We start from the raw sequence: 72,089 nt of genomic DNA, 5'->3' as shown, positions 1-72,089 counted from the left end.
GATGCCTTTCCAGCATCATACACACAAAGACACACACACACACTTGCACTGACAAATGGGCAGTCGTTGGTTTCTTTATCTCTCCACTGCAGGCACTCACAGACGAGTCCCCCTGATCTCACACAGGCCTGCGTATGTGATCGTAATGCTCAGTGTGTGTTTGTTGGTGCTTCGGCAGAATCTCGATCATATATTTCTTAACGCATTGCCTGGTAGGCTGTCTGCATACTATGCATGCTTGTGTGCATTTGTATGCAGCAATGCACTCCTGGCAGTTCTTTGAACTCTTTACCTTAAATACACAGGACCCAACGGTCTTCATTAGCATACAAGGTTGCATTCAAGTCGAGGATCTGCATTTCATATTGAGCTGTTTACAGTCTCTTGCATGTGAGAGGCTGTGCAGATGATAATGCTGGGTTTGCAACATCTAGACATGCTTCATTGCTGCCTTCTTTGATTCATCTCACTGGTCTATTTGCTTGAAAGTGACCCTTTAATCGTATCAGTGATCATCCCTCAAGTTGCTGATGCCCAGAAATCTCTGTGTTTATTTATGTCACTCGACTATACAAGTATACAAGAGTTGTAAGCGTATCAACCTCTATGGGAATCTGGGAAACCTGACATGCAGCCTAGCTCAAACAGAACAACAGCGAAAAATAACAATCAATGTGAGATCAATATGTGAGCGAGATGTCTGTCAGCCTGTTTGTGGAAGATGTGCTTGTGTAAGCATCATGGTGTTTCTGCTTGAATGTGAAAGCTGGTGTATGTTTAAATGTTTATATGCACCTGCAGCCGATGATAAGAAGGGTGATCAATGTGTGTCTTGTAATAGTAGTAAAAGACTGATCCAGTTTTATGTCTGTGTAGGAGTTCCCAGCTAAACACCATCACCAGGTGCCAAAATAACATAAGATTACAATTTTTTCTCAGTCCATTTAGAGTGCAATAATTAATGAAACCTGGGACCTCATTTATCAGTGTTTACTTTTCTGAAATGTTGAAAGATGCTGCGACGCTTGACCAAGCACTTGTTAATTTGCTAATATATCACTAGATAATTGAAGCCCATTGTGAGTGTAAACACAGCATAGACTTGGTTCAACCTGTGCCAGGAATATGAACCTTTTGGCAGATGCAGTGAATTACAAATAAAAGATCGACAGCACTGTGCTATCGTCACCTTTCCAAGACTCGGATTGAAGTGAAGTGTTACTCTGTTCCTTATAACAGTGAGGCCCATATCAGCTGTGTCTTGTGCTGCCATGGTCTCAGGTGCTAGGTGATCATGCCAGCCAATCGCAGCCCAGCCTGCGCTAGCCGACATCATCTATCCCCTGTCAGTTTCATTCCCCGCTGGGAGATAACGCTCTCCATCACTCACCCCTCTCCATCAGCCCCAGTGATTGGCTTATTATCAGCTGTCCTACACAGATAAAAAATGGCCCATGCATCACTGCACACATCATTGCTTCCACACCCACACTTATGAACCTCGATACCACCGCAAACACACACATCAAAATACACAAACACACACAACAGTGCACCCAAAGGGGATAGCACCTTTTTTGTCTCTGTCAGTTATAATAGCCTGGCTTTAGTTGAACGCACACACATAAACGGGAATATGCATGGGCGGACTCACATATGCACAACTGGTTCACATGGCAACAGGACATGAACACCTCAAGGGCACTTGACAATAATGTAATGGTGCTGACAACGACGTGACGCCATTAAACCTGTCACTTTATTCATCCTGGGTATGGAGGCTAAAATTTGTTCAAATGTCAGCTTGAGACTCAGAGAGCTGTCCAGAAACTAAATACTAAGCCCATATGTCTTTATTGGTGTCTCAGGAAAGCCAAGCATGCCATAGCTGTAAACCACACTACAGGAGCAGGCTATTTTGAGTACATAGAAAGTACAGTGCTGTATTACATCATATCAGTGAGTTCATCGAGCAGTCAGATGCATGCATCGTGTGCCGGCTGTTACTACCTGTCTGAGTGTATTGAAAAATATGCTGCCCTGAGGCTGACTGGCTCATGACTTGGCCGAGGGCCCCATGAAGCCATTTAGAATTAGTCCTCCCCTCCGAAATCTTAATATAAAATCATCACCGAGGGGGAAGCAGCAGTGAGACAAGTGGCAGGTCCTGCTCTGTGTATCGGCCGGGCTCTTCACTGGATGTGTCTGCAGCAGAGCGTAGATCTGGTGTAATAAACTGCAGTCTGCTGGAATAATCTCCCCCTGTTTCAGGCCTGATTTCACTTCAGCTTTAAGCAGAGAGGGTAGGACAAGGAGAGACAGATGGAGAGCGAGTGAGCAGATAGATAAAATCAGGATGGCATGGGTTCCATGTTGCAGTCATGGAGTGCAGGGTGTCTATGCATGTCAGTGTGTTATTTCGCCTGTAGTAGAAGACATTTTCTCAGACAGCATGAACAGACGCTATCACCAATAGCCTGAACTGTCCTGCACTTTCCCTCTGCCTCATCCTCTTCCTAGCCCTTCATTTTTTGGCCTTTCTGCCATCATTTCTCCAAAACACACTACACCCTAATTCTGCAGCCAATTTCCCCCAAAGCCTCCATTTCCCCATCATTTCTGTCCATTCACTTGCCAATCCCCTTCTATTTCACACTTTATATTCTCATTTAGACATCCCCCCTTCCAGCCTCCTTTAATCTCTCCCTCTGCCGCTCTGCTCCCCACCTTCCTTCTTTCCAGGCTCTCTTCCTCTCTCTTTCTCTCTCTTTCTGCTTCCTCCTCTGTGCCCTTGTCCCTGACCCCTACTAACCCAGCTTTCTAAGCCTTACTTCTATAAACGCCGCAAGATGCCCTGAGCTGACGAACAGCATGAGACTGTACTGCCATTCGCAAGGCCTGAGGGTATGTGGGATTCTGTATCTGTACTGTGTGTGCATGTGTGTTTCTGTATGTGTGTGTGTGTGTGTGTGTGTGTGTGTGTGTGTGTGTTAGAGATTGTCAGGGGACAGAAAGGTACCAGAGGTGATTAATGTGCTTCCTTTCCTCCGCTCATGCAGATCGGACATCCTGGGAGGGGAAAGGCATCACAAGGACAGGAAGTGGGGCAGCAGGAAAGAGGAAATGCACTAATGTAAGACACAGCTTCTACTTTTTTTCCCCAGAAATAAATTCTGTATGCCAATATGTCCATGCTAGAGAAGAAGGAGCATCAGTAATAATATGGGACAGCTGAAGGAAAAGAAAGCTCTTCCCTCTTTCAACAATTTCCACTGTAGTGCCCTGAAGCAAGGTTTTCAATCCTTAACTGCATCAACCAGTGGAGGTGTTCAGTAATTAACAGGAGCATATGGTTGCATTGGATAAGACTCAAGTGTGAATATATTTACCTGTGAAAGTGTGAGGTGGGGTGTTGATTCAAAAAAATGTATCTGTGCTTAGCCTGAAAGGGTTTCAAAGACAAAAGGAAGCAGTGCATTGAGAATGGACTGGATGGATGGATGGATGGATGGATGGATGGATGGATGGATGCAGTTATAAGGGAGTGAGAGTGGGGCAGAAGAGGTAATTGAAATTCTCTCATCATGAAGGCTCGGTAGTTGACTTCAGGTTGCACTCTTCCAGTCATGACTATAGAACAGGTGAATGGAGCAAGATATAGAAATGAATATTAATTAAAATTCTCCCTCTCCTCCCCCTTCCTTTTTTTCTGCATATATAACCAGTCATTGCACATGACCGTGGGGTTGAGAGCTGCAAACCTGCAAATGGAGGCAGGGAATAAAGGGTTAGAGTACAGAGCAATGGGGAGTGAAAGAGAAAGAGAGATAGAACGGTTTAGAGAGAGAGGTAAAGGGATGAAGGTGAAAGATTAATCACCACCCAGTCCTTGGCTAACAGGCTATTGGATGTAGTCGATCAGTGTGTGTGTGTGTGTGTGTGTGTGTGTGTGTGTGTGTGTGTGTGCGCGCGTGCATGTGTGCGTGCGTGCACTTTTTTAAATGTGTATTTATCCAGGGAAGGTTTACTTAGTTTGGAAAGTCTTCTCAAGAACATCAATCACAGACTCTTCTGCTGTTTCTGCAAAGATTTTCCCAGCTATTCTGGGATTCATACCAGCAACCACCGTGTAACAAACCTTCTTCTTTAACCTATAAGACACAGCCATGCCATGTATTAGACAGAGAGAAAGAAACAGTTATGGTTCGGAAGTTGTGGAAGAAGAAGAAGAGGGAAAAGGAGAGGAAGAGAAGAACATGAAGGAATTTTGCATATATTCATAAAACCAAAATGCAGAAAAATATTGAATACATTGGTTTCCTTTCATGAAAATATACATAGATTAAGGCTGACTATGTGTTAGGTTATATAATATGTAACGTAAGTAAGTAAAATTTATTTTGACAATAGCAGTTCCAAAGTACTTCACAGTGGATAATTTAAATGTATAGTGTGAAAACAGCAGGTAAACAACAAAACAAAAGTAAAAACAAAAGTAAAGACAACTAAAGCCAACAGGAACTGCAAAGTAACACTATAAAAACACCAGCGTATACAAGTGGGTTTTTAAAGTTTTTTTAAGATGTGGTACAGACTCGGTTGAACTGACAGTGAGGGGGAGGCGATTCCATAGTGCTGGAGCTAAAACGGTAAAAACAAAGTCTCCCTTTGTTTTGAGCCTGGACCATGGGGCACTTAAGAATATTGAGTTATAAATTCAGAAATATAAGACGGTGCCATACCATGGAAGGGTTTGAATGTGATCGGGAGGATCTTGAACTGAATTCTTAGGCATACAGGCAGTCAATGTAAGTGGCCAAAATGGATGTAATATGCTGTCTACATTTAGTTTTTGTCAGGAGCCTGGCTTCATGTTCTGAACCTGCTGCAGCTGAGAAATAGCAGACTCGCTTCAATAAATACAAACTAGTATTGAGTTTCAATAATCAAGGCGGGAAGCGATCAAAGGATGGATGATTTGCTCTACGATGTTCTTAGGCTGTGCTTAACTGATTCTGGCAATATTTCTGAGTGGTCAAAAACAAAACTTGACCAATTTTTTTAATGTGATGGTCAGAATATCAGATCAAGATTTCTAGCAGATGGTTGCATATTCCCTGCTAAGTCCTTGAGATTCAGAATGATACTCTTTGTAACTAGATCTGGGCCAGTGACCAAGATTTCCGTTTTGTTCATATTCAGCAGTAAAAAAAAACAAACAAAAAAAAAAAACATTAGTGACATGCAGCCTTTGATAACCATAAGGCAACAATGTAGAGCATTTAGATGTTTTTAGCTCGTCTGATTTAAAATATACATAAAGCTGGGTATCATCTGCATAACAGCCGGCAACAATCTTAAACCAAGGAATAATATGACAGACAGGAGGCATGTACAAGCTAAACAAAATAGGACCGTGGATTGAACCTTGTGGGACCCCACACGTTATGTGAGTGGACTATGAGACAAAATCATCAGTATGCACATTGAAAGACTGTTTGAGAATTGGCAGCTAAACTGGTCAGTGAGAGAGGTCACTCTGATTGACTGCTAAACTTACCAAATCAGTGCAAGAGAAGAGAAACAGAATTAGTTTTTGCCTCCAACTCTTCATTTCTTGTTCCACAACAAAAAGACAAGGGTTGACAAGTCTGTTTACAGTTTGCAGCGTCTTATCTGTCATATTCTCAATTAGGAATAGCTACAATATAAAACAATTTGTGGTGAGTGACAGTAGCATGAAAATGATAAGCAAATGCTGCTGTGTGTATGGTCTGCCAGGGTCTTACCTGCCTGGTTTCCCTTTTTTAATCATGAATACAGACTACTGCCACCTGCTGATTTGAAGAGTCATTTCCTCTCACACAGGCGCAAAATGTGCTAGTTGGCCATTGGCTGTAGTCTTGATCGTGTGTTCAAGTGCGACTTTTTGGCCCCAGCACAGGCGTCGTGGGGCGACACAACAGTCAGCCTTTGCTGCTGCTGGTTCTTTGATGTCAGTTTGTGGTGTCTGAGCCTTGAGGCTATCCGGCAAGATGGTATGATCAATGGTGTCAAAGGCAGCTGACAAGTCTAATAATACTAAAATGTATCTGCATTCATGAGCATATCATTAGTGACTTTCAGCAGAGAAGTTTCAGTGTTATGCAGCAGGTGAAAGGCAGATTGAAAAGGATCGAGAATGTCATTAGCTTCCACTATGTCCAGGAGTTGTTTAGCAACAGCCTTTTCAACGATCTTTGAGACACAGGGTAATTTAGAGATTTGTGTTTAGTTCTGAGGGAGTGTTGGATCATGGCCAGGTTACAGACTTGGTTGAAGTAGTGAGGGAACAAACCAGAGGACAGAGACTCATTTACAATAGAGTGTAGAGACAAAGGGCCCTATCTTGTGCCAGACTCCCTAAACCCGCTATTTGCGGATTTAGGATTTAGGAAGAGGCGTTTCCCCGTAAAATTGCTATCTTGTGCACCTCCCGCTATCCGCAAAACACCTGCGCTACCCGCTATATTATGTATAGGCGTGTTTTGGGCGTTACGCCAGTTAAACCAATCAGTGTGCCAGGTGCCATTGCCTTTAAGGGCAGGATGCGCTATCCTAAATCCTAAATCCTAAACCCGCGATGGAGAGAGGGAGGTAGATTTTCTCAGGGCTTCTACTGAGGCTAAAGCAAGGTGGCTATATACATATTATATATTATATTATAGGCGAGTTAATTCGGGAGATGGAGCTATGCGTCACAAGGTTGTACTGATTGAGTAAAATCCCCGGGTCACACACCACACACAAGAGGCAGAGGGGGAACTATGTGTAAACTAATTTATTGACAAGGTAGATTGGGCAAATAAAATATTAAAATAATAATAAAAATATAGCACAGCTGCTGGCTTATGATAAAACAATAAAACGTGCTGGGGTAAGTGTCCAATTAAAACAGTCTTCCTCTAAACAGTCTATATGAGTAATATACTCAGTCCATTCCGGCGGCGTCCCGGTATCAGTCCGACCGTGTGCGTGGTGAGGCTCCGTCGGGGCGCGCATTGAAGCCGCCTGGACGCGCTCTCCTAACAGCCCAAACTTTAGGGAAAGCGGATAGCGGGTGGTCCTGACCACCCGCTATCCGCTTTCCCTAAAGTGTGTGCGCAAGATAGCAACTTTAGGGATAGCGCATGAAACACGCCCACGACGCACCTCCAGGCGCAAATGATGCAGTCGGCATAACGGATAGCGAGTAGCGGGTGGCACAAGATACCGTTTAGGGATAGCGGAAGCTCCTAAATCCGCAATTTGCGGGTAGCGGGTCGTGGCAGCGGATAGCGGGTGGCACAAGATAGGGCCCAAAATCTTTTAAAGTGAGGGAGTTAACAGAATATAAAATGTGTATGTGTGCTGCTACTTCACTTAAGCTCCATGTCTGGTCCATGTTCCTTGTCCAGCAATTCATTTTACCTTCGAAATACACGCATGCGCACTCACACAGATATTAGATACAGTACGTCTTAAGTTATTTGTGATATAGCGGTGTTTTGCTCTCTGCTGTTCCATCCATCCATCAAATCTATATTCCTCTGTGTGTGTAGCGGTGTGAATAAATTAAATAAGTGTTGTGTATTATTGGAAGAAATGGTGTTTGAACAGCTGACAAGAGTAATGTGAGCGTATTTGTGTGTGTGTGTGTGTGTGTGTGTGCGCGCGCGCGTGCGTGTTGCCCGTGCTCGGTCTCATTGGGTTTTTAATCAGGGCGTCACGCTCTCTGTTCCGATTAGGTACAGCAGGGCTCTCCAGCCGACTGCCTCTGAACAACAACACCCTCTCAAAACTAGATAATACCTCGACACTCAGAGAATCAAAGAAAATCAAACACTCACTCTCTCCCTCGTTCTCTCTCTCTCTTTCTCTCTTTCTCTCTCTCTCTCTCTCTCGTTCTCGCCCTCTCTCAACACACATCTCTCATCTAAATCAGATCGATGCTCTGAGAAAATGAAACTCCACAATAACAGGAAGGTGAATGCAGCCCCAGGTATGAGATGTGTCTTCTCACATGAAAAAAAAAACGGAGAATCTAATTTGAGGAGCAACCAATATGATTCACTGTTCTGTCCTCTGGCTCGCCACATGTCACAAACCATTTTCACAAGATCATCAGACATCACACGCACACACACACACACACACATACACACACATGCATGCACACAGAGACTGCAGAGAATGCAACATATTTGAAGCGATGCACACATAATAACAGAACCAAAACAATAATACAACACAAACTAATAACTGTGTTTGTTTGTTTGCATGTTTCAAGTGGCTATGCAGCCAAGAGGCCTATACAATCCTCACACTCAATCATGTCAGAGAGCATCTTGTTAATTAATTGACTCATCTGTCTTTTATCTCTCATCTAGCCAACGTTTACACGGACTCATCTCCAGGCTCCACTTCCATCAGCTGGGGACGTAATGAAGAAGAAGACAAGGGACTCAGTCAGTGACTTTGAGTGTGCATCAGTGATTACTCTTTATATCTTGATGTAAAATGGAAAAAAAAAAAAAAAAAACACTAGTGAATGACTATCACCAATATTTGAGAAGAGCTCTTACATTAGAGGAAAGTGGCTGACTATTGAACAATAGCCCTATTGTCTTCCCATTCTTTTGCTATGATATTCATCAATACAAGCAGCTACAGGCACAATAGAGTCACACCTGGAACTTTATTGTGAAATGAGTGGAAAACACAAGTGAGTGATAAGGAGAGACAAAGAGTATAATGATGCAGGAGTTGATCATCGTGCATGGTTAAACTGTTTTTTTTTTTCCCTTCTCAAATTCAGTGACAAAGCCCTCTCTATTGGATTTCAGCAAAATCCCATCAAGCCTCAACACCATTGTTCCTATCACCCTCCTAACCTTAACATTGAATGACAATACACTTTATATAAATGCCTGGTTTGATTCCCAGAATTTGCCTGTAACCCATATGGCTCCAAGTGTGTATTTTGATGGGATATTGCATGAGCAACTGTGGCAGATGCCCTGTAATTGGCTTTGAATTGAAAATGCTGCCTCACGGGGAGAATGCCTTCTGCCGTCTGTTGATTCCTGCCTCACTTTTGATAACATTATATCGGGAGGTGGCCTTGAAGAGGAAGTCAATCAACCACATCCTGAATACACACACACAATTTTGGCGTTTATGAGGTGTTACACAACTCAAGGTGGTGAGGTGAGTTTCTGCAGTGTCACCATGGAGATATGAAAGTGATGTAGGCACTAGATTAATTGTGATGGACATGCACGGATCTGCTTTCTCATGGCTCGGCTCCAGATTGTGTGCCACTGACGAAGGCTAAGCTCACATCAGATATCACTCTGTTGCTTTCCTCTCTAAAGCGGCTGCCAGTTGATTTCAGAATTGATGTTTAAAAGGTTTTCACCTTGGCGTCCCTTAGGTTGTCGATTGTTGGACTCAGTCTGCTTTGAAATCAAGGGGCCAATCTTGTGGGGCAAGAACCCACTCAAGCACTGGATTTAGCTCACAAATACGGGCACACAATAAAACACGGAGAAGAGCTCATAAATTCTGCTTGTCAGTTTATTGTCGAGTTGATGGGTCGTTTCCAGAATCTGAGTGCTTGTAATCTGCATTGAAATGAATAAATTAAAGCTCAGTAACTCAAATACAACACTTACATAACCTGCACCATTAGCTTAAACACTCCTTGAAATATAAATTAATCAATAAATCAGTCACTTCACAAAATTGGCAACACTGAAACAATTTACGGGAGATCAAACGATCAAATCATAACCAAAGTCGTTTAATCGCAATCAGCTAAATACAGCTCACCGAGCAGAAGCAGACAGTAAATCAAGAATACAAAGTAAATAAGACTGATGAAATAAACAAACTGCTCACTTAAAATGTCAGTCAGCGAGACAACAAAGAAAGCCGCTCAGCTGGGAGAACAAAGGAACGAAGTGTGAGGCAGGTAATGAGTGTGTCTGAGTGGAAATAGGTTAAAGGGTGCACTTGATTTTGTTGCAGTGGTCAGTGACCTTGAGACTTCGAACAAAGCTTTTCTCATAATGGCGCATAGCTTTTGAAAGTGGCGCTGAGAGAGCTGCTGGATCTGTTTTAAAACCCTATTTCAAATATCTTTCTATAGTACAGCTTTAATAATGGGTTGAATTATTGATATTTCATATTGTGTTATACACCTAGTGTTTACCATATATACAATATAAATATTGTAGTTATTATTGTTTGTCAAGCAGTGTCCTTGGCACCCAGCCTAATGCCTACAGACAATACATCAGTAGCATTAGTGAAATATCACTTTGCTATGGAACTGTCTGTCTCGCTGCAGACTTTGTTCCAGGCGATCAGTCGCTGGCCTTGGTGGCTCCACAGTCTGGGGTCGAACAATGAGGACAGGTGGGGTGACTGGTATTCAGACTAGCCGAGGCCCAGCTTAGCCCCATGCAAGGGTGAAACAGATGCAAATGAGCTTTTAAGCTGTAGCTAGTGAAATGGCATTCTGTGGAGCTACCTCATTGAGCCCCTTCATCTTCTCCTAAGCTGGGGATCCAGACAGCCGCTCTGGGCTCATGCCTGGGTGCTGGGAGCAGGGAGAAGTTTTGGGGACTGTGACTCAAATACCTTGTTCTCCTGTCCATCATGTCTCTCCTCGAGACCTGAAATCTGCCTCTCCCTGACAGCTTGGCCTGTCACTGCTTGGAGGTTGAGTCAGGAATTCTTATTCAAAAGCCGTCTTTTTATGCACAAAAACATCTCATCCTGAAAGCACATGCTGTGATATCTTAAAAGGTAGTTTGCATCTGTAATCACACTGCCACACTTGATGGCATTTTGTGTGTTTTGTCTCGCATGCTTGTCTGTGTGTGTGTACATGTAAAGCAAGTGGCTATTGGATTGCAGTTGCCATGGTTTCATCTGTTATGATGGCTCTTATATAATGTTATTGGTGGCTGGTTGCTGTGAAAAATGAACACACACACACACACAGAGACACACACACACCCAAACACACACACACACACAAATGCGTGCACAGTTTGTGTCGGTAAATGTTGCTAACCACCCCCACATCCTTGTCCTTCCTCGAAGAGAGCAGCCTGAGGATAAACAACAGCTCCTCTTGCATCCTCTTGCTCTCTCTTTTATTCATCACACCCCCTTGCTCTTTATAACTCTCTTTCCCTCTCTTCCCCCATCATTCTGCTCCCCCTTGCCCTTCTTTGAGCTTTTTTTGTCATTATTCTCTCTCCTGCCCTGCCAATTCTCCCTCTATCTACGTTATCTCTCTGTAGTCATATCTGTATTGATTTTCCCAGCCCTCTCCTGTCATATCTCCATATCTCTTAATTCACACTCACTGCCCATCTCTCTATCCTGCCAAGTTGTTTCCATTTGTACACACACACTCTAAAACAAACACACACACACACACACACACACACACACACACACACCGACACACACTCCCTGTTTATCTTTTCTCTATCTCCTGCTATCTCTGTCAGGCACAAAATCTCTTTCTCTCCATCAGCCACCCAACGTCTTTCAATTCTCTATCTGTCCTCTCCTTCCGGACGTGGTTATTTTTAAGCTCCTCTTTTCTACATTTCCATCAATCTCCTCTAAGAAATATATGCCCATTCCCCTCAGCTATGGCTCGCTCATTTTACTTTTAAATTCATGAGACCCCCTTTTCAGCTCCTCTCACCTCACCTCTCTTTTTTCCTATTTCTCCTCACTCAGTGTGTCTACCCTTGTATGCCCATGCTTTTGTTGTGACTTTGTACTAAACTTTAGTGCGACTGCCTGCCTTCTGCAGCTGTTGAGCGAGGCAAAGTGTGTTTGTAGTTATTTCATGCACTGCATACTTGCAGAGTGTTTGTGGAATGAAATGCTGATAGTGCCCTTTTCTCAGCGATGCTATCACTGCGAAGAACACACTGTGTGTTTGACGCTCTACAGTACCATGCTGAAGATTTATAGCCGTCCCAGAGCCGTGGAAAAGAGCAGGATAATTTTATAGCTCCTAGTTCCTAGTTGGTATGACAGAGCTGTTGCTGTGGCAGTGGAGCTGCCTCTGGGGACAGGAGCTCCGACAGCAGCCGCATGTGAATCCACATGCCTGCCTGCGCTGAAGGTCTCTGTAGGCCCTCGAATGAGAGCATGTGTATGTGTCTATAATCATATTATGATGTGTATCATTGCCATAATCATTTCGAGGTGAAAAGCGTAACTGTAACAGCCTTAAGCACTTTTTTACATTATTTAGGTAAGTGCTATGGATATAAAGTTTATTATTATTATTATTATATTTCTAATTTCAGTTTGTTGCAGCACAAAGAGATACATTGATGCGCTCAAGATGCGTTGCATTGTGGGCCACATCACAGCATGTCAGAGATGACGAAGAAGTGAGACCCTGCATCAGTGGGGTATGTCTTGTCACCAGCAGAAGCATAGTTTAAAGTCATTTGTTTGTTTTTGTTCTTGCTGAAATGATTTGTCAATTAACTGATTAGCTGATCATCAGAAAAATAATAATTTGTACTACTGATAATCAATTAACTTCTTCAGGTCTGTTACTCCTAAAGGCAGGTAGGTCATTGCTTCACGGCCAAGCTTTGTTCAGAACTGTATTTTAAATTCTAGTTGCGATCCCAAGGTTTCCAAAGATACCAAACATGTCCCAGCTGAATTACAGGGAAATGTGTATAAAATTATGCACAAGACATCTTGATATTTTTGTTGCATATCATGGTGCAGCAATAAAACAATGCCATCTTTAGTTTGAATATTTCACACAATATACCTAAGTGTGATGTAGCTTCAGTGAAACGCTGCAACCAACAGATACAGATTATGTGTATATGTGACATTGTACAATATGACAAAAAATGTTACTTAAGGGGAAATTTAAGGGGAAATCGGAATTCAAGGGCTTTGTGTTAGTCATGTATCAAGTAAAAATGCCAAACATTTTGTGGGTGCTACTTAGATTTAGGAAGCAGTTTGAAGGCATCATTTGGAGCTCTGCTAAGTTGTGATGGCCATTTGTCATTATCATTATTTATTTATTTATTTATTTATTTTATTTTTTTTACTGTTCACAGGTAATTAATCAAGATATAAATAAGTAATCAATTAATCAAAAAAAGATTTGATAGGTTAACTGACAATTAAAATAATTGCCAACATTTACAGGAACAGGTTTGTATATGCTGTCCATGTGTTAGACATGAACAGCATATGCAAATCTGTATTGATTTTCCCAGCCCTGTCCTGTCATAGCCAGGTGTGTCCACTAACTCTCCAATGGGAGGCACCGCTGCATCTTTACCAGGCACCTCACCCTAATTTTTTTGCAGCTTGTATCCATAATCTCATTCCTTCAGTCACTTAAACAGAGGTCTTGATCACAGGTGAAGGTCAAAGAGAGGAATATTCTGGTAACTCAAGAGGGCAAGTTGCTCCCCCCTCACCTGAATCGGGAAGCCGAACATTTTCTTGGAGAGAGCCGTGGTGTCGGCCTTGGGGGAGCTGCAGTCACTCTGAAGTCAAAATCCCATTTTTATAATGAGCAGCTTTGGGGAAACTTTTAAGATCTGCACAAGCACAGTGATTGTCGAAGGGTATTGGAGCGGAAAAAGATTAACACTCGGTTGGGCAGTCGGATCAACCCTGAAAATGGCGATGCTGCAGAAGCGCTCCACCTTAGACAACCTCTGATGAGGTCACTCCCGGCAGCCGCCTCCTTTGTACCCCGACTCTGTGAATACTCGGGAAGTAGAAAATAACCTTTGGGCCTATTTAAAGCAAAGTTGTGAAAGAGTGGACAAGAACTGTGAGGATGAGGGATTGGTGTTTTCTGCTCTATTCTTGCCCATAGGAGCAGGTGAGATCAGTCTATGAAAAACCTTGTTTCTAGCACTTGGCTCATTGCCCCCTCCCCGTCTTCTTTATCCTCCCTTCCCCTCTGTCATCTTCTCTCTCATCCAACTTGTTCTGTTTTTTTTTTTTTTTCCATTTTCTACTGCTCCCTTCCCCTGCTCCTGCTTCCCACTCGGCTCACGTCCCATTTGCTCCCCATTTCCCTCCCCCCGTCTCCTTTTTTGTCTTTTATCTTGCGCTCTTCTCGTTCACTACATATTATCCGTTTTTGATATCCTTCCATCTGTCTATTGCCCATCTCCCCATCTGCTTGCTTCCAGCTTCTTCTATTTCTCTTCTTATCCTTCAATTTCAGTGTTCCCTTTCCACCCTCCCCATTTACCCCCCTTCTCCGCCCGCCCCCACCCCCTTCCTCCCCCCATCCTCCCCTCCACACCCAATCCTTCTCCTACTCACCATCCTGCTCACGTCCAGGTCTGTTTCCACTGATAAGACTCTGTTACACACACACACACACACACACACACACACACACACACACACTCACACACAAAATGAGATAAAGGGATTCCATTAGCCACAGCGTTAGCATCATGGCTAACTGCTAGCCCTCTCTTCTCTAATTCTGTTAATGAATCTGTCATCACTGATCTATCGCTATGAGCCGTATAAGAAGGGTGAGTGGATGAGAAAGGGGAAGATGGACGGGGAGGGAAAGTGAGGAAGGGAGAGAAAAGGTCTCTTTGTAAATCAATTGTGTTTCTGGCTGTGCTGAAAACAAAGTTATTACCTGGCATGTCATGGCTGGCTCAGGTAGAGAGAACGGTAAATAAGTTGGTCTATCTGAGACCACAGGCTGAGTTAAAGGACAGCCTGGTTATTACTGTCACACACAGATTTACAGCAGTGTCTCCTCATCCACACAAACCTCACCAATGCTGTGCGTTTTCAGCCAAGCACTAAATCACTTTAAAGTCTTAATTCAGAATCTATTGGACCTTATTTTATTTTCTAGGAATATGACATGAATGTTGAAAATGACCATTTTCAACTGTTGATAACTACTTGCAAATCAACATATAGATCTGTTTTGGTAGATATTGACACACATCACCAACGGAGATAGTTTTCAGCCCTAAATATACTGCCAACTATTGATCCTTGAAATCTTTGAATCAAAAAGTTTGTCAGGCGTTTGAGAATTTAAAAAAAATAAATAAATAAAACAAGAAAAATTCATCTTCAAACTGATGAATCAGAGCATTACAAAAGCAGTGGGACAATGTTTCATCAGGGTGTGACTTCACGCGATTATAGATTCTTGACTAATTTGAAGTCTCAACACAACACTTCAAACTCTGGACTCACAGTCCGGTCCTCTATCAGATTTCCATCACATGGTGTTTGGGTCCTCTGACATAATCACTGTGGGCTCATTCTGATTACAAATCCAAGCGATTTCCTCTGTGTTTGGATAAAAGAGCCATGCTTAGCAAACACTAATTGGCCCAGGACTGATTTTAAACTGAAACAATACAAAAGCAAAGGCACCCAGCAAATCATCTAACAGTTTGTTCTTCATCAGGCTGACTTGGCTGGCTTAAATACTAAAGCATCTTGTGATTTCCTCAGCATGAGATTCTCAGCATTCTGTAACACACACTAAAATAGGATGCTTAAAATTTTCCGTGGCTCTTGTTGGTATGCATTTCCAATGTATAGCTGCAAGAGTTTAGACCGACATATTCTGGGTGTAGAGTTACGTGATGGGAAATAGCTCAGGTCATATGAGAAGTGTGTGATATTTTTGTGAGTGTGAGTACGTGGGTGGAGATGTGATTGCACATGTCTCTTGACTGTCTGCCTTGAACAGACTGAAATGCACAGAAGTTGCCAAACACAGCTGTAGCTAACAGTGTAGCGATTAGTTTCATGATGCAGCTGCTGATAGGGAATGTGAAGGGTTAGAAGGGAAAAAAAAGATAATCACATTTGCTGGTTCATAGCTGAGACAACACTTACTCTGCAACACATTTGCATATCGAGGTGCTATAACATCAGGTGACAATTGGCAAGTTTGAGTGTGAGCATGAATCATTCTTTGAACTGAAATATGCTCTGCTGAGCTCCAAGATAATGAAATATTGACTCATTTGGCTCACGTCTATGAAATGTGCATTTGACCGTATCTGGCTGTATGATGAATAAATTAGATTCCTCGCTTTTTCTTTGCAACAATTGCAACAATTCTTTGCAACAGTATTTCACACCCAGTTCACTTTATCTGGTATGACAGCGCGCCATACTCCTATCATTTAGTTCATGTTATATTCCATCCAAGCCATCTGATATATTTATGCCATGCTCTGGCCCACCTCCCACATACTCTCACAACTCAAATGTCATCCTATTCTGTCCTAAATGTCAGTGCAAATGAAAGTCACTCCTAAAACGGGGCATTGAGAAAGGAGACTGTCACTTAACTGCTGTGTGTGACTCGTCCGGGAATCAGACTTTTGCATTTGCAGCCATAATCTGCATGCCTGTCCGTATATCCACAGTGAAGACATCGTGTATATGCAGTGATGTGTTCATTGTCATCGTGTGCACCCATCAAAATATCTCTGCAGTCGTTCAAGGCTGAGCCGTAAGACAAATCCTGGAATTGTCTGAGGGTCTGAGCAACCAAAATCAATTCACGACCTTGACGTAGATGGACTGATGTGTTGGCGGACAGGTGGGATATTGCCGTCGACTGACTGCCTTGTTCACAACAGGGTTTCTGAAAAACATTTCAGCACCAAGGGTGTTATTCATAAAACTCACCTCCATGGGTAGATTGACGTCAGGGGTTGAGGAAACAGTGGAGTGTTTTTTTAATTAACAAATGTGGATTACCAGTCATGTTATTTATTTATTAATTTGTCTATGTTTTGACTTATTTATTTAAAAAGCTTATTTACTCAGCCACTTAGTCAGCAACGCTCTGTTTCATCATTTGTATACTGGAAAGGTTGTTCATAATAGCACACAGCGGTGAAAAACACATCACCTTGCTTCTCTGGTGTTTTTTTTGACAGATGGTTTTATCAAATATTAAATAAGTAGAAAAAAAGAACAAATTCTGCAACAAGTTTACATGTTACAGAGCATCACAGGATGTCAGGGTGTCATCCATTTATGTCGGCGGGAACACAGGATTTTTTTTTCCACCACCGCTTTGCTTAAACTATTTCTGCACCCGAGAACTTTGAAAGTTTTTTTTCTCTTTGAAACTTTATCCTGTCTTTGGTGCCGTCCACTGAGTTTGAACACAGGCAGGCACTACAGTGTGTATGTGCAAGATATGCAGCTCTTATTTAACATAATGATTTCACTGGCTGTCATCAGAATAGCACAGCAGTAATCCAACTCAGTCACGGCAATCACTGCTGCACTTGGTTTATCAGTAGATTAACCAGTTCTAATTAAGAGGATGCTGATTTTGTGTCTCCATGTTTGTCTTTATCAGACTGTAAGGCAGTGACGCAAAACTGATCCCAGTGTTTAGATATAGCACGCACTGACGCCACTTTTTCACTGCTGCAGATGACTGATGATTCAAAGTTATGGGCAGATTATGAGACTACAGGGCACAGATACCACAAGCGTCCCACCCCCTGCTCCTCCACACACACACACACACACACACACACACTGATCCACCCATGAGCACCACAGTATAAAGCAGCGTCATCAATGTGTGAACACAGTCACTGCATACAACTACGTAACTGCATTGCTACTACAAGCCAGTTTGCCAGATCTCATTACCATATGCCCAAAGGAATAAACTCACTTGTGTGTTAGCAGTCAGCCACTACAATCAGTATAGCCAACAACACAACAACTAAAAAACACACTTTTCTCAGACACAATAAAATAGTAAGGGCCTGTTAACGTGGCCTACTTGAACAGAGGGCATAAACATGGGACAAAATGTGATATTATGGAGCCTGTTTATGACGAATCAGTACAATTGCCTCTTTATAAATACTTGCTGCTTTAAGTCCTTTTGCTTTGTTTGAGGCCTTGTTTGCTTCTCAGACGCCCTGTGGCTGTTTTGGCCTCTGGTCCTGTGCCCAGTAGACGCATTTGGTAATCCATTCATCAGATCAAATGTTATCACTTGATGTTTAATGTCATTCAGATCCATTACTCTTGTTGAACAATATTAATGAGATCCTTAACTTTTGGGCCATTAGATCCAAAATCTGGAGACAAACCCCATTTTTATCCATTAGAGAGAGAGCTGCCATGTCTTTGTATCTCAGAGAGGCAGAAGATCACATTGCTTTGATTGCTGTGTTGGCACTGGATTGTTGTATTGGATTTATTATAGCTTTAATATTACATGAAGGTTGGAGGACTGAGCCTTTTCTCTCAGGCACAACAAATAACAGCGCCCTGTTAAGGTGGGCTCCTCCTCAGACAGCTAGGTCAAACATGATATTATGTGGGGCCTGCTCATGATTTATTGAAACAATTGCTGCATGATTGAAATTATGGTGCTTTTTTTTTTTTTTTTTTTTTGCTAGGTTTGAGTTTCTGTTCACCTTTCTGTGTCCCCCTGACAGAGTTGACCTCCAGTCCTGTGCCAAGTAGACTCGCTTAGTAATCTATTCAATTATCAAAGCTCATGAGTCAATACAATCAGTCTCCTAGAATCCATTACTGTTGCTGAACAATATAGATTATATCATAACTTTTAGGTCATTAGACAAAAATTCTGAATTCAAACTCCAAACCTCAAACTTCTTATCCATTAGAGAGAGCCAACAAGTCTCTGGATCTGTGAAAGGCAGAGGATCGTGTTGCTTTGATTGTTGTCTTGGCATTGGATTTTAGTATTGGAGTTTTAATATTGGATGAAGTTTTGAGAGCTGAGTCTTTTGTGTTGCTTGCATCAGTATTTGCAGTTTGTGTATGTCAGAGTGTTGTGAATGCATTATGTTTTTGGCGGCTCAAGGTATGCGTGATGCTGTGTGGGTGTGTGTGTGTGGGTCGCATTGGCTCGGAGGCTGGAGTGTGAGGTGTTTGCTGGACTTGGTCTCCGTCAAGCATCATGAGCTGCCTGACCCCGCTGGCCTCGGGGTCAAGGGCCAGTCTTCTCCACTCCTGCGATGAGCTGTTAAGTGACCTCAGGGGCAAGCAGTCAGGCTATAAGAGTGTGTTTGTGTGGGTGTGTTATGTGGTTGTGTGTGTGTGTGTTGGGTGGGTGTGTGCATGCGTGCATGTTTGAACCTCCCTACCCAGTGATCTGATGTACCATGACAGGGCAGCAGGACTGAACAATAAAAATGTCTATTTTCTCTCTTTCTCTCTCTCTTTCCCTCTCTCCCTCTCTCTCTCCCTCTTTTTTCTTTCTCCCTCTTCCTCTCTATTTCCCTCTATGCTTCAGGGAAATGGGGGAGGTGATTAGATGGGACAAACCCACCGGAAGAATAACATCCCCAAAAAGTGTTTTTTTTTTTTTTTTTTTTTTTTTTCCACAAACCCCTGTCTTCATTTGGTACACATAATTCTATGTCAGTTTGGTGCCTATTTTATCGTTCTCTGTTGACGGTCCAGAATGCAATTAGCTGTCACAGATCCCCTCGCGCCCTCCCTCTCTCCTGTTTTTCTCTCTCTAATCCCTGGTTTCAGTCTTTACGTTTTTCTTCCTGCTTGGCTCTTACGAGAGAATCCCTAAGCCGTAAGCCCGGCAGCACAGTGAATTGTGAAGTCAAACAGCCGGAGCAGCAGCAGATAGACAGTGACTGAGGAACGAGAGGAAGGGGGGCAAGAGAGAGAGAGAGAGAGAGAGAGAGAGAGAGGAAGAGCGTGTTAAGAGAGAGAGGCGCTCATACTGAACGAAGCAGAGGCAACAGCCACAGCAACAGAGCCAGTATACTCCCCCCTACCCCTCCTCCTTCTCCTCTCTCTCTCTCATAATCCCAGATCCACACCAAGGGAGATGGAGGGCACCCGGCCCCGCTGAGGAGCACAGTCTCAGGGAAGGAAAATCTCACATGAGCCCCTCCTTTGCCTGGATCATTTTTGGACAATAACCAACGGGGGAGTGAAAGGAGGTGTGTGCTCGCAAGCCAGCCAGCCCGCTGGAGGGAGGAAGGGAGGGAGAGAAAGAGAGAGAGAGGTAGGGAGAGGGAAGGGGGGATGAGTGGCAGGTTTGGTACAGCTGCTGATGCCAGGGTCTGAGAGTGAAGGAGGGAGCCAGAGAGAGAGAGAGAGATTGAGGGAGAGCGAGGGAACGGAGGACCTGAGGATTGGTGGAGTGGAAGGCTGGCACGTGTAGAGCAGCTTCGGCAACTTATGGGCCGAGAGACGAGGAGAGGAGGACACAGAGGCAAAATACACACACTCAACGCACACGACTGGACAGATGAGGAGGCAGCAGGGGCCAAGCTTCAGTCCTGGGTATGTGAACTTCTACTATATGCATGTGCTGCACTGACACACACTCCCAATGCACACAAAAACATACACGGGCATGTATTTTTCTGTGGTGGTTCCTGTGTTTTCACCCACACAGCACTATTACACTGAAACGCTACAGTGCATGTTTGCATATCTACAGGGATGATGTCTACCCACCCTGACAAGTCTCCCTACTTGCCCTCAAATACTTCCAGCAAAGGAAGGAGGACAGCAGTGAGGAGGGCTTGTGCCTGTGTTGCTTGCATGAGTCTGCCTGTGCACCACACATTTTTCTATAATGGGACTGTATACCACTAGAGGCATTTCATAATAGGTTTCATAAGCTGTCAGAGTGATGCATGTAAAATACACCTGCAGTGGTGAAATGCTGTCATGTTTTCGTGTCGCCAGCGCTGCACAAATTAAACAAATCAAACTCATCATGCTGCTCGCTTTCTGGCTGCAACATTGGCAATTACATTGTTAACTTTCAGTGTGGGCTGCTTGTTCTGTGCATAATGTTGGCAGCAGTGTGGACAGCGTTGCTTGTCATAGAGTGATAAATTGAGCACAGCATGAAACCATAACTTTATTGGTTCAGTGTAGCCGCCAACAGTTCCAGTGTACGTGCATCCACAGCTCAGCCATGGCTTGTTTGTGTGCTTGGCTCCGAGACACGCAGCCATGCTACACAGCGCCGTGCCGTGTGTGGTAACATGACATGTGTGGCCATGTGTTATCTCATATTATGACAGACTGCATCTGGCTGATGACAGCAGGTTTGCATGAGGTGTCTCTGTTTACTTCCAGCCATTTCTGTCCGCTGTCCCTCTTTCTCTCCATCACCCCCCCCCCCCCATCTCAGCCTCTCCTCCCACCATCATCCCTCTTTCTCCCGGCTTCACTTTCCAATTATAGGCTGTCACCTTTCTTGGTAACCTCTCTCCCTGCTCTCCTGATCCTAATCTGTCTCCATTTTCATTCTCTTGTTGAGCAATTATCTTTACCTGATTCCACGCCTGCAGACAATATGACTGACTACTCGCCCGTCTACCTTTCAGTTGTCAAAATAAGGGGACATGGTGATTTTATTTATGTTGCGGTTGCCTGAGCCTGAGCGAAAATAGAATCTAATGAAGCTTGAACATAGTAGCCGCTGTGTTTTGATGCTCTTGATTAGATACATTAATGCTATGTCAATATGGAACTACCTTTAATTGTACATTGGAATAATAACCCCACCCGTTCAATCACCTCGCCCTTTATCGTGCTTGTCATCAGCATGCTCCTCATTAGTTGGGTTTCCCCACTTATTTGGGTTTCTAACTTTTTTACTGCTGTTCACAATCTCCTCTTCTTCTTCCTGAAAAAATCCACCCAGACAGAGAGCTGGCATCCTGATCCCTCCCAGCATATGGGCAAACTGACTGTGGGTGTCAGACAGTGGAGGCTTGCCAGTGGGCTGCACCCCCTCCCGACTCTCTCCCTATGGGTGACCAAAACCCAATGGCTCTCTCTCGCTCTCTCTCTCTCTTTGTGTCTCTGTTTCTCTCTCTGTTCCCCTCCATCTCTCTCTAGCCTCATTTGTAATGATCCTGCCTTATGTTCTCTTTTTAGTGCAACAGTGCAATTCGCATACAAACGCGCACACACACACACACACACACACTCACACACATGCACACACACTCAAACCACCAGTATAACCCTTTTAGCAGAACAGTGTGACAGCTGCCTGAAGCGTAGCATTGCTGCGCTCTCCGCTGCCAAGCCTGTAAAATGTGATGGGATGGAGAGGAGAAAAAACATGGATGGAGTCAGAGGCTGGAAATGAGAGCCTTGTAGGGTCACTGTGGAGAAGAGGATAAGAGGAAGAGAGGAGCGCAGCAAAAGCAGATTCACAATAATGAAACAGAATGAGGGTGATGGAAATAGTGAGATAAAACAGAAGAAAAGCAGAAGATAGGGGTAGTGATGGAAGACGATGAACTCGGGGCCAGTAAAAGGCGTCAATTTTTTTAAAAACGGGGGTTCAGAAGGCAGTAGAAAAATGGAAAATGAAGGGTGAAAATGTTTAGCCTGTGCGTTGGCAGGAGCTGAATGCTGATTTCTTTTTTTCCTCTGAGAGGACACAGTGGCAAGGTAAAGGTTTTCAGACGCCCACCCCATGGAGAAAGGGGGCGAAGACAAACAGGGAGAAAGAGAGAGAGGCACAGAGACAGCAGATCGCTTTTGTATTGGGAGTGAATCTGATTTACAAAAGAAAAAAAAAAAAAAAAACGCGCTGCTGCATCTGCTAAATGCCTGAAAGCTTAAGTGGAGCAAAGAGCTGAAGAGACAATGAAAAAAAAAAAACGAGAACATTCGAGGTACACAGATGGGGGGGGGGTTCTTGAAAGACGAGAGGGGTTAACGCTTCAGGGAGAAAAAATGGGGGGCGCATTTCCACAGGAGGACATGTTAGTGAGCCTGAAGAGAGACGAGTGGAAGGAGATGTGCGAGGAGACAGGGGGCTTATGAAAGGACTGAGTGGGCTGCGTGGTGAGAGGATTTGATTGGGAAGGTGACTGAGGGTATGTGGGCGCGTTAAAGGAGCTCTTGATCTCAGTGTGTGTGTGTGCGTGTGTGCAAGGACAGCGTTTGACCTTGAAAAAAATGCACCAAGGATCTTAAGGATGTCCCGTGCATTGTGGATTGATGCTATTACATGGCTTGGATGGCGATTGGTGCACGCACAAATACAAGGGCATACACAGGACGACACACACACACACACACACACACACATACACACACACATTTACGCTGGTGAGGTGTCTCCACAGTATAGAAGATTATACAAATGGCCATGATGGTGCCCTTGGCGCGCAGCCATTACTACAAAGCCGGAGAGGTTAACACACACACACACACACACACACATACACACATGCACGCACACACAAAAACACACCAGTCTTTATCAAGATGTGCAATTACATACAGGCTTGTGGTTGCTTCACAGGTCACACACAAAAGGGAATTTCATGGTATTGCTCACAGCATGAGTGATCATGTAATGTGTGTGTGTGTCCACAGAGGCCACAGAGGGCTGTGGGGTCACGGCTGCTTGTGTTGCCATACATGTTTAAAGTAAAGGCTGCGACCCCTGGCTCTGCAGTCAATACCAAACAAGTGGACGTCGCGTTTCAGGCCAAATAACTACAGTAGCAAGAAGGAGCAGTCACTTCTCCTGAGGCCGCTGCAGTCTCAGCCTCCCTCGCTGCTCTATTACAAACCCCTGACCTTCTTTCGCCCCCCTCCTCCTCTCTGTCTTTTTCTTTCAGTCCCTCCTTCCCGATGAATTATTCTCTCTCTCTCTCTCTCTCGCCTCGCACCCTCCCTGTTTCCCGTTTTCTGTCCTTTCATTTTCCATTTCACTCAGTTTAATTTACTTTTACCAGCTTGCTCTTCTCCGATGTGACCCACGGCCTGTAGACTCTGTTTTCCATCTCGCGTGCTCTCTCGCCCAGCCTGCTCCTCCCTTCTCTCTCTCTCTCTCTCTCTTGCTCAGCTGTTTGGGTCTGATAGGGAACTTTAAGGTCACCTGATATCTCTTGCCTAACACTCATCCTGAATTAGCATTTCGCCTTGCCTCATTATTCAGTCTGACACTACCATCCCGGGAGTAATTTTCAATCTCTCTAAAATAGGGGGTCAAATTGGTCAAATTGAATTTAGTAGTGATTGGATCTTTCCTTTCAAATTGCATAATTTTAGCTGTTGAGCGATATGAAGTCCTTTAGGGTTCGACCATCCCTTTTCTTTGTAAAAGACCACAGGAACAGGAGTTTGATGCCATTGTGGTCACAGAGTATTCAGAGGAACGCTGAGGAATTCAAAAAGTCTGCCTTTTAGTCCCTCTTTCGCGGTGAATTATTCCTTCTTTAAGGATCGGGACCGGAGCAGTGAGATCCCTCATTTTCAAAAACACACAGACGCTAAACCGTTTTTCAGGAAGCTTCGTTTGCAGTGCAGAGAGCTGGGAAAGACAAGTGATGATGTGATTTATGTCAGCCCAGGACATCATGGGTACGCAGCATGCAACTCACCCGACTGAGCCGCCAGGATGCCCTTACACTGTGACATCCTAATTTTATCTGCGATTACAGGTATTAACTCAGTGGGTCAGTATCAAAAAAGTCAGCAGAAAAGGTGAGAAGGTGCATCGGTCAAAGCCGAGCACACGTCGCTTGTCCTGAACTTTCAGACCAGGAGCTCCACTCTCTTGCTCTCATCACTTGTTGCAATGAGAGGAGTCAAGTTCAGCTGAGTTGTGTGTGTGTGTGTGTGTGTGTGTGTGTGTGTGTGTGTGTGGCACCCTGTAGCTTCTCATTACCAGGTCCTGCTTGAGTTAAAGATTTGTGCTCCTCAGACATCATTAAAGAGTAACCGAACCCCAAGCCTGACATCTAACGGTGAAGGGTGTGTCTGGCTGGTCTTGTGAGGTGATGTCACTTTCTACAGAGGACAAGCGGTGACATCACCTGGCACTTTTTTCCATCATGAGTTGTGAGGCTTCACAGTTTGGGGGGTTTGGATCCTTTTCAAATGTAATGTTTGTGGCTCTGCTTACCAATTCCGCGCTTCCTATTCCTCTGCAGTTAATACAGGTCAAGGAGATTACCCTTTCTGTCTGCATGCGTGTGTGTGTGTGTGTGCATCTGTGAGCGTACGCATGCATTTATGTGAGTGCAAGCGTGGCCTGTGTCTAAATCTACTGTTGTTAATTGAATGTTAATGCAGGTTAAACAGTATCACCTTCCGTTTTAATAATGCAGTTCATTCAACGACCGCACACAGGATACAGGAGCTCAACTTTCCTCGCTCCCACTTTCCTCTTCTCCCTTTCTCTGTCCTCTCCCCTTTGCCATCTGTGCCAGCGTGCGCGTGTGCATGTGTGTGTAACTGTACATAAAAGAAAACCATTTCTGTCATTTTAACGCTTCTGTGCTTAGAAATTATGTCTGGAATGCAGAGAGTGATAAACTTGGACTCAGATTTTAATATGCTCAAAATGGCTGTAGGCTATTTAACATACTGATGGTCTGGAGTGCACATGCAAATGTTGTGTGTGTGTGTGTGTGTGTGTGTGTGTGTGTGTGTGTGTGTGCTGGCTACGTTGCCATCCAGAGCCATCTGTGGGACAGACCTTTAGGGCAGGGGGTGGAACATTATTCATTAACTCTAACCACACGGCTCCTGGAGGAGAGTACTATCGTGGCGTGTGTGTGTGTGTGAGAGAGAGAGAGAGAGAGAGAGAGAGACAGTGAGAGACAAACATGCTCTTCACACAAAAACATAAGGTCAATCAGTCTCACTTGTACACTGCACTCCTCTCTCTCTCTTTTGCTCTTTCATCTGTAATCTTCGGCAGATGAACAGCTTTCTGATCCTTAAGGACTCTGTTAGTCAACGCTATATTGCTATTGATTTCTCCTGTGATCCTTCGGTGTTGTTTGTTCAGGCACAATACAAACCACGTTTTTCCTGCTCTGGCGAGAGGGGGTTTAGTGTCAAAGTCAGTATTGTTCCACGGTGTAAAATCCACTTTTGAATTTTAATGTTTTAAAAGTTATCACTTCTTGAACGCCGCGCACTGCTACCCTCAAGACATGAAACTGTGATCCCGTCTTCGAAAAGGTTGTGATTACGGTTATAGACTTTTAAAAGCCTTCAAGCGTCAGGAGGGGAGATGCTGCTCTGCTTCCTCTCGGTGCCTGACCACTTCAGCGCGCGCGTGTGTGTGTGTGTGTGTGTGTGTGTGTGTGTTGTGCAAATCCTATATGGAAGCTCCAACTCAAAGATAATGAGAAGATACTCCGCTCGATACTTTTCAAATCTCTGGAACTGCAGTGCTATATGTGTGTGTGTGTGTGTGTGTTGGGGGAGGTGGAGGAGTGTGTGTGTGTGTGTGTGTGTGTGTGTGTGTGTAGAGGGGGAGGGGGGCGCAGCGATTACAAGAATAGATTTAATTTTTATCTTATTATCATGCAATTTATTCACGTTAAACATCTTCATCCTCGCTGGGAGAGTAATTTGTTTGGATGAATACAGACGGAAAGATTTTCTAAGATGTCCTCCAGCACACACACACACACACACACACACACACACACATCCCTCCAACCCTTGTTCTGCACATGCATCCACACACTTGCATGCACGCAGACATGCAGTCACACACACACATGCGCGCACACACATGCGCACATAAACACCGCTCTGAGGGAGCACAGATTCAGACATTACTTCTGCATCACTGCCACACAAACAGGCTTGCAGGAGCCCAGGGGCTGCTCACCATTGGTGTGTGTTTATACACACACACACACATTCATGCAGACGCACATGTGCGTCACCATCCCTGCAGGACTGGAGGCATGTAGAAGTCACTTGGGGATGCCAGCACATATGTGTCGCATTGTCCTTTATATGTGTCACATACATTTTGAGCCCGTGGGTGGCACACAGGGAAAGTGCAGGCGATATTCAGTCTGCCGGGCTCTTTTAATATTCCTCTACATCTAAAGGTTAGTCGCCTCTTTAAAATGAAATGTTTCCCTGCTTGGCTGCTCCCCTCGTTTATAACACACAACTGTCTCAAATCATGTGCTCCATTGCGCGTTGACCTCAATTTTTTTTTTCCAACTGTTTTAAATTGGTCCAAGTCTTATTGCCCTTTAGCAAGGCAGTGGCGGCATCTTTGCATTTCAAAACAAACCAGAGTCCCAGAGAAAGGAGGCCGTGCACGTTCACGGAGAACGTCCTGTTTCAAGATAAAGATAAAAACAATGAGTGGAGGGAGGACAGAGGCGTGTGTGTGTGTTTGTGTGTGTGTGCATGTTTTAATGTGCAGATCCACATTCACAGACAGGAAGAGACGGCATGGATGAATGGGTGATGGTTTGTGTTGTTCGTTAGCTCATGTTCTTGCGTGACTGGATGTGTGGTGCCGTGTGTCCCCTGACTCAGTGCGTTTCAGCGGCTTGTTAGAGTTGACTGTCATTTGTTCAGAGAGGTCAAAAGCCCGTGGCAAGTCGCTTCTCTATCTTTGCTCTCTGCCTGTCTCTCTCTCTGCCTCCGTAACGTCTTTTGCTTCCCGCTCGGCTCCCAACTTTTCACAAACCGTAGGATTTCATTCACTGTTTTCTATTTTAGTTCCCCTCATGGACTGTCAACCCTATTCATTCGCCGGTCTCCGCTGATCTCAGGTTGATGTGTTGTGTCAGCTGTGGTATAGGCCTTTGCCTTAGTGTGTGGATTTTTGATGAGGAACACTTTTAACTTATTCATCTCCATACTTAACCGCCCTCTATTTCTTGATTTATTTATCTGTTTTCCAGCTAACCCTCCATTCCCCTCAGTCTGCATTCCTTGATCCGTTGTTTCCCTCCCACCACTTTATCCTATTTCATCCATGTCTCACACTTTGAGGCTCGCAGAACCTGATGTGAGTCCTTGACTGTGCCCCCCCCCTCCTCTTTCTCCTTCCTTTTAAACATTGAGTCATGAATTTATTATGTGAATCAAAATAGAGCCATGACTCTTTGTCCCTCTCCCAACGTGTCATTGGTCTAGAATGAATAATTCAGTGACTGTGGGTGAAATTAGGATCAGGAAAAGAAATTATTTTGGAGCAGCACCATTCAGGCTATTTTAGAACGGCGAGCTGTCAGTGCCGTTCCTGCAGCACTCACTCTTTCTTCTCCCTCTCTTCTTGCTTTCTCACTCCTCCCACCAGTTCACTCGCTATCACATGAAGATAGAGCAGATTCTTCTCTCTCTTCTCTGTCCTTGGAAAGGAGTGCACGCTAAGCAGATGGGCCAGGATTGGCTGTGGATAAAGTCGGCCCTATCCTTTGTGTGCCTACTTCTTTGTATCAATATGGTCAGGGTGTATAGGCATTCATCAGCGTGTTGTGCTGGTGTGTGTGTATGTGTGTGTGTGTGTGTGCCTGGTGGTCTACATATGCACGTCTGGTGTGCCATTTGCGTCTGTCTTTACAATATTGCTGGTAATAGGTTTGTGAATCTTATTTTATAAATCCCCAAGGTTGTTTGTCAATACGCTTATTGAAGTGGCGATTATGGATGTTATTTTTTTTTTTTTTCAGATTGTGTGTTCAATGAATAGTTTTTTCGAGGACGGATAATATGCAACAGACAGTTTATTTCACTTGGCCTTTCTCCAGCTTCCTCCCTCAAAGACAACCATTGATCTTATTCCTCAAATGCTTGCCGTCTAACTTTGTCTGAGTCGTATTCGATGTCTGGCAATTTAGATATAAAATGACGGTTATGGAGCAGCCAAAGATATGAGATTTCCCGCAGGCTTTCTGTTTTTAGGCAGCGGTGCTGTAAGCGGGGGGGAATCCGGGGGGAAGCCACTGAAATGCTTATCGTTTCACGTCGGACAGCCTACTTGAGATACAGAACGCTGGCAGGGGATCTGATAACCCTCCGAGGCTGTGACAGGGGGTCCCATCCTCGCACAAATGCAGATGATGCATAGCACTGACATGCACATGCACGTACGGAGGCATGCAAACACACACTTCCACATACAGGTGCACGCAGATGCACACAGACTCAGATGATTCTCTTTGGCCTCCTGGGTCATCACTGAAAGTTTTCAGGCGTGACCTCGCTGAAAGCAGTCGGGAGGGGGGCATTAGAAGGAGCAAAAAATGAGAGCTGGAGAGAGTCCTTGAATTTTAACCGGATGCTCCCTAGGGAGAGCTCCCATCATCTCTGTGTGTCTTCTACGCCAGAGTCCCAGCTTCCTGCAGACGCTCAAGGACCCTGACTGTTCTAATATTCTCTCAGGGATGCTTGTCTACCATCACTCATTTTACAGCTGCTTTACGGAGGGAACATTATTTGATACATCACTAGCGCTGGATTTCTCCTTCTATCCGGTTTTGCTGCTGTATAATGTCATTTCTGCAGTCTAAGCCAATGCTACCAGAGGATAAATGTCACTGTCAGTTATTAGTTTGGACAAGGAACCTGTAAACCCAATGTGATCAGGGTTCAACTACTTTGTGTGTATGTGTGTGTATATGTGTGTGTGTGTGTGTGTGTGTGTGTGTGTGTGTGTCTGTGTGTACGCAGGCATATCTGTACATGTGTATGAGTATGGACATAGAGAAGCTAATGGGAGCTGTCAGAGTGCTGTGTCTCCACAAAGTCTTCACAACATCGCCAGTCTGCTGTCATTCAGACGAGCAACCCTGAACTCTTCCCAACCAGGCACCGCACATCGCCCAGAGCTCTTTCTACCTTCCTCTTCCTCTCTCTCCCTTTTAATCTCATCCATCACTCCTCCTCCTTGCTTCTCTTCTCATCCTGTTGTTGTTTTTTTTTCAGCATTTTGCCCTCTTTTCACTCCTCCGCCAACCCTTATTTGTTCAACCGTTTCTCTGACCTTTCCAGAAACTTCCTCCCCTGTGAATCCCTCTTTTCCTCCTCCTCCTCCTCCTCCTCATCCTCCTCCTCCTCCTCCTCACCCTGGTCGATGTTTCTTTTCGCCTCCTTGTTGTGCAGTGTTCACTCAGGTTTTTGTTTACCAAGCCTTCACTGCCAGATGTGTGTATACGCTTGTTTGTGTGTGTGCGGTGTGTGCGCTCGTTCCTGTGGGATCTCTGGTGAGATGGAGATGCAGGGAGTGTGATCAAAACCGAATGTCATACTGTGAAACACCATCTCTCTCACACACAGAAGCACATAGGCACACAAGGCGCGTACACACACGCACACACACACACACACAGCATGCCCTGTTGGTGTTGTACAACCACAAGCTGAAGGGTATTATCAGCGCTCAATGATTGTCGCCTTTGTTTCCTCAGTACAAAAGGATTCAGCTCTCCACATGCTCTGCTTTCTTTTATTCCACATTTCCATCCTTGTCATTCTCCATGTCTCTCTCTCTCTCTCTCTCTTCCCTCCCTACCCACACCATCCATTTGTTTTTTTCTTCACCTCTATTTCTCTGTGTCTCTCCCCCTCATTCTGCCCCCTTCATCCCTACATCTGAAACCCTAGCGACGGCTCCTATTGGTTCTGCCGGCAGAATCAGACAGACAGGGAGCCAATAAGCTTTCGGGCTAACAGGGTCACTATTATCCATGAAGCAGTGCAATTACTCTGCCGTCTACATCCTTTCCTTGAACACATATGCAGCGCTTTCCCCATCTTTTTCACCTATATGGCACATTCCTTCTGTACATGAATAAGTTCCATGTCTTGCTTGGTCACGCGGGCCTTTTGCAACCGCTTGACTGACAACAAAAAGTCTTTTTTTTACGTGCAAAGGCAAAGTTATAGGGTGCATGTACCGTGCACATCTCCTTTGTGCCTTTTATCAGGTCAAAAGCGATGTGAGTGGATCTCAATAATTAAAAAAAAAAAAGGTTTCTTATTTACTAAACAACAAAGAGAAACTGCTGTGTGTGTGTGTGCAGTGTGACGTACCTCGCAATCAGTATGCATTCAGTTCAAACCTATGTACATATTCATTGTAAATTCTCCCCCTGTGAATCCGGCACCATGTTGCTCTTCAACATTCAAAGACGGGGGGAAGGAAAGCTGTCACACTCTTCCCCTCCCCCTCATTTTCCCTCCAACTCATTCCATTTCTCGCTGTTTACTTGCTACACCGCCAGTTATATATTTGTACCACTTACCAGGCAGGCTGCATTTGGCTGAGCAAATTACACAAGATTTCTCCCGTTCTTGTGCGGACAGATACGGCCTTATCCTGCTTTACGCTGACCCCGGTCAAGATTTTAAGCATGTCTGAGCATGCTTAAAATACCAGATACCGGTTCTCTGAGGGTCTCGATGCGGGTTGCAGGTTTGAAATGAAATCAGGATTTGTTGTAGTGCCGCCGCATAAAATTCTGAGGGCTCCTTTTGATGCATCTCAGGGAGCATCAGGCCTAATTTGCATCATTAGATTCACTCAGCTGTGGCATAGCTTTGACCTTCCTCCATCATTAGTGACTGAGCGAGACGGAGTGACATTCTTACCTTCCCCCACCCTCTCTTCCCCCCACTTTCATCCATCACACTCATGTCGTCCCTGTCATCCATGTCCATCACCCTCCCACCCCCTCCCAAATACCATATCTCTCTGTCCTGACATCTTGTTCATTTTCTCCAGCTGTATACTTATCTATCTCTGCCTCCATTTCTGTTCATCACACTTGTCCCTTGCCTCTCTCCTATTCATGGCCTTGTAGAGAAGCTGGCTCTCACTTTTAAATTCCCCATTTGGCTCTCACCTATCTAACGAGGTAGAGAATTTAATTAATTTTTCTCCTCATGCCAAATGGATAGGAAAAACACGCTCACAACGCCACAACACACTCTCGCAAATAATTCTACAGGGTGGAAAATGGCTGTTGCCTTTAAAGGTGAGAAGCCTCTAGGGAATTTTTTTTCCTTCGCAGGATTTGCCTGACTATCATCACAATCTTGGGCTGCTTCATTGGTGCTGAAGAGAAAATGTGATTTACCTTCCCAATGACCAACCTCGGGATCGCTCTGCCATTTTGTTATCTGAGAAGCCTTTAGCCTTTATTGGGGAAATGACACCAGAAATTAACTCCCTTCATATCCCGTCTGGAGCCTCGTAATCAGGATTGTGATGATGGAGTGTCTTGTCGGTGCTTCTGTATTGTATAAGGGAGAGGTTTCCTTTGAGTCAACATTAGGTCTCAGTTGTGAGCAAAGTCCACAAAAATGCACTGGAATGGAAATGTCTGTCAGTGAAGGAAAAAGTACCACACCTTGCTCCAAGTCACAAATTTTATCACAGACAATGTTTCGATCTGAATTGGATCTTCATCATGAAAATGAGTTCTGTAATTCTCCTGGCATGAAAATCCAAAAACAATCTAAATCTGTCATAACTCAACAAACAAACTAGAAATATCTCTCCCCTTTTTACATACATGATGAAACGCGCAAATGGGGCCCACTGCGGTGACGAGGCTTTGTTGATCCGTGTGTGAGATAATTAATGAGTCATTTTAATCCAGTCAGTAACAAGGCTACAGTTCCCCAAAGGGTACGGCTGCTGAGTTATTTGTCATATGCCAGTCAAAATGATTGGTGACTGCAAGTGAGATATTGTTCTTAAAGATCAGTAGAGTTTGATTGAATGGGGTCCTCTTGTTCTCTCTCTCTCTCTCTCTGTCTCTCTCTCTCTCTCTCTCTCTCTCTCTCTCTCTCTCTCTCTCTCTCTCTCTCTCTCTCTCCCTCTTATACTCCCCCTAATGGAGTAATAACCTCTGCACTTGCTGGGTAATTAGACCCTAGCATAAACAATTGCCGCCCTAAATGGTTTTCCACAATCCACTGATATAAAGCTATGTAAACACTGGCATGTGTGTGTGCATGCACCAACACAGTGTATGCTGGCTTTGTGTAGTTTGTGTAGTGCACACACCAGACTTAATGGCTTGTATGTCTGCTATCTGTACCAGCTGGCACATGGCCAAACCTCTGATCAGCACAGAGATCTCTTCATTGTTCCTACAGAGAAAAAAAAAAACACTATATACACACACATCAGCACTACATCAGGGACTCTGCTTGGGACTGAGCAGGGATAAATGTGACTTTGTGCATCATTCGACGTGAGGAGACAAACTCCGTAGCAGCTCCAACCTGCCAGCTAATGAGGCAAAGTCCCACTCTGGATGACATGATTGTACTTGTAATGACATCGCCACAACAGTTAAATGTCGGTGCCTCTCTCTTTAACAAGAGGACAACACGCGTGGGTGAGGAAAATTACTCAATTATGGAAACATTATGGAAGCTTCCTCTTGAGGACTTGCTCCCCCTCTTTGGAAAGCCCTACACCGATGTATGAAATGTCTCCGTTTGCGTGCCAGGAGCGCGTGCGTACATGTGAGTCATGTAAGCTTGTGACACACGGTAAGCGTATACGTTTAGTGTCCAAACAGCCCTAAGTTTAGTGATAATGGGAGAGTGACTTTTGTTGGGATGTAAACCAATCTGTTCCCCTTTTAGCGCTGGCATGCCACCAATGTCTGCCGAGTAAGCCGAAAAGTGCCCGACCGACTTGGATTTATGATAAAGCAGGCGTGACCCCTGAACCCGCCAATCACATGGCTTCATTAGGAGCTGGAGGGGAAAATGTGATGTCATGGAGTAGAAATAGTGTGTATGGATTCACTGTGGCTGATCCTAGATTTGTAGTCTGGGTGAGTCCAGTGATGTTCGACTGAAAAGCTACAGACATGACACTTGCACAGAGACCATATGGTTGCAGGCAAGGTTACCTATCTAATAAGCTAGATTTCCTGGCTGCCCTCTGGTGTTTGTTTACTCCGTCTGTGTGTGTGTGTGTGTGTGTGTGTGTGTGTGTGTGTGTGTGCTTGTGGGTGTGTCTTTGTTTGTCTTTTGCGTGTGTGCCTGAGCGCCTGTGCTCTCGGTATGTGTAAGCATGTGTTGGGGTCTGAGCCAACAAAAAGCAGGTCAAAACACTGCAGGGTGTGAGAATCATCAGGATAGCAAAGACTAATTAAACGTACAAGGTTTTATACAATAAAACACTGGGATTCATGTTTACCTAACACAACTATAGGCCGAAATTACTTATTGTTATCAAAATAATCAGGGCTGGACTGGGAGATTATTTCAGGCCAGGAGGTAGTCATCCACCCAGGCCAACCGGGGGGGGGGGGGGGGGGGGGGGGGGGGGGGGGGGTTGTTGGAGTGGGGGGGGGGGGGGGGGGGGGGGGGGGGGGTTGGAAGCCTACACATACAGGCACTAGCCACTCCAACACTCACTCTGATGTCACATAGCCACTCCATATTTATGTCAACTGCCTGGTTTTCATATGTCTGCAACTTGTTACAGGTTGGTGATTAATAATAAGAATAACTGCCATTTTTGTAATGTAATCCCAAGGAACATGCAAATGACTCATGTACCACCTATCACATGCCCTACTGTAGACATTGTTGTGTACCTTCTGCCAATGGTCGTGCACTGGCCTCTCTTTCTGCAGCACCAACAGGACTGCTATCAATACCACCACCACCTTTGAATAGCAAACATAGAATTATTGTGTTTTGCATTCACTATAAGAATAATGGAATGATTATATCCCATTTGTTGCACAAAAAATTAATCTCAAAGGCAAGTAAAAAAAATATGGCTTGTAAATCAGTGATTTTAAACCTCAATCCTTATTTAATTTCAAAACTTTTGAATTTCAAGTCCAGGTCCTACATTTCTACACTGTACGTGTAAAATCTAATCCTCAGTGTTAATTCAACTCTAACTGAGAGTGTACATGGCCTAAAGAACCTCCTACTGAGAAGAACCAGTGTGTTTTAGAAAACTCACTTGCTGAAGCATCACTTTTTTTTGACGGTGCGACAGCGGGGGAGGGGCTGAATAACAAGGGCAACTTGAGGCACTTGGCAGCGTCTTCCTCGAGTGCCTTTCTTTTTTTTTCTCTCTCCCTTTCTGCCCCACCTTTCCTCTTTTTTTCCCCGGATTTGGATTGGGGTCCATGGAAAAATTTATTTATCAACTGCAATGTAATCACTAAACCTTTCCTTCCGCCTCCTCCGCTCTCCTCCACAGTCCAACACACTCGCGCGACTCGCCACACCCCCTCCTATGTTTACAGCGTGCTCGGACTGTTGGGGCGGGTGTTAATCAAAACAAACCAATCACGTCTTGATCTTGTCACAGGCTGCTGGCCTCTGATTGGCCTGGCCTGGCCTGTCCCTCTGTAAGGGACAGGCCAACCGGAGAGCGGACCGGCATGACAGCTGATTGGCCTGGCCGGCGACCTGTCCAAAAAAAAAAAAAAAAAAAAAAGACAGGCAGGCCAGCAGGCCAGTGACAGGCCGGCGCTTCGGGAATTCTCCCGGTTCTCCCGATGTACAGTCCGGGCCTGAAAATAATGTATTATAATGGTTTAGATATTAGTTAAGCCATTCCATTCTTAAACTGCAGATCAGCATTTGTATTTCATTTGTATGAGTGTGAGTGTCGTGTTGTGTTGTTGTGTTGTGTGTACACCTGATTTACATAGTAGATGAACAACTGTTACTGCGATACTAAGCAGTCACACGCTTTAATGTTACTACAGTCACTCACACCTACTGCAATACTGTAGGGCTGTCAGAGACAATGGATGAGACTAAACAAGGTTATTGATTTGTTAATGATGGTGTTAAAGATGTTTGTGCCTCAAAGTGTGAAGTGATTCATGAGATGCTGCGGTGTTTTGTTTCATTTAATTCCACCAAACCATTGTCTGCGTTTCTTGAGCAACACAAAGTACGTCTGAAGTGTTTCACCTAGCAAGAGAGAGAAAGATAGGCTTGTATGTGGTGTTGCCAAAAAAAAAAAAAAAATCATAGCAGCTTAGATGCAAGGGGACTTCCCACAAAGGTTGAAAACTGAGACAAAACAACCCAGAAGTTAGTTTTGCTATCAGAAATACTTTGAGGCACCTGTCAGTTCTCACATCCTCCAGTGATCAATGCGACTCTTTGAACAAAATCGGTTGTCAGAGTAAAAATCCCATTTTATGCCAACAAGTGGACTTTGTGCGTACCTGCGCACTTATGGACAGATTCTCTTTTCTCTCTCCCTAACCCTCCTTTCTTTTTGTCTCATGCAGTGTCAAAGACAAGAGTGACTGCTCTTAAGACAGATATTTATAGCAAGCAGAGAGAAATTGATACAGTGCACACTACAGATGCACTGCAATGATTCCTGAAATATGTACATGCACATACACACAGAGACCCTCTTTCACACACTGATTGTCTCTTTATTTTTTTTTTTTTGTGCAATGCTTCATTACTGATGTGATGATTTCCATTACACAGTGCTGTTCTGTTCATTATAACGGCGAGGAAGATAACAACAAAGTGAGCACCGAGTGGGAAACAAAGCAAGCAAACAGGGTTTGAAAATAACACAAGAGACGAAATCAAAATGTTGGCTTGTGTTCTCCTCCATGATTCGTTTGGCATAATGTCTAATGACCAAACTATGATTGCAAAACACAAAGAACAATAAAGATAAAGGTCCCAGAAGTTTATGTGCTAACTGAGGATACTTCAGATGGTGACATATTCTGGGAGGCCCCAAATCATTCTGTGAATGATGCATCGTGTCCAGACAGCGCTATAGTCCACAGTGCAGGTTTTCAAACTTTTTCATGTACCAGAGCCCCACTGTTGACATGCATTTAGCTACAGACTCCTATTTAATTACTTTAAATGGGATTATTACCTTAGAGACTCCAATACAAAAAGACAAAAATTATATTGTTGAACAGAAGCAAATAGATTCAGAGTGGCAAGATTAAAACATAATGCCAAAACAATCACTCATACCTTTTTTATATCATAACAATTTCCTGTGAATTCAATTATAGTGAAATTGGGGTATTCCTCACTTCTCTAATAATCTCCTGGAAGCTCCTCAAGGACCCCTGAGGAAATCCACTGATCTGTAGTACAAAGCAAACAAATGGGGAAATGAACAAATGTGTGTCTTAATGAAGTTCACGACATCAAGGGAACAGCCCATCTCAAACCGAAGATACTGCACGTTCTCTGTTCTGGCATTTTCCGGGCATTTGTTTCAGATTACAGATGTTACAGATGTGGCATTTAAGGACAAATGCCATGTATGTCACAATTCTCAGTTCATTTGAATGGTGTTCACATTGGACCAGAGTGGTGCAGAGCGGTCCTCTGTAAAACATAAGGCATCCTGAAACTGTGATATAATATGTGACGTATGTAAAGCTACTGAGCTACCTGACAAGAAGTGCACTTATGTTGCTGCTAGTCAGTCTATCAAAGTGTTTTAAAAGGATCAAAGCCTCCTTGGCGATCAGTATATATTCGTAGCTACCATACATTCCCCCTGTGGATCCTTCATATATAATGGGCCCATGAAACTTTATAGTTTGAATGCACCCACCAGTTTGACATTGCCTGACCCTTCCTTATTTTCTGCCTGTGAAAACTCTGAGTTTGTTTACATGCACAGAGTGTTCCTGCTAAAGTCTTACTAAGGACAGGCCATCCATACACTATGCATCCTTATATTCCAGTCAGGGGCGTCCCTGTATGTATAAATAGACTGAATGTTCCAGACTTTTCTGCAATGCAAACACAGAAACCAATTTAAACAAGATACAGCATATAAATTCCACTGCATCACAGCTGATGTTTGCATATACCAGCCATCATAATTGTGTTTCCTATAGTTGTGATATAAATGTATCTGGGTTATTGTAAACAGGACTGGGTGATATATAGAAGGCATGATTACAGGATGCACATCCTATTTTTTCTCTACCATTATTAAGCAGTCCACCAGTGTGCATACAAAGCAGGCTGCAGGAGTGGTCAGGTATACCACATATGGTTCAATGAATATTCATTGATTTACCGACACAAATACTGGTAAATTCCACACAGCTGCAAAATGCAAATTTGTGACTAATTACTCTGAGTTATTTCTAGTGTGTCAAGTGAAACTGATACAGATTAAGGCAATCAGTGTCACCTAACCCACTCTCCCTGCACCCTCACACAGGTCACAGTGCTGGTGGAGTTCAACGTGAAAACATTCCCGGCATATCACACACACACACACACACACACACACATCCACACACATACATACACACAAACGACCTTTTGGGTTCATCTCCCATTTAATCCACTTAGCATTGTCTACCTCCTGCCCACACGCTAACCCAGACAGTTCCTGTCTGAATTCATGAACATTTATGGTCTGTAGTGTATGGTGTGTGTGTGTGTGTGTGTGTGTGTGTGTGTGTGAGTGTGTGAGTGTGTGTGTGTGTGTGTGTGTGTGTGTGTGTGTGTGTGTGTGTGTGTGTGTGTGTGTGGTGTGTGTGTGTGTGTGTGTGTGCGCACATAGTGATGTATTGTTCAACAAAAAGTAATTTAAAGTTTAAATTATTCTTAGCACTGACAAACACAAATTGTTTTTAGGATGTTTGTTGAAGAAGCCATCTGAGGACTGGAAGAGACTTTCACCTCCTTAATGAACAAGCAGCACACACAATATTTTTTTTTCTCTCTTGTGGGGTTTCATTTTAGCTTGTTTTTGCTTGTTTGTTGTGTTCTGCTCCTCTGTGGCTGTCAGGCATTGTTCTTGATGCATTGTGCATCCTCTGCTGGTGTTCAGTTTCAATGTGATTTGATAACCTTTGATGCAGTTAGAGAATTGAGGCTGGAGTTTCTCATCTCATGCCACTTTCCGCTAACTTGGAATGTCTCGGTATTGGTTGCATTTGCTCCTGCGTGCTGCTCAGCAAAGGTACAGAATATATCATCTTGCTGATATCACAGAGATGTGTGAAGTATTTGAGCATCACCTAGATAGTGTAGGAACAGAGTACAGTAGGATGTGTTGTAATCATTGGTGCAGCTCTTATCACTCCATCCTTATGGAAATCTAAAGTATGAACATATATGCCCCTATACAAGAAATGTTGCCACATATGTTATATAGTCATATATGCCCCAAACATATATATGCCTGTGGATATGGGGATAAATGTACAGCCCATACATGTTGAACATATATATTTAACCTATATATGGGCTAATGATAGCAATGGATAAGACACACGTATTTGTAATATACATTTGACATATATGTCCTTATATGAAAATGTGCCAAATTTGAATATGTTTCACATATGGGTATTTAATATGGATTCAAAGCCATTTCTGGAAATCCTCTATGTTTACATACGGTATATTATAGTGGTTCTCAACCTTTTTGCTGCCAAGGATCCTCAAATTGATATACATCAAGCCACAGACCTGTAATTGATAAGATGTTATCTAATAAGATGGAAGTCATCTGATAAGATTTAGATATTCCATAACTGTCTATACTGGAGATTAGCAGATTAAGTGTGAAACCTGTGAACAGAAGTCATTCTTGTTAATTCTCTGATGGGGCTAACATTTAGTCAATGAAATAATAGCTACGTTAAAATATCACTCATTTTTTTCTGGGGACCTCCTGGAAACCACTCAAGGACCCCTGGGGTACCCGGACACCAGGTTGAGAACCGCTGGTATATTACATTCCTGTATGTGATGAAACATTGTGCCCTACAATAGGAGATGTCAGCAGAGACGTCTTGCAGGATAAATGTCTGATCATAAATCTACAGCCCAGGATTATGTTACTGTATGCCTCCATGATGAAAATGATAGCATATGTGCCTCATCTAACATCTGGGGTTTATTGGATGTGTGTGTGTGTGTGTGTGTGTGTGTGTGTGTGTGTGTGTGTATTTGCCCAGGAGTGTGTGTTTGTTCTGATCGCTCTGCTTCTTGTTGCACAGCAGAGTCATGCACTCAGAGGACGATGAGAGGACTGAGACTGACAGAGTGGATATGTTACTGTGGATCCTCAACTCAGCAGCCTGTCCACCAAGTCCATGCAACCTGTGTGTGTATGTGTGTGTGTGTGTGTGTGTGTGTGTGTGTGTGTGTGAGAGTGTGTGTGTGTGTGTGTGTGCCTGCGCGTTACTGGGCAGCTCGCATTTGTGCACAATATGTTGCCTCTGCAAATCATTGTTTAAATGTATCGCAGTAGTTTGACCCAAGGAAACACTACAGTAGCAGTCAAGTTGTGATGGTTTGTTTTTTCGTATCTAATCAGCTAAAGGTCATACCAGGCAGCATGTCAGTCTCAATCAGTTCACACTCTGTGGCTCAGTGACTCAGAGTTAGCCAGCTAGTTCTCACAGGAAGAGTACACTGCAGATAGGATTGCATGGGAGTCAGCGCCGTGGTGAGGATGGGTTTTCTTTGTAGACTCAGAACAATTGAATCTCTGCAGCAGCATTCATGCCACGCCCCTCTGAATTCACACAATGCAAGTTGAAAAAAAAAAGTTATTTTTTCTTCATGTCTGGTGGTGGCTGCATTCTGTGCTGCAGAGACAACCTTGATGTCCTTTTGCCCTGATGATGACCTTGATGGCAACAAAGACAATGACAAGATGGTGTTGATGTCTTACTACTGATTCTGGATGTCAACCTCAACGTGCTTATAAGTTTTCTTCTATTTTTTTCTTCCTAATGAGGCTTTTATATGAGTTTTTCTTGTTCTCATTGATGGTCTAAGTTCAGGGATTTTTTCTGTTTTTCATTTATTTCATTGAGTCTATAAATGTGTTTAAAGTGTAAACAAATGTGTTTTATTCACGTGACTTAATTTGACTTGACTAGAGAAGCCACCTCAATCTTTAATCTTGCAGTATTGTAAAACTGAGATTTTCAGGACTTCCTGGAAATTGCAAATCCTTGCTTGGAACAGATTTCTTGTCTTGCATACAAAAAATGTATTTTACCACAGTTGTTTTCCCATCTGACTGCACATATTCCTCCTCTCTCTCCCTCGCTCTTGTGACCCCACAATGAGGCTACAGCCTGCTTACAGCGCAGCTGTACAAGCGAGCCGCTAAGCTCTATTCCACACTTGACTTGGGCTTAAAATGGAGTGACTAAGCACAGATTTAATATTGGACTTATAGCTACTTAGCAATGGAAAGTACAAACTTGTCAAGTTTCCACCTCAGTTTGTTTGGCAACAATAAAAGTAAAAGCTTTTCCTAATAACCTGCTGGCTGCTTGACTGCTCCCACATCACTGATGCTAAAATGTGTCCGTTTGAGAGGTTTGTGTGTGTGCATGTGTGTGTGTGTGTGTGTGTGTGTGTGTGTGTGTGTGTGTGTTAAATCCAGACAAGGCTTAGGAGGGAAGGATGCGAGCACTGAAGAGATCCACGCTCTGCTGGCCAAATATAAAGGCTTATGAAGGCTACCAGTCAACATGGCTGACCTATTTACACACACACACACACACACACACACACACACACACACACACACACACACACACACACACACACACAAACACACAAACACACAAACACAAATACTTATACCCAAAAATAGCTATGAAAATATTTTTTCCAGTTATATGGCAGTTTTGGATCAAACCGTCTTGTGGCAGCACAGAACACAGTGGCATTTTTAATCAGACTAATATGATCATATGAACCAGGTGAAATAAGCGGTGTTGCAGACATCTGGCCATGGTCATCAGTGTTGGAGCAACTGCGTGTCCAAGCCAATGATGTATGTGCAGGAGGGCAGGGATGTTGTTTCGCGACATCTGTTCATTAGGTTATCTACCTAAAAGTTAGTTATATTTAGATTCTGGGCAGCTTTTTGCCTCCACTTGTCCTCTCCGGGCAGCTGGTCTGCAGCAGATTCAGCCTCCTTCTCTGTCTGGATGGTTGTGGGATTCACCACCGCTGTTACCTCAACATCTGGCCGATGCTGATTTATGTTGTTTGCATTTGGGCACTCATGGTTCGATCCTGTACTTGCATGTCCTGCAGGCAGGTCCTGGCTATCCAGGTGGTGAAGCAAGCTGTAAGACTGACCCTCTGCTCTCTAATATGAGGAGCAGAGTATGAGAGCGGTAGAATGCACAGGAGGGCAGGCAGATGACATGTAGATCCACTGGACCTGCTGGGCTATGTCTGCCCTGAACTGGCTGATGATGAACATAACTGCAGCAGCAATGATGGAAGAGTGTATCTTCAGCATTTGTCATGGGAGCCGGAAGAAAGGCGTGTGTGTATGTGCACATACACATTTATGTGCTTGCTCACCTGGATGATGTGTGGGCTCCTCTGGGTCTGTGTATTTGATGGAGTGTGTGTGTGTGTCTTAAGGATTCCTGCCTGTCCTTGAGTCAAACAGTGGGGACCTTGGCTGCCTCAGCGGCGTCGGCTCACTGATTCATGCTGCGACTCTGCCACTGACCCGTAGGATAACACTCTGGGGGGGTGTGGAGACAGGTTGCATCCATCACACTGCCTAAGAGCCAGACAGATGGGCCGTGACACATACACATAGACACACACACACACACATATACACTCACAATGTAAACGGTTAAAAAAAAAAAAATGAACACAGGGTGGAATAAATGGAGCAAGAAAAGGAAACATCATCATGTCACTGCCACACAAATGATTTTGGTGATGCGAGGACACAGATGCTAATTTTATTTGATTTCATTATATAAATAGCTCGTTATTTCAGAACATCTGTACGCTGATGTTTGTTTTTCAGATCTCTCTGTTCCTCTCTTGGGCTCTATTCCACGGGGACAGTGAGGTTTGCTGCGCTCTTGTTGTGGTCATGGTGAGTTGTTGCTGGTTGACAGTGCGAGGCTGAGTTTTTGCTGAGAACTGGGTCAGTTTGTGCAGCAGTCTGCACAGCAGCCTCTCTATGCCTGTGTTTTGTCTCCCAGCTACAGAAAATCATGCCAGATTTCAACCAGATCCTTCAGATATAGGATCTGTAAACAGAGTGTCTTCCAGGCTTGTCTAAAATTGCGGGACTTATCCACCCTGAGGCTTAGTAGATGAGACACAATCTCTGGGGGTTTTACTGCGGTTTGTGTATGTGTATGAATGTGTGCGTGGCTGCGTGTGAAAGCAAGTGTGTGTGTGTGTGTGTGTGTGTGTGTGCAGGCACATGTAGAAGAATTTGTGTCTGCCATCATTTAAATTTAGTTTAAATCCTATTTCATCCTGTTTGATCTCATTGATGCCAGTGCATTGAAACAGTCAGATACGATTATGCTTTCAAGAGGGGGCTCTGTTTCCAAAATCCAACTTGCTAGAGAGAGATGAGACAAAGCCCAGTGGAGAGAGAACCTGATGACTTTTGGTTCTTCACTCCGCATCTTGCCTTCTGAACACTGCCCATTAAGCATAAAAAACCAACCCATATATTATTAATCAGTTTAGCTCTGGCTTAGCAATCATCAGAGTGCATTTTAACATGATACCCCCTGGTGATGATGATATATTCTCTCTCATTTCCCTTACATGTGAAGAACAAACAACCAAGCAAAAAGTCACAGTTTAAAGATTGGGTTGCTGGCAAGCATTTTCTGGATAAAAACACAAACTCACCTCCTTTGGCATTTCCTACTTTAGAGATGTTTTCCACATGCACATCAAAGTATTATGACCACTTGTGAGTCCTAACTGAATGGACACACATACTTATTACTGAGCAGGACTGTGCTCCAGATCTAGTGCCAGGTGTTCTTTGACTGTCTCAGAGTTGAAAACATTGCGTGGGTGAGATGACAGGATGCCTCAAGGAATGTTTAAGCACGAGTGATTCATCTTGTCCTCGTGCAGGGAACAACAAAATGATTTTTAATTCATACAGAGAGAAACTGCTCGTCCTACGCATACATGCATCAACACATACATGGGCAAACACAATATGACTCTAACATCTATTTCTCTCCACATTTCATAGACATTGCATGCATGCTTCCTAGGCATAATAGTTTGCCTCCTTGCATTGCGTCATGAATTGCATCGAGAGAAGTTCAGTCTGTGTTTATGCATGGTAATAATAAATTTATTGTTTGTCAAAATGGAACAGACCATCCCTGTGCAGAGAGGAGAGAGTAGGAGAGATGCAACATGCATGAACTCTGCTGAAGCAAGAAGCTCCCTCACGTGACTCCTAGTGTCCCAGTTCTCCATCTAAAACCATAGATGAATTAATGAATAGACAAATTATCTTAAATATCTTAAACTGATTCATGTTCCTGTAATGGGATCTAGTCAGTTGTATTTTAATGCCTTGTCAGTAATACGTCTCAAAGCTCCCCAGGCTTCAGTATAATGTAACTTATTCTGTAGGAGGCATGGATAATTTACAACAGTATGGATGTAATTTTTATGAGCTTGCAAGATAATAGGTGGTATAACAGGCTCCATCTTTCTTTCCCACATCCTCCTTCTGTCCCATGAGCATTCTATTCCCCTCTTCAGATCAACTCTTCTATTTTTCTGTTGCTTTCCTCTCTTTACTTTCATCTTATTATATATCTTCCCTCTGTCTCTTTTTGCAGGTGTTTGGTGCACTGACCCTGCCTGTGATAGGCTAGGAGTCAGAAGACCAGGGCCATGATTGGCTCTCCTGGCCCTGGTGGGCGTGCCTTAGTGCCATGGCTGAGGGTGTGGCGATGGGTCCTGGCTGTTTTCCTGGTCACCATGATAACCTTGATGTTGCCAGAAAGTTCCCAGGCGTGTCCGCCACGGTGTGAGTGCTCGGCTCAGCTGCGGTCAGTGTCATGCCAGCGGCGGCGCCTCACCAATATCCCAGAGGGCATTCCCACGGAGACACGACTGCTGGACCTCAGCAGGAACCGGCTCCGTTGGGTGCAAGCAGGTGACCTGGCACCGTACCCGCGACTGGAGGAAGTGGACCTCAGTGAGAACCTCATTGCCACATTAGAGCCCAATGCCTTTGCCAATCTCCAGAGTCTTAAGGTGCTGAAGCTGCGAGGAAACCAGCTGAAGCTCGTGCCCATGGGAGCCTTTGCTAAGCTTGGCAATCTGACCAGCCTTGACCTAAGTGAGAACAAGATGGTGATTTTGCTGGACTACACCTTCCAAGACCTGAGAAGTCTGAAACATCTGGAAGTGGGAGACAATGATCTGGTCTATATATCCCACAAGGTAGGCTATCTATCTAATCTCATATTTTACTAATGAAGTACTGAACAGGAGGAAATCAATAATTTATTGAAAGAAATACTTACAATTGAGAAAACAGTTAGTATGAGTAAATGGTCATTCCAGGCATCTAATGAATCATGAGAGCACCTGTAGTTACAGCTGAAGACTCAGCAGCAATTCCTTCCTCTGTTTTTTATTGAAAGAAATAGCTTGGAAATTGGGTCTCAGTGGATCACACCTTCATATCAATGCCACTTGAATATATTGACTCTAATTAAGTTTTAAAGCTCCCTGCGCTCTGTGTTTGCAAGGCTTTCTCTGGGCTTCTGGGGCTGGAAGACCTGACTATAGAGCGCTGCAACCTGACATCCATCTCTGGCCAGACGCTCTCATACCTCCGCAACCTGGTCACCTTACGCCTGTGCCACCTCAGCATCACTGCCCTTGAGGACCAGAACTTCCGCAAGCTCTCCAACCTGCGGGGTCTGGAGATCGATAACTGGCCATACCTGGAGTACATCTCCCCTCTTAGTTTCCAGGGCCTGGACCTTCACTGGCTCTCAATCACCAACACCAACATCACCTCCGTTCCTTCTGCTTCCTTCAAGAACCTGGTACATCTCACCCACCTCAACCTGTCCTACAATCCCATCAGCACACTAGAGCCCTGGGCCTTCAAGGACCTGCTGAGGTTGAAAGAGCTCATCATGGTAAGCACAGGGTTGGTGACAGTGGAGCCCCATGCCCTTGGAGGTCTTCGACAGATCCGGGTCCTCAACTTCTCCTCCAACGACCTGCAAACATTGGAAGAGGGCTCCTTCCACTCTGTCAATAGCCTGGAGACCCTCAGAGTGGACGGGAACCCCCTGTTGTGTGACTGCCGTCTGTTGTGGATCCTGCAAAGGCGCAAGACCCTCAACTTTGACGGCAGAGTGCCGGTGTGTGCTGGGCCGGTGGAGGTACAGGGGCACAGCCTCAGTACCTTCACCGATTCGGCACTCTTCGACCACTTTACCTGCCAGAAACCTAAGATACGCAACCGTAAACTACAGCAGGTAATGAAAATGATTAATTAAGTACAGTATTTATTATAGTTTGGGCACTGTGGTCATTCTAATTGCTTCTACAACACAAAAAAATCATGTAATTTGCCAAATTTTAATGTGTTCCTCTGTTTTCTTTGACTTTTCCTCCTCCTGAAGGTGATTGCTCGTGAGGGCCAACCAGTGAGTTTCCTTTGTCGAGCGGAGGGAGAACCTGCACCTGCTATCGTCTGGATCTCCCCACAGCGCCGGCGGATCACATCTAAGAGTGCAGGCCGCATCACTGTCCTCCCTAGTGGCACCCTGGAGATCCGCTATGCCCAGCTTACTGACAGCGGAACATATATCTGCATTGCGAGTAACGCTGGGGGCAATGACACCTACTTTGCCACACTGACAGTCCGTGGCCAGCCTCTGGACGCCGCCTCAGCCTTTTTTCTCAACCGCTCACTGTACAACAGCGAGTTCTTCAACGACACAAATCTGAACAGCACACGAGTTTTCCTCAAGTTCACATTGGACCTGACCACCATCTTGGTCTCCACAGCAATGGGTTGCATCACCTTCCTGGGGGTGGTCCTCTTCTGTTTCCTGCTGTTGTTCGTGTGGAGCCGGGGACGCGGCCAACGCAAGAACAACTTCACAGTGGAGTACTCTTTCCGGAAATCAGAACCCGTCACTGGAGGCTCCTCGGGAGGGGCCAGGAAGTTCAACATGAAGATGATATGAAACAACGCAGCCAGGGGTCCCTCGGGGGAGGCATGAGCACGTCCTAAAAACGTGTTTGACATACACAAGCACACACAGCTGTTGACTCGCAAAGATATACAAAAGAATAAAATAAAGCATTGTTCATTCCTGTATTCCAATTGGGTGAACACTTGAAAGCCAACTTGATTTGGATTGATTTGTGGCTGAAAACAAAACGACCCTGATTTCTCTGCCTCTCAGTGCTTTTATTCAGCTTGTGGTAAAAATGCATTTGAATGATAATGATAAGTCACTACAATATTGATCATTTTGAAAGAGCTACTATCTTGTCATGCTTGCTTGATAAGTATAATTATAAGATATAAGTTTATAAATCGGCATGATTATTGAGCTGTGGCATTGTGGGTAGTCCTTTCTCTCTCCATTACAATAATGAGAAAATGAAAAACAATGTCCTGCTTCTTTCAAGTTGCCCTTTATTGCATTATTAACAGTCAGGGATTTTAAAAGAAATGTGATACAGAGAGAAATGACTACCTCACAGTTACAGCATTTGTAGCTTTGCTTTGCTATGAATCTTTGCAAAAGCATGTAAAATTGCAGTTGAGAGTTAAGTTGTTAACCTATACGTTCATATCACTGAATAAAAAGAAACAGTTTGGTAAGACAGTTTGGATATGTTTTCTGTAGTACATCTGCTGGCCAGTTTTATCTATACAGACCACAGCTGAATCATGAGGAGGGTTGTGTAGGGTCAAAGACTTCATAAAGCTTCAACCAAAACATTACCATATAAGATCTGTTTTGATAACGAAAGCCTCTACAGCCAGTGGCATATGATCTGGTTACATAACATCTAATAGAGAAGTAACTGATTTGGATGAATCACATGAATGATAAACATTGGAAAAACAACAACGAATTTGGCCTTTTATTCTTTGGGAGAGTTTGCAACAAGGTAAGCTGTGTGAGTTTGGGACGAGTGCACTGGCCGAGAGCTGCCATGGCTGCCCGTGGCCCAGAGGGTTTGGTTAGGAAGTCAAGCCTACCGGACACGGGCTGCCACGGTAACCCTAGCAACCAACACAAGAGAGGGCAAGGGGGCCGGATTGGCGGCTGGAGGAGGGCTGTTGGGTAAGGAGAGGTCACCTTGACATCCTCCTTCCTCGGCCCTCCACCACTAACCCCTCTCATCCACCTGCCTCTGGTGATTGCACAAGAGGGTCAGCCTGCCGGCTGCTACCCCCGTCCCCACCCTCTGCTGTGTTGGCGAACACCTGACCTTCACAGGGCTGCCAGGGGGGAGCAGCCTGGAGAGTCGGGACATACTCAGAGGCACACAGAGAATACACCATAAGAAGTACAGGGGTGTTCACGTAAACACACACACACACACATTCACACTCCTCCATTGAAGATATATGCTCAGTACCCACTCACCCTTATAGGACACAAATGCAGTAACCAGTCCTGCAAAAATGCATAGTGACACACTCATTCTGCAACATGCACAGCACCTTTTCTCAGGAAAAAGGGATATAGCAAGCCTACAAGTGTGATCATACATACAAACAAACACTGTTTACATTATAACATTCCAGCAATACTGTATGTAGAACAATAAAGCCAAACTCGTCGACACTTGTCCAAGAGACAAGAAATGTAAATTTTTGATTGATGAAACAAAGCCATAGTATTAGTACTTAATCCTTTTTTATAGCAGTAGTTGCATGATTTAGTAGTATAATAATTATTGCCACTGCCATATTACAAGCTGTCATGATGATCACAAAACCATCTGCTATAGTTGGGCTTGCCCAAAGTTGCAGCCCCACACATACACACAAAAACACACACACACGCACAAAGAGGTATTACCACTTCTAGGTTATTTACAATGTGAGTTACAGCAATAAACATCATGGTTACACAGAGAAAGACACATGACTACATTAGACACCACAACACATGTAAAAGTGACTCTTCTCCCTCTGTCTCTGAGGCGGTCAGTGTGCGAATGTCTCTGCCCCCCTAGCCCAGTGCATCCCCCCCCCTCACCCCACCCCCTCGCCCCCACTGGGTCCTCCTTTGGGAGGGGTCCCTGGCTGGAGACCACGGATTCAAATGTAAATGAAGTCGTGTTAACCCTACCCACGCCATGTGCATCGTATAGTGGAAAGTACTGTGGTTAAAAAAAAAAAAAAATAACAGTGTTCTGTTGCTGCTTGGTTGTCTTCTGTTTTTGTTTTTGTTTTTTTTGTTTTTTTATTTCCTCAGCTGATGTTCTTGGTGACCTTTGGCTGTTAACCGTTAAAAGTTCCTCGTTGTCTATGTGGGACTGTTCTGCTCTCAACACCTGATAAAGTTCCCGTACACTGTGTGTGTGTGTGTGTGTGTGTGTGTGTGTGTGTGTGTGTGTGTGTGTGTGTGTGCGCGCTCGTGTGCGTGTGCATCAGCTTAAACCAGGCTGAGCAATGGCTTGACCAGGACATGAGCCATAATCAAAAGCACACTTACCACACTGTGCCAAAGACCTGCACACTGGTTTGGATTAATATGCACCAGGTAAGAGAAAATTTCAAACTCTCAAAAACTTTGCAAAAGAAGTCTGCAAATCTCTCTCCTGCTTCTTATGTGAAGATGAATCTGTGTGAAGATGAATCGCTGAACGGATGTTAAAGATTAATAAGGCTGAATGAGAATAGATGAATACTTTGGCCTGGTTTTTAACACAGTCTTTTACAATCACAGCAGCCATTTCGGCTGCCAGAGCTCACGGTGTTGAGAGCAGGACGTTGCCCTCATGGATGTTTCCTCTTCCTGAGCCGATCCTTTTGTTCTTCCATTCCCTCGTACTTTTTCAGTGGAATCTAGGCTTAGAAGACAGTGAGAATGTTTGTAGTGACTGTTGATGGTGTTATTGTGTAAACATCAATCACAAATGTGAGCGTAGATGAGGGTGTGTTTCATTTTTATTATCTTCTTCTCCCCCGTCCCCCTTCCTTTCCCTTCATCCCCCGCCCTGCCTCGCTTTACTTTTCCTGTCCTCTGCACACCTCCGATCCTTGTTGTCCCTGTTTCACAGTATTAGGGTGGAATATGGTTGTGTGGTAGTAGACACGTGTTCTGTGTGGTAGGTGAATCAGTGTTGTCGTGTTTTGCTTCGTTGCTCCTTGTGATGCCATCAACCATGGAGCAAAGATCGGAACAACTTAGAAAAAAAAAAAAGAAAGGGGTGACCCAGGTTCCCTAAAAACATTGGTTCCTATCCCATGTCCCTCCCATTCCTGAATACCGTTTTTGGGACTTTCCATTCTGCACAGTGCACTCTGGGATCTTTCTCTGGATGTGAAAACCAATGGACTGTATGTATTTTTCCTGCTGGTATCTTCACACTTTTCCTTACAAATGTAGAAAGGGAGGAGGGGTGCTGCAATACCATGACAATGAGTCTGATCTTTAAAAGAGAAAAAAAAAAATGAAACACACCATAACTCGCCCTATTTTATACCTTGAATCATTTTGAAACAAAGAAGCAGTACATTCACTGGAAAATGACATTGCCATGCTGGTCAGCGTTGGAAATAAGCACTTGCATCCATTCAACCCCTACAAGTCCTTGAGAGTTAGAGAATCTCAGTTTTCTTCAAACAAAGAGCTCTTTGTAGTTGCTAAGGTAAGATCTATCCAGTCCCTTCCAGCTCAACTCCCAGCCTACTTTTTCTTCCAGTGGTAGATTATGAAAGATTTTATGTGTACGTTAAACAATTTACTTTGTATACTTTATGGCATTAAATGGGTTGCCAAACAATCCATAGGCAGCTCTCCTCCACGAGGTGCCAAAACCCACAGCTTTGAAGCTATGGCAGTTGCCGCTGTATAGCTGATAGGCGCTGGAAGCTTGCAGATATCAATGGAGCTGCGTTTGATTCATCTCATCTTTACGTGAGTCTTGAGGAAAAGTAGGCTGAGCGATCCCCCTGCTCCCTCCTCCAGCTCGCCCTTGCCTGGGGTTGGTGTATCGTAGTCTAGACGTCCCATTTACAACAGTAGCAACCTCACTATTAGGATACCTTCCAGTGGGGGAACTCTTCAAAGACACAGCCCAAAATAAGTCAAACCCCAGACACCGATAATCACAGCATCATTACCAGTTCTGTCTGAATTATTCATATTTGGATGTGTAACATTGTTTCCATTCCATTTCACAATTAAAGAAGGCACAGGGGCTTTGCCCTTGGTAGTGATGCTGTTAATTTCCCCCCATCTGTTCACAACTGGAAACATCAAAGGAATCCCGGTTTTCTGTGTTGTCTCATCCAAGCCATGGAAGGGAAGACAGATAATTCAAGCTCACCTTTCAGCTTTCAGCTGGTCTCCAGTCATTTTCACTCCATATTAGCCCTAAATGAATCCATCTCTAACTCCAGATCCTACAGCTGCTACTTTGATTTGATTAGATTAGATTTGATTTGAATTATCAGAGTTGAGAGGGGCAGTAATGGGATATCGGAGTAGTGAGCAAGGCTAATTGGTGATTACTTGGCTTATTAGCCCTATTGCCATAATAGAGCGCTTAGAGGAGATTGCCATACAAATGCTGGAGGGTAACATCATTCTACCATCTTTATATCCATCATATATAAACACATCAGATCAGCAACATTGTGCATGTTAGTTTTCAAAAACAAACAAATTTCTCTTGGATAGAGCCGTGCTCATGCAAATTCAACAAACTGTTCAGGCATGATACTGCATATTTGAACATTGCAGAGGACATTTTTAAAGCATCTTTGAGAGGCAATGTGCTTGATCCTAACCTTGACCAGATGATTGCAAAAGCCCTCCCTGTCCTTTCTATGTGGTAACACTGAGCCCCAGTGGTCAAAGTGAGTAATAACAGCAACAGATGACACCATTAGTATTCTGCTACATCACTCGCCCTAATACAGCACTGTATCTTGTGGGAAAATAAAACAACAGCTATAGGCCTCATAAGCTCATACACTAAAGAAAGTAAATTGACTGTTAGGACCATAAGTCAGTGGTTCACTGATTTTCTTATAGCCATAGCATGACCTCTATTCAGCTCTGTGGTGTCTGGGATGTTGTTTCCTCTCAGGCACCTGTGACGGAAGTGGAGTTATCAGGACAGGCGTCCATCTGATATAAAGCAACAGTACTGACTCCATTTGCTGGGACTCAGTTTGTAGATGTTTGACGACATTACTAACACTTTCTGATGCCCCATAAGTTTCACTACTAATGTAATACAATACAATAACAAATCATACTAATATACAATGCCATCATTCTGTGTACATGACGTGATGAATGCCAATTGGCAAATGATCAGTTGTACTCTACAGAAGAAAAAAAAAAGTTTTTCTTTCTTGTGGTCTTAGCAGGTTTAATCTATGCATGCCTTTTGTATACAGTAATTGGTCTTGCCAAACTCTCACCTACATTTGTGTGGAGAGCGATGGGTGTCATTGTTGCTGGCCATGGGACTGGTTGAAACAACCTGCTGTAAAGCTCGGCTGTACTAGAGCAAGTGAGACCGTTTAAAATGTTTTTAACGTGGTATCAGTGGAGCCAGGGGTGAATAATGACTCGCACCTTGTACTCACTTTTTAATTATGAGTTTAATGTCCAAGAGAGTTTACATCTTGCATAAGAACCCTTTGTCTTTCTTGGGATGATTGTAGTTTTACACATATCTATTCATGCACAGAGGAGCTGTTTGGATGTGTAAGCTGTAGATATAGTGATTGATATTCCAAGCAGGATGGTGGGACTGATCAATGCTGTATGGGGATAGGATTATTAATGGCATAGTTCCATTGATCTATCTTGAACCTTGTCACTCCCAGAATCCCTCTGGAGTGGGAGGAGGGGCACAAGAGCACTCAGACCTGGTTGGCACTCATTCCTAGGTTTCCACTTTACCGTTAATAATGCCGGGATCATTTCCTTTGAAACGAGATGGTGCCACATTTCCCCCTTTTCCAGGTCTGAGCTGATGTTTGCACTCTTTCACCTCTCTCACTCTTTTAGAGGATGTTGTCGTGGGAAGGTCTGTATTTGTTGGAGCCTGAGAATGGAAAATATTGGAAAAATATCAAGTTTATATGTGAGATATGAATGGGGTAAAATTCACTTAGGAAAACAACCACTTATCCTCTCTCTCTCTCTCACTCACTCTCTCTCTCTCTCTCTCTCTCTCTCTCTCTCTCTCTCCCTCACTCGCTCTCTCTTCATCCTCTTCTCTCTCTCTTTCTCTCTTTCCTTGGCACCAACCTCGTTAAACATTTCAGAACATTCCTTTTTTTTTTTTTTTTTTTAGTTTTTGCACTAATGCAAGATTGTTCCATTTTGACACAACCATTATTGACCCCTGAAACCTAGGAATGGGTGCTGAGCGCTCCAATTAAATGCAGACTTGATATAACGACAATCCGTTTTGGTAGAGTGTCAGTTTTTATAGCCACTGTCCCCTTGAATGGTGTCAAATGATCAAGCATTTAAAGTGTATGACCGGCTCATTAAACAGAATGTCTGAGTCTCGTACTATCTCCTTGCACAAATATATTGGTACACCTGAACTATAGCATTTTTATTTCCCAACGTAACACTTAGATCCTTGGTCGTGGAGAACAGGTTTGTACATATTAGATATATTAGCCATATCATGTCATCAGATCTGTAGACCTCCTTGCCATGTCTGACAGAGAAAAATGACTGTTGAACTGTAAATAATGTAGTTATAGTAATATAGGATATAACTACTGCTTCTTCTCTCCAGGGATCACCCATGTTTTGCTCAGTCCCATGGCTGCTTGGTCTCAAATTGAAGGATAGATTAATAATGTAATGTAAAACATATGGGTTCTTTCTTTTTTATTATGATTTCTATGTATGTTTTATATACTGTCTGTCTTGTAAAGGAACTCCTTTTTCGTCATAAAAGCATGATGTTAATCTGTCAGCGGCGTCCTCTCTTCTCCTCACTCGCTCTTGTCATTTGACATCCAAAGATTGTCTTTGTTTGTGTAAGGTTGGGACACACCCATGCAACACACACCCGCACGGGCCTACTGTACACACACACACACACACACACACACACACACACACACACACACTCACTCACATGCATACACGCCCAGAGCAGACAAATACAGTTTTATTTTATGCCACCAGATGGCAATAGAGTACCACAGTGAGAAATCACACCAGCAGGCAGGAAAAGAAAAACCCATTACTCCAACATCAGTGAAAAGCAAGGATAGGCGGTCATCCAATTGCTTGTTTCTTTATTTGTTTAGTCAAAACACACAAGTTACCCATACTGGTATTTCATTTGGTGTATTCTTTGTTCCAGTTATTACTCGATTCTCCCCTCCACAGGGTATCAGCAGACTAACATGACTGACAGACTCACTATATTACCGGGGGATGAAGACAGAAGAATGGCTCTCTGGACGACAGTTGTGTGTGTGTGTGTGTGTGTGTGTTGAAGTGGGTGTTTGGTGTGAGTTTGTGTGCTTGCGTGTGTGTGTGTGTGTGTGTGTATGCGCTGAGTGCATATGTGTGCAGGCATTTGATAAACATCTTCGATTAAATGTCCACTTAACAAGTCAGAGCCCCCCTCGGAGGAGCGAGGGAGGGTTCTGCGTGCCTTGACCTCTACCATAAAGGTCATTCTGTAGAGGTTGAAGGTGAAAGGGGGGTGGGGAGATGGTGTGGGGGTCACCACACACACACACACACACACACACACACACACACACACACACACACACACACACAGAGGGCACTGTGTGAGCCATCCTTCCTCTTACCCTCAAATCTCCTCTCCTGTTCAGTCAGTTTCTCTGCCCTTCTCCATCGTTCTCTTGTTTTTTTTTTTGTTTTTTTTTTGCTCTCCCTCCTGTTTCTGTTTTCTTTTTTTCTCTCTTTTTTGTCTCCGCTCTATTTGAAATTGATTGTCTTCTACCATCACAAAGACACTTGGTTCTGATTGATTGATTGGGAAGAGGGAAGAGGGAGAGAACATACACTGGGGCTTCCAGACCTCTGAGATCAGTCTGAAGGAAAGCAAATGACGCCATTTCAATGCGCTGGAAGAAAAAAGTATTTCAGCTGCCTGGCTGTTTGTTTCAAGGTTGTTTTGTTTTTTTTGTTTTTTTTTTCTTTTTCTTTTTCTTTTTCTTTTTTGGCCAGCTCTTATTATTCTGTTAACTGCAATAAGCAGACAAACATCCAGGCAATGAATTCAGCACAAGATTAAATACAGATGTGCTGAAATACAAGAATGAACAAAATAAACACACAAACACACACTCGCACGCTCGCACCAATGTGGTGAAACAAAGGGTAAACAGTAATACAGACAGGGAAGTGTGGAGGCTGTCCGTATTTTCCATTTCCACACAACAGGAAGGGGTTACAACAGTGTGTAAGAGATGTAGGTAAGCTGAAAGACCTTACACATACCAATACACATATTTTATACAAACACACAAACAGCACAAAAAACACAGAGCAAAAATAATAATAATAATAATAAAAAAGATTACTTGGAAACCAAAACCCAGTAGTTATTTTCCTGTTTCTCTCCCTCTCCTCCACCTATAGAGGTACAGTTCATCCTGCAGTTTCTATACAGCTATATAGTATCCATGCATAAAAGAATCGCTCATCCCACCCCTAGAGACAGAGGTGCTTTGGTTGGTTCTTTGTTTTTTTTTTAATGTGGGAATTATTTTAACACACACAGAAGACAATCTTCAAACACAAAATAAGCCAAAAAGCGATGCAAAACAGAACTTAATGTGTCCTTGATGTGTCATTCTTAGCTTCATCTCTTTTCAAAGTCCTAAATAATTCCCCCAATTACTACGTCTTACTTCATTTTCACCCCATAATCCTTCACTTTGCCTCTCTCCTGTCCTGTCTTAATTATGTTTTGTTCTTTCCTACAAGCCCATCCTCCTGCACCAAAGACCGTCTTTAGTCCCCGTTTCTCATTATCTCCTGTTTTTGCTTAGATCTCGGACTTTCCCTTATGCACACAAAGGACAACGTGCAAAACTACAAAACAATAAATTTATCAACTCAAACGATGTCAAACCATAAGACGGCTTACACTTCACACGCTCCTTAAAGAAAAACAGAAAAAGAACAATCATTTTGCTGTGACTCAATGTCACTTTCATTGCTAAACATTATCATTATTGTTTCACTACATAACCTTTACAATAAAGATTTGAGGTATATCAAGATGAATTGTCTACACATGCCTGCCTGGTTGTAATGCTACGCTGGACAGAGGGACCAGTGAAGAGGGTTTGGATGGGCGAGGTCACTGGCGGGCTTCATGTCTCCTGCAGGGTGACAGGGTAATCACTGATTCGTCATTGGTTGGCTATTTCACTCGTAGGTTTAGATGCCAGCCAATGTGGAAATGGGATTAGAGGGCATTGTAAACAGTCAGATACAGGCACACACACCTACACTCGCATTACAAATTACACAAAAATATCTCTGGCAGGAGTGTGTGTGCATGTGTGTATCACAGAAAGATCAAAATGACGTGTCTGACAATTTAGTCTGCATGTAAAAAATAACAAAATGGTAGCGGTAAACAATCATTTTTATCGTTGTATAAAACAAAGTGCTCTTTTGATTAAAATGAAAGTGGCTTTTACGGTCATGAACACCGCTCCAGTGTTGCCCCCCTTCCACCCAGTGTGTGCCCCCCTTCACTTTAAACACTGTTTCAGTGTGTGTGTGTGTGTGTGTGTGTGTGTGTGTGCGTGTGTGTGTGTGTGTATGTGTGTGTGTGTGTGTGTGTGTGTGTGTGTGTGTGCGTGCATGCATGCGTGCATATGTGTGTGTGTGTGTGTGTGTGTGTGTGTGTGTGTGTGTGTGTGTATGTTTGTGTGTGTGTGTGTGTGTGTATATGTGTTCTCAGAGCAGTCCAACCCCTGGTTGAAGGAAAAAGGCACTCAACTCTCTCCACATAGCAAACACCTCCCTGTGTTTGCTGTGCAGCACGACTGCTCTGTGACAGCATGTGCACACAAAGACCAGAGTGCATGTATCTGTCAGTGAAATCTATGTGCTTGTGTGTGCATGTCCATGTGCATGTACTTGTGTGTGTGTGCGCGTGTGTGTGTGTGTGTGTGTGTGTGTGTGTGTGTGTGTGTGTGTGTGTGTGTGTGTGTGTGTGTGTGTCCCAAGTCCAGTGTGAACATGACAGGCTGAAGTATCTTTGGTATCGGTGGCTGTGTCACAGTCCACTCTTATTCTGTGAGGTAGCCACACACACAATGCCTTCCATCACTAACACTTTGTCTCTTTCACAACTCTGCTTTGGGTTTGAATGTAACACTTTGAACTTCAAACATCTTCCCTAAAAACCTATAGTTTTTTTTTGTTGTTGTTTTTGTTTTGTTTTTTGTTTTTTTTACCCCTGGACCCTGGAAGTTTAGCTATATCCAAAATGACACCCTCCAAATAGGAATCCATTATAGTGCACAACTTATGAGCAGAAACCAATGGAGGAATGTCACCCGGATTAGTCCTTACAGTTGTTTGGGCCTCTGATGCCTTCCTTCTGTACCCTTCTTGCTCCTGCCTGCATCTCCTCTCTAATATGATTATCTCCCGCTAGAAGATGCTACACAACAAGTGGCTTTGCCCAAAAAAAGAAAGAGAAAAAAAAATCAACAACAAAGAAAGAAAGAAAGAAAAATGAGGTGGTTTCCATGGTAACCAAAATTATCATCATTGCACACGCCCACGCAATGCCCCTCCCCTTGTTCGAGCTCTCTCAGCAGAGGAATGCAGTGACAGTCCAGTTCAAAAGGGTCAAAGTTCAGGGATCAAAGAAGAGGTCCTTTGCATCCAGTCAGACCAGCTAAGACAGTCCATCTACTTCATCATCATCATCGTCATCATCACACAGGTATTCACAAAATATGCACAGTCCATTGCTTGTGGTATCCCATTCTCACCTGTGCATAGGATCAGTCTATGACAATGTTGATTCTTTTTATTTTGTTTTTCTTTTTTTGTTTTTGAAGTCTTTAAGTTTTTTTTTTTTTTACATTTTTGTCAACAAGGTGCTTCTTTACATATAGTTTCAGCACAACATAGCACAATAGTCACGAGAGAGAAACCATGTGTCTATGGTACTATTATTACCCGCATCAATATTAAAGAGGGGGGAAAAAAGTAAGACAGGACATGGGAAGCGAGGGAATAGATAAATAGAGAATAGATAGATAAATAGAGAGAGAGAAGGAAAGAGAGAGATGAAATCAAAGGGGGCTATTTACAGTTAATTTTCATTGTGTTTCATTGATCATATCAATAAAGTTGTGTTTTTCTGAGGTATGGAATAGCCAGCGTGCCCATAGTGCTAGCAGTCTAAAAGGTTGTTATGACACAGGCCAGACACAGGGGCGTCCCGGTGACGGAGCAAGCTGCATCTGTTCTCTCTGATTATCATAAAGAGGCAAACATCATTGGCACTCAGTATCGCTATATTGTGACATTTGACCTCTGTGTTTGGCCACTAGAACAGAGCACCCCCTCCCTCCCCCCACCGGGACACAAGGCTCTTATGTGGAGCGTGTCATCCCAGTTTGATTGTTCCTCTTTTTGTAACCTGAAGATAACCTCTCAAGTGGCTACACTGTCTATGGCCATAGCCATACAAAAGAGATGGAGTCTCAATAAATTATTATTCAAATAAATACTAAAGGGTCTGTGGATTATCATCTTGTGTCAGTTCGTCTCCTTCCCAAATCAGCTTGTTGGTGTGTGCAGGGCTGCGCCAATGCTTAGCTGTGTAGAATATCAGCACGATGTATCTCTGCGATCATTTGAAATGTAGACTTCCCCTGAGGAGAACAGAGGGCACTGTGCGCTGTTTTGTTGTGGGCCTACTGGAGAAGTGAGCTGCAACTACACACCGGCATGACGACATGTTCAGATGTTATCTTACCGGACAGCAGGTGGCACTGTTGCTCTGCCATGTAACGTGCCAGATCACTGCAGAGGAATTGCAACCCCGGAGCACAGCGTGTGTACATACGCTCATGCACACGCACAGGACACATACATGCAGTGATGCAGAGCCGGGAGCTTTGCGCTATAGACACAAACTGAGATGTGTGTTGGTGTGAAGGTGAAAGAAGGCGCCGAGCAGAGAGCGCCGGTGTGTGTGCTACCGAAATGGGGAGGAGAGGACATTACCGTTGGTCAGTTGTGAGATCTTTGCCCAGGGCGCTCGTACCATGCAGTCAAGTCTGCTGTCTGATTTGTGGGTGATTTGTAAAGACCAACGTGTGGGTGTTCAAGGTTTCCTGTCTAAAAGCTATTGGTTCTCTGTCACGGGTGTTTCTTTGGTGTATTCATCCTGACAACTGGCAAACCAGCAGTTTCCTAAAGCAAAAATCCCCTTTCATTTTTTTTTTTCCAAAAGGCTTAGCCTTAAAATAATTCAGTTTATTTACTTGTCTGTTCTGTTCAACGCAAGCCCACAGTACAGATTCTTTAGATGGAATTCTTTGGCTTTTTGGTGGATTTACTAAGACCAACGGGTAGGTGTTTGTGGGCACCTTTATTTTAAAGCTATTGGATCTTTGGTTTTAAGAGCCACAACTTGAAACACAAAGTCGGGCCCTAAGAGTAACATTCTAATTAAAGAAAGCACGTGGAGCATTGAGAGCATCTGATTCACCTGCACGGGTCAGCAGTCATTGAGACTTTGAGCAGATGAATCAGATGGCCGGTCTGGAGCAAAATGGCTACACACCCTGTAGCTCTGTAGGATCTGGGTTGAGATCAGATTGTCCCCCTCCCTTCCCTCCTCCATGCATCCGTCCGACCATCCATCCCCTCAGCGTCAGGCCTTGGAGAAAGTGGTCGCAGAGGAGGTACCGGGCTGAATCGGCGAGGCATTGGCGTTGTTGTTGTTGTTGCTGTTTCCGTGAGGCGTGTGCACGTGGCTGTGGGCGTGCACGCCATGACCGTGCTCGTCAGAGGCCCAGCGGTCTTGGCAGCGGCGGCGTGAGTTCATGAAGAAGTTGGAGACGGTGGAAAGCTCCAGGCCCAGCTGCTGGGAGATGGTGAGCTGCATCTCCTTGGAGGGGCGGCGGTTCTCTCTGAAGATGGCTACCAGGGTGCGCCGCTGCAGGTCGGTGAAGACCAGTCGCTGCTTCTTTGGCAGCTGGTTCCGCTCTCGACCCTGGTCCTGCTCCTTGCGTTTACATGCTGTAGAGAGGCAGGGGCGGAGGGAAACAGGGGGAGGGCAGAGGACAGATACAGAGAAAAATGGTTCATAATCATACCGAAATGTGGCTTTGTGATTTTACAGAATACAAAATGCAAGAAGGCGAGAAAAAAATATGCAGGCCATATAGAGGCACGATGCAGGCTGACTAAATGCCCTGAATCCCCAACAGGTGACAAAAAGGGATATGCAAGACAACACAAGAGTGGAAATTAAAATAGCAATCGGGCAAATCAGAGTGCAAAAGCATAAATCTTTAAAAAATATATATTGTGTATGCACATGTGTACATAGTGTATTTTTTCAAGTGAAGGTTTCCTGTGTGTGTGTGTGTGTGTGTGTGTGTGTGTGTGTGTGTGTGTGTGTGTGTGTGTGTGTGTGTGTGCGTGCGTGCGTGTGTGTGTATGTGTGTGTGTGTGTGTGTGTGTGTGTGCTGCGCGCGCGCCTGTGGGTGTTTGTCTTGGTAGCAACAGAGTTCAAATCAATTGCATGTGTTTGGTTCAACTCATATTGTCCCGTGCATTATATGGGGATAAGAAATTTACAGATGAAATGGACAAATTAAAATGTTGCGTGTCCGTGAAAGAGGTTTCGTGCAATTAAAAGCAAGGAAGAGGCGAAAGGAGGGAGGGAAAGCAGTAGGTCAGTGGGATCCACAAGGGGGAGTACATTGAGGAGTGAAAAAAATAAATGCTGTTATGGAAATCAAGATCCTGATAAGCCAGTTGGCTAAAGTAAGAATTTCCAGATTTCCGATCAATGCATTGTATTTTCTAAAAGTGTCCGTCTGAATGACACCTATAGTCTGAGACCATGGTTCTCAAAGTGGCGCACGGAGCTCTCTGAGAGTTTGTTCCTAGGGGGTTCCTCAGCTCAGGGAGAGATAGTTTATTATTCAGTTCGTTATTATAGTTATTGAATTCGCTAATAGTTAGTGGCCCATATGTGAGAATGACGATTTTAAAAATAGATTTCACGCTCTCCACTGCTGTTTCTCCAGCTACAATCCTGACGCGGTCTAATTCTTCTTTAATTCATATCTAATGACAAAAAAGTCTCCAAACGGGTTGGTGGAATAAAATCTTATAAAATTAGGTTTGCGGTCTGATGCGCATTTGCTTCGCACAGCGCGCTCTCCTTGTAATAAAAAAGTTGAGGAAAGCTCGGCCTAAACTGGAGGACCGTGATGTGAAATGCTAAAAAAGAAACGGGCTACAGGCTCGGATTTAAGAGCGGTCCAGTCTACCGTGCCTGGATGCACCGTTGGTAGACTGTGGGCTCTTGTTGTGGAGACTGGAGGGAGTCTGTTCTGTTCTGCTGCCCTAAAAAGCTGCAATGATCGATTTTCCGCGGTTTTCTCCCGAACACGTGGTCCAGTAATCAGGGCTCCCTTCCCCACCCGATCGATCCTCATCGATCCGTGAGACCGAGGTGTGTGTGTGTGTGTGTGTGTGTGTGTGTGTGTGTGTGTGTGTGTGTGTGTGTGTGTGTGTGTCGATGTGCTTGCAGTCGTGCGCGTCCGTGCATCTGGCGCGCGCTTCCACTTACAGTGGGGGAGTATTGCATGGGAGCGCGCCTGTGACAGACAACTGGAGAAGAAATTGTTTATCTGTGGAAGAACAAAAGAGATGTGGCAGAGGAGAGTGGCAGTTCTTCAGTCTGAGAGCTCAGAGCCAGTACAAACCAATGTCTCTTATAACATATCACTGAGCACTTAAAAAATACCTGTGTGTGTGTGTGTGTGTGTGTGTGAGAGAGAGAGAGAGAGAGAGAGAGAGAGAGAGAGAGAGAGAGAGAGAGAGAGAGAGAGAGAGAGAGCAAGCACACATGGGCATGTTGTTGTTGGGTGAAGAAATAAGGCCAGGGAAAACATCTAGCCAGTCCCAGTGTTGCAGAGCAACATTGTGGGAGTATGTTTGTGTATGTTTGAGGTGAGAAGGAGGTAAGGAGGAAAAGAGGAGAGGAGGGAAGGAGGGAGGAGGGAGGTAACAAGGCTGGCTGCAGTGTGGAGGTGTATGCAAATGATTGATGACTTTACAGCAGGTTTAGACAACAGCAGTAAACAGATTTGACTGTGAGAAGGAGATCAATATGAATGCGCGTGTATGCACATGTGTGTGTGTGTGTGTGTGTGTGTGTGTGTGTGAGTGTGAGCATGTGTGTGGGTGCATGCATGCATGTTTGTGTGTGTGTGTGTGTGTGTGTGTGTCCACTGTTAATGTTGTTTTGTTGCTGCAAGCAAAGCATAATTACAAGATATTTTCCCCTAAGCAAAATAACTAGTCATGTTAACTGTGCTGCTCTGCTTTGTCCCTAACTTGCCAGCAGAACCTCACCACTGCTCTTCCTTGGCTAAAGATAGATCAGTCCATCCCCTCTAGACTTCTTCAACTCTTTGCCTCTTGTTGTTGTTCTCAATTGTTTTAATTTGCCCTCAGATTGATAGTCCCCATATTGATTGATCCGCACTTCAGAACCATTTCATGGAACGTTTATTCAATTGGTTCAGGCCCAGCCATGCCAGGATCTCCTCCCGGCTCTCTAAGTGCTGTCTCGAACCAAACTCAATACTCCCTAATGTAATGACTGAATGCTAGTGCTAATATAGTGATAATTTAATATGTAATGCCTGTTTTCGAACAACTTGTGCTACCGGCCATTTTACAATGCCAACACCACTCTGCTTCTCCTGCATCAGCACAAATACAACGCTTCAGCTCGGAGGCAATCCGCTTGTGTTGGGAACAAAAGCAGCCACCATCTCCTAACCAAGTGAGCCACCGGAGGAGTTAGTACGAGGCCTGGGCCTGGTCAATACATATTGCAGATAATCAATAGGTCCATTCCAAATGAGACTCCTTTGGCCTCGTGAAAATTCCCTGCCACAGCCATGAATAGGACCACAGGGAAAGAAAAGAGGGAGCTGCCCATTAAACCGACCTCTTGAGACGAGAACCAAACCGTTATAGGCTATCTTTAGTTGCCTCATTACCAAATGGGCTTTTCTAAAGAGACAAGCAAGTGAGGCTTGGGAGTCTCAAGTGGCGCTTTGTCATTTCATCTCTTTCATATGTCCTCATGTCAACCATGCTAAAGGTATCAGGCAACTGCCACTTTGCTTAATCTTGACCTCTTGTTGATCTAAAGATTAACTTGCTAGCTGTATAGAATGTTAAATTGCACTTGTGCCTCCTTTAAGATAGCCCTCCTGTTTTTCCTGAGTGGCTGTTATCGCCTGCAGCCACTTTTCCCTTTCCTGTGACTGACCACCATTCCCACGTTTCCACTGTGCACGTACACATGAAGATGAGAAGGGCAGCAGGTGGTTGGTAGATTTAAACTCTTTCACTTTCCTGTGTCAACCTACATGTGTTTGGCTGATAAGAATCTAGGGCTTAGCATGATATGTGATTTGGAGCCTGGCAGCCTATTCTGGACAAACAGAAAAAAAAACTCAGTTGGACAAGCGTTGGAGAAGTGTTCATTTTCATTTCCACTATCATTATTAGCAGCCAGTGACTGATTTAAATTAACTGATAGTGTTTAATGCAGTGTGCTGCATTTACACAGGATTAGGGGTTGAATATTACTGAGCAGGGCAGGATTTTGTTTGAAGACACTCTGCCTCACATGTGTGAAAACACGGCACATGGAGCGGGTAACATGAGATCCTCAGATACCAGCTGGATGTCCTCAAGGTATGTTAGTAAGATTAAACAGAGATGAAAGCCAATAAGTGGATGTGAGCTGCATGTAAAGATCTGTCGTCAATATCCAGTAGATGTGGTGGTAAATAAAAAGGTGGGTAAAATATGACTTGAACCAATGGACATCATGAACAAAAATCAATTATAGTTGCAGGAAGAGCATTAATTTGTGTGGTTTTTGCCTGTAAAAAAGACCCTAAGCTAACAAAACTGTCATTAATTTGATGCTACTTACTGTGATATAAACTATGACTTTGTGATTTGCATCAATTCTATTAAATTCTGTTATTATCTTCCTCTGCATTCCTGTCTATATGGAAATAATTTTGCCTACTACACCCCCCCCATGCCTTTGCACGTGTTTGTGTGTATGCATGCATATGTCCATGTTTGTGTGTGTGTGTGTGTGTGTGTGTGTGTGTGTGTGTGTGTGTGTGTGTGTGTGTGTGTGTGTGTGTGCGTGTGCGTGCGTGCGTGCTCTGCAGGTACAGATGGGGTATGAGGGGCAGACGGTGAACTAACCGCACCGTGCTGCTGCTAGTGGACGCCTGGACGGACGGACGAGATCGGGCTTTGTGTGCGGTGGTGAGACGGGCCCTCTCCCGCCCTGGACGGACTACTGCAGGCGAGAAACAGTTTTTGTCAATCACTCTCTGTCACACCTCTCAGATGTACGGTTATTGATTATATTGATCATATTATAGGCCTATTCATTGCTGTGAAGTAAAACGCCCGAGTTCCCCCACAAGCAGCAGCGACGCGTTGGTTAACCGTCCCTGCATTGTACAATAAGCTGCTATAATTGATTGGTAATTGATTATTTGAAGCCTTAGTTTATTTGTCAACGTAAAGCCCGTGTTCTCCTGTTGAGACAAGTAATCGACAGTTTAAAGCTTATCACACATCGGCTTACAAGTTGTAACCCATGCAGCTCACAATCCCGTGCTCTATCTGCTTTGCTTTGCAGTATTTTTTTATTATTATTATTATTATTGTTATTATTTTTTGCTTTTAGTTTTTAAATTTGACTGTATTTTTAGCTATTTATTTATTTTTGTTTCCAAATCCAAAGCTCTTTACTCTAACAGGACTCCGGACTGAAAGGTCAATTTAATTCCACAGAGCCTGGGCTTCTCTTCAAGTTTTGTTGCTGATTTGTTCAGACGCCTCGACCTATAAAATATGTCGGGAAACAGCATAAAATAAGCTGCCCGATGCAAACGAAGCTAAAAATGAGCCATGGAGGTAAAAGTTGAAGTGAAAAGTGTTTATAGTACAGTTCAGGAATATTTCATCAACGCATTAAATATAATAACACTGATAATTGGCTCTACACACACATATATAGATACTGATATAGATATAGATATAGATATATAGATATATATAGATATATATATATAGATATATATACAATACAGATTTTGGAGAACGAATGAGTTGCTATTTTAGTAGGACCTCAGAGTGTCTCTAATAATTTAATTAAAAATTAAAATTTTCAACTTAGGCTGTTTCTTGTAAAACTGAATATAGTGGCAACGTTAATGAGAATTTGATAAGATGCAGAACAATGTCGGTCTGTAATAGACAAAACTTGAATTATGTGGCCTGTAACAGATCTTAATCAAATGCTACCGATGTGTTTTTAAGGATTATTCATATTGTGTGGAATTTATAGCCCGTAAGGAGAATTGGGGAAGTACGCTTTAATATATGAAAAAAAAGCTTAATTTGCCTTAGTTTAATTCAGAATTTATTATAAGCTTTCCTCTTGAAACCTATTTTAACTAACAAATAAAGATAAATTTGTATAACTAGAATTATAGAATTTAGTATGTAAAATATGCTTTGGAAACACACACACACACACACACACACACACACACACACACACACACACACACACACACACACATACACACACACACATACATACACCCACCCACACACACACACACACACACACACACACACACACACACACACACACACAGATGGTGTTACGACACTGAAGCGAATTAAGTGTAATTTAAAGCTTTTTTTTTTTTTTTTTAGCGTTGGTAACTTCAAACTTTATAATTTTAAAGTCGGCGGCTCGAGCCTCGGAGGATCAGCGGGAACTGTCCGTTCAGCACCAGGAGGCTTTTTCTCAAACTGGCATAAGGCGCTTTTATGAGAGTTTATCAAAACAATGCGGGACTATATGTACAAAATGAGGTTTTTCAGTTTAGAAATAAATCAAATAAATGGCATTATGGTCTCCCTGTATCAGCATGCTTATGGTATGATTATTATTTGTTGCATCATGAGTCATCAGTACATCTAAATATGCTCAGGAGCAGGAAAATTCGAGCACTTTAACTATTTTGATGATTCTGATGTTTGGGGCACCCAGCCTCATGATAGACATCCCTGTTCAAACTATCACACACACACCGGCCCTGCAATCTGTACAAAATACATAATTTCCTCTGTTTTTTCCTTTTCCCTCTCATTGTTTTCAGTAGAGAAGTTGAATTAAAATGATCTCATAGTTAATTCAATAAAATGAGGGCTTGATGACTATGTGTTTTAAAAAATGTCATTTCACCCACTATATGTTTTAAAAGATTTTTGCATAAGGCACATGAGTTATATCTGTCTGGTTGCCCTATAGCTTTCCTATGCAAGTCACAATACATGGGGGCTCTTCTCTCAATCATACTGAGTGTCAAAATATTCTATACCAGTGTGCCAGTAATGGCTATGCAATATTTGTCCTGCTGGCACAGAGAGAGAGATGACCAGAGAGCAGAAATGAAATAAGGGTGGAAGGCAAAAGATCTGCTTTGCTGATGCTGGTTCAGAGCCAGAAGTGGAAGGGGGGAGGATGGGAGGCAGCAAGGAAGGGAGGGAGAGAGAATGAGAGAGCCGAAGAGAGCAGAAGAGAGGAAATCAATACCGATTCAGAGCGAGTCAGATAAGCCTGAACAATGTATAGTGCAGACACACTCTATAACCCAGTCACACACACACACACACACACATGTGCATGTGGGCACATGCATACACATGCACACACACACAAACATCCACACGCACACATGTAAGCACACACGCACTCAGTGAAATGTGCTTGCATGCCTCCATAAAGACGCATTACAAACCCCATAAAGCATAGCAACCTTTAAAATCAAATGACATCACAACCTTGGATCGCTTTGAGGATTTGCTGACATGAGCAGAAAGTGCTCATTACTACAGCTCCATAGGCATCTGGATGCTCTGATGCTCTTTGTCTACAGCAGGACAATCCTTATTATATGATCCTGTAATTTTTGTGTGCTGAATATCACACCAATCTCATGTGAAATACTGCAATCCCTTTGATACAAATCCTGGAATGAGAATAACAGGGCTGCTTTTGTATCCTAAAAAAACATGTTGTGATATGAGTTCCCAGCCCTGTACTATATACACAATAAATCCTTGTGAGTCCATGTCAGAACTAGAGTTATTGATGTTTTGCTGGTGTTTGGGGGTGTAAACAACATTCTTCAAAACCACACTTACACGCTCAAGAGTGCGTGTTTCGGCTGTGAAACTGGTGTGTGGTCCTCAACTGTTAACCACAGATTTGACTTTGCTTACCCAGAAGATGCTGTTACAAGAGCTAACACCACCACTCTCGGTCTCTCTCTCTCTTCCCTCTCTCCTCCGTCTCCCTTATACTTATCAATTATTAAGGTTGGTATTGATCCTTTCACTACCCTGCCTCTATCTGCCTGTTCACACAAAGCCCAAACCTGCCAGCCCTCCCTCAATCAATGGCATCTACCTGCTCTTCCAGCTCTTTTTCTACATCTCAGTTTTGTTTACTCTCTTTTTCACTTAGTTGGGGCCCACGGAAGTTTTGTACATTACTGTTTTGCCCATTTGGATTCCTCAGAAAAAGAAAAGAGAAATAACAGATTGATATTAATCTTTCATGGGATGAGCAAGTCTGATGGGCACTAAAAAGACAGGTCTGGTGAGAGAGCAGGGAGGCAGGCCAGAGAATGGAAAATGACTGTGTGCTGTGTATCATTTGACTTCATGAAGCAGCTTTCCCTCAACTCCCCCACCCCGTCCCTCTCCCCCTTGTCCTGCAGTCGATGTTTTTTCGTGACTCAAATCTCCTGAAGCCAAACAACCTGCCTGCTTGTTGCCATGCTTACCAGAGGATGATTAGTGATATTATTGTGATATGCTGCAGAGAAGGAGAGAGGGAGAGGGAGAGAAAGAGAGAAGGAGAGCACTGGGGAGAGGGAGAGAAGGGGGTTGGGAAGGGGAAACGGCCTTATTGATCTCCTATGTGCAAAGCCAGGCAAACACTGAAAGGACAGAGCTACACTATTAATGACACTCACAGCCACAGCTACTAATCCTCATCTATGTGTCTATCTGTCTGCAGGTCCATCTGTTTGTCCATCTATCTATCTATCTATCTATCTATCTATCTACCTGGCTAACCCATTTGAAGTTATTGTATAGTGAATGTGTTGAATCTCATGTTGTTTTTCGCCACAACTATCTTAAAGACTATGATGAATTACTTTATACACTTGAAAACCAGGAGACCAAAGGACTAATTCTGAGGCTTTTCTATAATTTTAGATAGCGATTGTAGTTTCATAGATCTATCCAGTGACCTGTTATTATTTCCAAAATATAAACTCATACTGGCCCATTATATTATCCCATTTAATTTTGGTCCCTGTTACCAATCCTCATCCCAGTTGTAATCAGCGGGCTACCTGCCACTTCATCAAAACAGTTCCCATGAAGCTTAGCATGTCTCCAAAATTTTCCCTTAAATATTTCAGTTCTAAGGGTCCAGTAGACCCCCAGTAAATATAATCAAATTTTCAAATGTTTTATCTGCCCTGAGTGCAGAAACTAAGTCATAATAAAATCCATGTTCACATTTAACTCATGTGGTTTGTTTGGAAAAACTACGGCAGCATATTGAAGAAAAGGCGCCGGGCCTGCGTAAAAAGCGCGCACCCATAATGAATTTGAGCGTTCATACCTGTCTATGGTCTAAATTTAGAGCTTTTACTACAGTGTACTAAATGAAAAGCCGGAGAGACCGTGCGGTTATTGCGTCTTTCAGCTCCAATACAAGTATTGATCCGTGTGCCACATTTAAAAGGGAGAGTGGGAACTGGCGTATTGATCAGGCAGCCAGGGGTCACCCTTCCTCTCCCGCGCAACTAGTTGGCCTAGTAGCCCCACGTCTGTCTGTTTATAGTTGGACGGAGAGGGTGTGGGGGGAGGCGATAGAGAATGCAAGGCTTTATAGGTTTATCGTGAATCCATGACGATTTGCTGTGTGTCAATCAGAAGAAACAGACCTGCAAATCTAGTTTACAACACTCCGCGTAAAAGCAAATCTTCAGATCCAAAGCAGCATATCTCCTTTTTTTTCTAAAAGTCCATACTACCTATAATTAGACTCGTTAATTCCATATACACAAACAACGTTTGTTTCAGTTGGTGGTTCGGAAATGTCTTTAGATTACTATTAATTTTAAGCGAGGAAGCCACATGTGCCTGTGCGCGCATTTCAGCCAGTTGAGCTGTCCTTGGTGCTGAATCTTTTACTGTAACCGTATCGCTACACTTCTCTCTCTCTCGCTCTCTCTCTCTTTTTTAATGCTGATTGTTCAAATTTCGTATTCATCACGGTGTACGATGACCAGGCTATTACCCTTGGGACTTTAACTGCTTGATCGAAAAATATTGGTCCAGATTTGGAAAAAAAAATAAATAATGAGAGGACCGTATCTTACCGGCCAGCCGAAGAGCAGACATCCGCTGAAACTCTGGCTCCTGGAGCCACTTCCACATCCTTCTGAAGGTCTCACGGCCGGACTTGAGCTTACTCCAGGGCTTTGGGTTCCGCAGCAGGTCTGAGAGGGTTCCCTGGGACCGGCACAAGATCCTCTGGGCGAATATGGCCTGGGGAATAGAGTACCGCTTTAACTCGGCTGTTATCCTCTGAGCCACTTCCTTTGTGTTGATTTCCTCGGCCTGGATACCGGATCCTGCTGCTCCCTGGCTGGCTCCGGGGCCGTGCCTCTCCCGGTCCCCTAGCATCACCGCGCCATTAGCCTGGGAATGGAGGTGACTGTGTGGGTGGTGGTGCATGCCGTTGAGGTTGGAAATCATGCCGTGGCCATGCCCGCCTAAACTCCTTGCCAGGTGCTCCTGGTCGCTCCGGGACAGCATAGAAGCATGGGATTCAAACCCCGACACCGGAGAGAGCATCTTGGCGTCGGTGGAGAGGTGAGCACTCGGACCGTAGGCTGAGAGCGGCTGCTGGGAGTTGTGCAAAGAGCCCAGCCCGTTGGACAGCGGGGAGAGCGAGCCGTGTCCCATCCCGGACACGGACATCTCTTTTGGATAGTGACTGTACAGATTCCCCATGGAGGCGAGCCCCCGGTGGTCATCCCGCATGAGCGTGAAGCTGCCGCTGACATTGCCGGCGGAAAGTCGCTGATGGGCGGCAGGGTGGTGATGGGAGTGGGGGTGAGGGTGGTGGAACTTATCCGAGACTGTGGATATCGGAGGTAGATGCTGCAGGGGGGTCAGAGTGGTGTAAGTGTTGCTGAGGCTCATCCCTGTCTCGCACATGCTGATGGACGAGTGCAGGTGGCCGGACAGCGCGGGCGGGTCTGTCCGGTAGTCCCCAGCTGAGCCCTCCAGGATCGAAGCCATGCTGGAGACCATGGCTGACCGCGCGCTGGGACCGTGCGAGACTAGATTCCGGTGCGTGGAGCTGGGGGACGGCGACGGGCGCGCGTGCGGAGAGCTCATGAGGTCTCCCGCCTGCGAGTGCGAGGAGACGCTGTGAAGGTTCCCAAGATTCTCCATGGTGAGCTCCATAGCTGAAAGGATATATGTTCCCCTGTCCCACCCTCCCCACCCTCTCCCCCTGTCTGTCTCCCTCTCTCCTGTCTCTCACTCTCACACAGGGACGCTCTCTCTCTCTCTCTCTTACTCCCTAGCCCTCCTGGAGCGATAATATTACCAAACGTTTTGAACGCCAATCCATTGATTAAAATTCTCCAATCAATCCAGAATGGGTTAGATAGTTGTTCCAAGGTAGGTAAAACCGCCCGTCTCCACGTCGTCGTGCAGCGCTTTATGCATTCATGTGGATGGGAGCTCTTCAGGGCTATATCTCATCTCTGGTCCAACAGCGCTTCCACTAAGAGCAGGCTGAGCCGCGTGTCAGAGAGCCGTGAGCGCGCCTCTGTGTATTTAAAATGTGGGGCGGGTACGAGCAGAGTTTTCAGAATATTCCTCCTCGCTGTGGGAAGGAAAACGTCTTCCGCGATAACGAAGCGTACCACACTGGAAATTTCGCTCTGAGTGATAAATGATTCTATTCTGTTCCATTATTTGAGTTTTGAGAAGCCGCAAAAAGATGACGTTTATGGGCGCGAGAGCGTGTGCGCACGCGTTTGAATGTGTTTGTATTTGCATGTGTTTGTCAGTGTGTGTACGCGGACTATGCACCTATCATGTAAACATGTGTGTGTTTGAGACAGGTGGCTTACTAACGAAGAATATGAGTCAGAGTCACTCAGCATCGTTCAATTCCCATTCTGCACACAAGAATACCTTACAGGGAAACTTTGTTTTCCCACGGACTGTATGGTTTTGCATTTATGCGCTTAGTGATAAACCTGATCGAAGTATTGACTGACAGAGATTAATGACGTGGCCTGAGCCGGTTAGGGGGTTGGGGGGTGAGGGAGGTCACAAAGTTAGGATCCCAGCGATGCACAGGCAGACGAATGAAAGGGCAGCCTGCTGGATGGTTTGGAGCGAAGTTCACAAAGTCCCGTGAAGTTCAATTTGGAGTTCATCTCACAAAGTAGGTGCCTCACCAAAACAATATTCTGCTAGTTAACTTTCCATACCGCACGCTGGAAAAAAAAAAAAAAAAAAAAAAAAAAAAAAAAAATCATAAATAAGTGAAACTGGATAGCAACCTTCCTCTGCCAAGTGGCTGTCGGTGTAAAGATAAAAATACTTAATTAATAATGATCAATTAAAGTTTAGCTTTAATAATTATGACAACACTGGGAATGTTATTTTAACTAAAAAAAAAAACAAAAAAAAAACTTTTATTTTAAATATTTATTGTTGACACATAAGGGAGTTGGGTTACTCCTGATTTTATGTGAAACTGAAAACTGAAAT

The 72,089-nt window shown here is 44.0% G+C and overlaps 2 protein-coding genes across 2 annotated transcripts; one reads left to right on the top strand and one right to left on the bottom strand.

Annotated features, from left to right (window-relative positions):
* Positions 1 to 19,833: 19,833 nt before the first annotated feature.
* Positions 19,834 to 50,066, top strand: lingo3b (leucine rich repeat and Ig domain containing 3b). The gene is made up of 4 exons (XM_030074422.1): positions 19,834 to 20,388; positions 44,475 to 45,084; positions 45,396 to 46,139; positions 46,287 to 50,066. The coding sequence occupies exons 2-4, from the start codon at positions 44,530 to 44,532 to the stop codon at positions 46,854 to 46,856; spliced, it is 1,869 nt and encodes a 622-aa protein (XP_029930282.1). The 5' UTR covers positions 19,834 to 20,388; positions 44,475 to 44,529; the 3' UTR covers positions 46,857 to 50,066.
* Positions 50,067 to 59,760: 9,694 nt separating this feature from the next.
* On the bottom strand, positions 59,761 to 70,763 carry onecut3b (one cut homeobox 3b). Its single transcript, XM_030074424.1, has 2 exons — positions 69,668 to 70,763; positions 59,761 to 60,128 (listed from the first exon to the last, which is right to left on the bottom strand). Exons 1-2 carry the CDS (start codon positions 70,761 to 70,763, stop codon positions 59,761 to 59,763), a joined length of 1,464 nt encoding a protein of 487 aa, XP_029930284.1.
* Positions 70,764 to 72,089: the final 1,326 nt, after the last annotated feature.

The sequence above is a fragment of the Myripristis murdjan genome, chromosome 17 (assembly GCF_902150065.1).
Source record: "Myripristis murdjan chromosome 17, fMyrMur1.1, whole genome shotgun sequence".
Lineage (NCBI taxonomy): Eukaryota > Metazoa > Chordata > Actinopteri > Holocentriformes > Holocentridae > Myripristis > Myripristis murdjan.
The sequence above is the reverse complement of the archived record's forward strand: the minus strand, read 5'-3'. Positions and strand labels throughout refer to the sequence as shown.

What these genes read in the sequence shown, in the direction of transcription:
- lingo3b (XM_030074422.1), top strand. Translation starts at nt 44,530, where the DNA reads ATGATTGGCTCTCCTGGCCCTGGTGGGCGTGCCTTAGTGCCATGGCTG. An exon ending in TGGTCTATATATCCCACAAG is followed by an intron (nt 45,085 to 45,395) that starts GTAGGCTATCTA and finishes TGTGTTTGCAAG; the next exon opens with GCTTTCTCTGGGCTTCTGGG. An exon ending in GCAACCGTAAACTACAGCAG is followed by an intron (nt 46,140 to 46,286) that starts GTAATGAAAATG and finishes CTCCTCCTGAAG; the next exon opens with GTGATTGCTCGTGAGGGCCA.
- onecut3b (XM_030074424.1), bottom strand. Translation starts at nt 70,763, where the DNA reads ATGGAGCTCACCATGGAGAATCTTGGGAACCTTCACAGCGTCTCCTCG. An exon ending in GTCTGCTCTTCGGCTGGCCG is followed by an intron (nt 60,129 to 69,667) that starts GTAAGATACGGT and finishes GCCTCTCTACAG; the next exon opens with CATGTAAACGCAAGGAGCAG.